Genomic DNA, 72089 nt, shown 5'->3' on the forward strand with positions numbered 1-72089 from the left:
TTTTAATACTTCGTTGCATGTAGTCCTATAGGGGGCCCATTTCCCTTATTATTATTTACTGAGCAGTCCTACTTGTGTGGGGTGGGGTTGTGGTTGTTAGATGAAAGTAGTCCTAAAGGGGAACTTTTTTATACTTTGTTGCATGTAGTCCTACAGGGGCCAATTTTCCTTATTTATGCCTACTGTAGTGTAACGTGTATGGGTACAGTCAACATTTAGAGTCAAATTTTGGAAGGTCATTTTGGGGTCATCCTAGGACACCCAGGGGTATTCTGAGGTCAAATTACTCAAAACTGTCGTATAGGCCTAGGCATGAAATCAAATTTTTGAAGGTCATTTTGGGGTCATCCATGGTCATCTAAGGTTAAATTAATTAAAACTGTCGTATGGGCATGAAACTTGGTGGGTACAGTCAACATTTAGAGCCAAATTTTGAAAGATCATTTTGGGGCTATCCAATGTCATCCAGGGGTCATTTGAGGTCAAATTAGTACAAACTGTCGACTGGGCAAGAAACTGGGTGGGTACAGTCAACATTTAGCCAAATTTTTGGAAGGTTATTTTGGGGTCACCAGGGGTCCTCTGAGGTCAAATTAGTAAAAACTCTCGGAGGGGTATGAAACTGGGATAGAGTCAACGTTTTTGGAAGGTTATCCGAGTTCACCCAGGGGTCATCTGAGGTTAAATTAGTAAAAACTGTCGTATGGGCATGAAACTTGATGGGTACAGTCAACATTTAGAGCCAAATTTTTGGAAGGTCGTGTTGGGGTCACCAGGGGTCCTCTGAGGTTAAATTAGTAACAACTGTCGGAGGGGCATGAAACTTGGTTGGTAGATTCAACATATAGGGCCAAATTTTCGGAAGGTCATTTCGAGGTCATCCAAGGACATCCATGGGTCATCTGAGGTCAAATTAGTAAAAACTGTCGTATAGGCAGGAAGAGTTTGATGTATCACACAGCATGATCGGAGCAACTTTAACATTTTACATCATTATGACCTTTGACCTAACCTGGTGACTATACAAAAGACACGGGATTTTGGACACATGTATTTTTGCATTTCTATACACCTATACAATGTATCTAAACATATGTCCAGCTTTTAACCACAATGTTTAGCACTCAGTTTATTTTTTGGAGATTGCTACCTGTCTACGGACCAAGCCGCACCTACACCCACCAAGTTTGAGGGGCATGCAACCTGCCAGTTCCGAAAATACTTGGGCTGACACACATACATATTCACAGACATATAGCGTAATAGATATATAAAATATTCTGCACCAACGAATGGTAAAAACGCTGTTTAAATCCATTAGTGTGGAATTGCCCATATGGATACAGAGAGATTTATTAATATTCAAATAATAACAATGAAATTTGCTGTATACAGATAATAACAAGGGAACGTACAAAGTACCAGTATTTTAAACAATATTCACTTCATCAAATCACTTTGATTAATCGATTCAAATAAAACGGGAAGATAATCATAACAATTAAATAAAATAACATGCGAGGTGAGAGAAGTTTTGCCACGTGTCGTAACAAAATACTGACAAAATATCGAGGGTTTTAAGGGTTTCTGGTTCCTCGCTATATTATTTTCAATCATAATAACATAAATGCTATATTATTTTGTCATTTTCTAAAAATGTCTATAGATAAGTAAACAGCAGATTTGGCAAATCTGTCATCCTTTATTAATTATTTTTAATGAATGAATGAATGAATTGTTGAATGAATGAATTGTTGAATGAATGAATGAGTGAATGAATGAATGAATAAATGAATGAATGAATGAATGAATGAATTGTTGAATGAATTAATGAATTAATTAAATAATTAATTAATTAATTAATTTGTCATTGTATTTTTTATTTGTTTTATTTATGTATTCATATATTCATTTGTTTAGTTATTTATTTATTCAATTATTTATTTAGTGATTTAATAATGTTTGTTTATTTATTTATCTATTTTTTTATCTATTATTATTTATTTATTTATTTATTTATTTATTTATTTATTTTTTATTTATTTATTTATTTTATTTATTTTTTTATTTATTTATTTATTTATTTATTTATTTATTTATTTATTTATTTATTTATTTATTTATTTATTTATTTATTTATTTATTACCATTCTCTACACCACAGATAAAGATTTTAAAAAAAAATACAGTTTACAACACGTGTGCAGAAGGGGATCTTTAAATAGACCAGCTAATATGAGTTATTTTAGCTGTTTTAAATTGATTACTGTAAAATTGTTTTAACTATGTGTACATGTATACACTGTGTAAAGATAATACATGATTTAAAGAATACTCGTAATTGAATTCAAATACGAGTGTTATTTTTGTGAGGCTATCCCGAGACAGTTCACATTTGCTTTATATACACAATAATGGGCTGTGACTTGTGGTTCCATGTCACGGTGCAGTTTGCTGTTGTACCAGTTGGGCAGTTTCTTTACTACATTTCAGATGTTTAAGGAATCGGATAGCAGTGTATGCACAGTATTTTTGTGGGACCTGAGGGCACATCAGACACAATATCAAATAATTTTGGTTTTTTTAAGTCGCGATATAATACACATTTTATGGTAAACGTCGCTCTCCGAGCCCCTACAGGTGCTTTAATTTAAATATGCAATTGAAGTTTTTACAGTACCTTTATTATGACTATATACAAAATACATACACGTATACTAAACAGGTATCATATTAAAAACATATCCTATCAAAATTACATTTTAGATAAAATAATACTGGAATTTTTAATAGGGACCTTTGTATGATTGTGTACGTGCTTGTGTATGTATTTAACATGTTTAAGGGGGTACTACACCCCTGTCCAATTTTGTGCCTATTTTTGCATTTTTCTCAAAAATTATAGCGCATTGGTGGCAAGTATGATATGTATATTATAGGGGCAAGGACTACAACTACTGCACTGCAAATTTTATTTCAGCACAGACAACAGTTGTGGAGTTACGTTACAGTCAAAAATGAGGGAAAACCAATATTTGATCAATAAATCAATAACTAGGCCCTACTTGCCTGGAGTTGCTGAATTTTCAGTGCAGTAGTTTTAGTCCTTGCCCCTATAATAAACATATCTTACTTGTCACCAATGCGCTATAATATTTGAGAAAAATGCAAAAATAGGCACAAAATTAGCCAGGGGTGTAGTACCCCCTTAATAGTAGTTATGACAACTGAAAGTAGTGGATATGAAATTTTAGGTGTAAATTTCGTTTACGAGATGTTATGAACAAAAGAGTGATAGCCTCGTCCAATTGTGGTATACCACACATTCCTACCGTTCTATGGGCCATTGTGAAACACATTTTTACTTCTGATATCAAAAACGGCTAGTGCAATTACCTCAAAACTTGATGGTCTGTCATACCCTCGGGTAAGATCCTGGGGTAAAAATTGTATCACCAAAATGAGTGCAAAGGATGGATCTATGATTAGCTTAGGTCGTTAGGGCGTAAACACACGCGGTTTTTTTTATGACGGATAAAAATCTTAGGGTTGGTACAACCCCCCCCCCCCTTCTTAATTCTAGTGTTTAACTAATACACAAGAACAAAGACTTCTTCCAACGCTAACTCCATATTCCTCCGCATAAGGCCAGTTATATAAACTGGCCTCAAAAAGAAACTTATAATTTTTCACAAGGTCTTAGGTTAAAATTCTGAACATAAAAATGAACAAAAATTACACACTGGATTACTTCAATACTTTACTCTATACCAGTGGCGTAGATTTCTTTTTGACATTGGGTGGGGGGTGAAGTTGGAAAAAAATCTTGGAAGTATATTCAATCCAGCACCCTTTGGCGACAGAATTAGTTTATGATATAAATACGCGCTAAGCGCGCGAAAATATTTGCTATTTTGAAGCTAAACTGATGAAATATGGTGTAAAAGTAGATTAAATGCGCGCGAAGCGCGCGAAAATTAGCACTTTTGGGGCTAAAATGGGCAATTAGGTCAGAAACCCATTATCAGGCGTCAACATTGGGGGATGATTGTATGGACCATCCCCCTGGCAAAATATTGGGGGTAAATCCCCCCCCCGGGATCTACGCCTATGCTCTAAACGCATGTCAGTAACCAAGCAGCTGTCCAACTGACACAAACGCAAAATGTACTGACACGGAACAGCTTCCTGGACATTCACAGGCGACTAATTGGCACCCCGCAAAAGAAATCTGTGAGAATGCGTACAAGATCTTTACACAGGTGATTATTTCGAAAGAGTAAGTGGAATAGTGTGGAACGGACTGCTTCTGCTTTTCACACACTTCCTTCAAGAAACAGGTCTTGTTCCACACTATCCCACTTTATCACCAATTTCTTGTGTTGGGTGTCAATTATTTGGCTGTGAATGTGGTCCAGGAAGCTGTTCCGTGTCAGTGCATTTTGCTGTTCTGTCAGTTGGACAACTGTTTGGTTACTGACCAGTGTTTAAAGTAGAGTATTGAAGTAATCATGTGTGCAATTTTGGTTCATTTTTATGGACAGGATTTTTAAGATATGACCTTATTATAAGTTTCTTTTTGAGGCCAGTTTATATACAGCACCTATTACAAAATTACTTACTTTATCATTCATCATTATTTTCTTTTAAATGTGGTTGCCCGGTTCAGTTGGCCTATACCATAATTAAAAGCAATCCTCACAAGATAATAACATGAAAGGTATAATTTCTCGAACTAAACCAAATTCAGTTTGACTGACTTCATCTCTGTGTCCCTACCAAAACTATCAAACTCTTTAATACTATGGCATACACATGTATTCTAGCGGGGCAGAAATTACAACGAAGGTACAATTCACTAGGATAACTGATCACCCGCCAGTAGCGTATAATACAGCCCTTTTCAAACGGGCGCGCGCCCCCGTAGAGAAATTGAAGAAAAGGAGAAGAGCATGGGATTTTGATGAGATAAATCTCATTATATATATTTGACCATTTCAGCTTTTAAAAAGTCAAATCTAGTCCCGACATCATTAGGCCCACTTCGCGCGAATGTTCCAATTTAAACCATTTTTTTACCATTTACACGTTTATTGATCATTTCTTAGCTCACCAAGAAATCCGCTCCACCCCACCCTCCGTTGCTGGATTTCGGTATACGCGGCTGCCCATACTATATTAATAGTTGCCATCTGCAACGTGTTTGGAAATTGTACACGTTTACCCCTGCGTTTACAGAAACATATGTCCAAACTGTTAAAATAAATCACGTGATATTGCCAATCGCATTTACCATCTACTAAATAATGAGCGGGCTGTGTCGGGGTGTTGGGGTGTGTGTGGGAGGGGTGTGGTTGTCTGTCTGTCTGTCTGTCTGTCTGTCCGGCTATGCGTTTCGCCAATCGCATTTACCATCTACTATACTAAAATAATGAGCGGGGTGTTGTGGTGTGTGTGGGGAGGGGGTTGGGAGGGGATGTGGTTGTCTGTCTGTCTGTCCGGCTATGCGTTTCGCCAATCGCCAATCCATAAACCCACTTAGTGAAGATTAAACCGAAATATGCAGTACTAAACCATTATAGTAATCGATGTCCAATGCAAATTTCTTACCACGTGATAAATACGACCAAGTCAGGGCGGCCCGGTGAAGCAAAATGTGCATTGGATTAAAGGGGCATTTCGTGATCCACAGCCTCATCCCCCCACTTTTCTCAAAAAAAGTTGAGATTTTTATATCACTAGAAACCTCTGGCTACATAATGTTTATGTACAAAATATTTCTTGCAGATTAATTAGTTTAGCAAAGATATCGTGAAATTTGAATTTCGTTCTGGTGCACCAGAACGAAATTACAACGTATTGTCTATGGAGCAGTGTAATAAACTCGCAAACGCAATATCGGAATCAACTGAAATTTTGGGAATTTGCTTTTTTCGTGGATATGTACTGCAAAATGTCATAAAAAGAGGATGCTAAGATCACGAAATACTCCTTTAACACGGGAGTTTGGATAAGATGTAGATTTCCTTTCTCAAACAAATGTATGGTGCCCCGTTATTAAAGCTTATACCTGGTTAAAAATTCAGATATTTTGAAAAGAATAAGTAATTGAAACATAGAGAAAGTACTAAAATCATAGCTTTTACACTTTTTGATATATGACGCTAACTAGTTCATCTCCTATATCTATAACACAGCGCTACCAGTACAAGTCAATTGCCTATTGTGAGTGCCCCTGTGTTGTGTGCATACATGTAGTTAACAATAACTGCATGATGCAATCTTCGCTTCAAATCCCCTTGCTATTCTTGCTATATTTCAATTTCAACCGCTGGACACCATATTTCTGTCTGTGACAGAGTATTGATCTGCATACAATGGCATTGCTTTTGGACGAGTTGTGATAAGAACTTTTGTCTAAAAACAGTATGATCGACAGTTGAGAAGTTTTATTGTGCGACGTCGACCACAGCATTCCGGTATATACCATAAGGGGATGTCCAGGTGGACTGTTTTGATTCCGTGTGTTGCAGATACAAAGTTACAGTCAGTTTGTACGGGTGCCGGTACTAAATGCCCCTATGTTAGGACTCCAGAGTGGCCTTTTCCAATTTTGGCAATCCTTCTTATGGGCTGTCTGAAGATGAAGAGTGTCATCATTTATCACTCTCATTCTCACTGTGGTGGGGGCAGATGTTGGTACAAAAATGACGTTGAGGACGACATCCTTGAATTTCAACTTAGTTGTTACCATGGATAGGGGAGATTGGGGAGTGTCCGCCCTCGGGGCAAGTCCGCAAACCCCGTGTTTCTGTTTTTCGTGACTGCTGGAAAAGTACAATGATGATGTAATTAGCTGGCACACATCATAATTAAGTACCCAAGAAAACAAGACAGTCCGGCACGCGTAATTTCTTTCTGCAGTAATTATCGTCAAAAATCGTTTCCGAGTCAAGGAAGTTGACTTTTTTAGAATGAGTAATATTGTAATAAGCAGTTTTCATCCTTAGGCACCACATCGAATCTGGCCCTATAGCGCTTACGATGCCCGGTTAGGTACCGATACCTCTTTCTGTCATACCCTGAGTATAATAATTAACATTTGCATAGTATTATAATTTTTCATTTATATAAAAAAACAAAAGCATATTACAAATGATTATGGTGCGATAGAAGGAGCCATCGGATCACCGATATCGCTATAGGACCAAACAGGACGTTGTGCCTTATTGATCGATGGTCATAATTAACCTTGACTGCCAGGTGAGGTGGGTCTCACTCATCCATCACATCAGAAGCCCCAAATATCTACATCAAATCTTCGGTATCCTGGACCCCCTGCGCACGGTTGTTTGATGAGATTATTTATTAATGTTTCTAACAAAACATAATATAATGTTCAATTTTAGACCTAAATAATACCAACAGCTATCGTACTAATAAACTATATAATATACACGTTATATTTTGTAGCAATTTTTAACATGGATTTTCATTTCTATATCAAATTATTCATCTTTTTCTGCTATTTTGTGGTACTTTTTATTCTATAAACTGTTCATTTGTGTGCAAAATTGAGGGCACTATTTACATTTTAAATTCAAATTAGCCAAATAATATCAGTTATACCTTACATTATATGATAAAAAGTTTTTTGAAAATTCCCTTGTCATTTGGTAGTCTTTTTGCTGATGTTCTAATACCATTATACAAGTGTCTACACATATTGTTAGATGTGTATAGAATTGGCTTCATTATTAACTAAATGCACACTATAGATGGCACTATTTATCCTAAATCATATTTCTTTATTTGCAAGGGGTAGGTGATTAAATACTGCCATTAAAATACCTGGAATAGTTGAAACAAGCAATAAGAAAATTTTATAAACATATTCTATCAAACAATAAAAGGAATTATTTGTATTAAAAGCTTGAAAGAGTATAATTCAGTTACTAAACAGCGCCACCAATTTTATCATTAATGGATACATTTTATATCCGAAAAAGCTTTAAAAATTCTATAAAAGTTAATAATTTTGTAAAACAGGGGAAATTAAAGTTGAGAGTGACTCAAAAGCATCTGTAAACATTAGCATGATATCACATTTAGCTGTTTTAGCCTAAAATTTGGCTGTTCATGATGTTTTGTTTGAAAAACTAATAAATGATCCCATCAAACATAGTCCTGGCCCTGTCCTACAGACCCGTATACATTTTTGAAAGAGGAAAGTTTGAAAGTTGATTCGAGTAGGGTAGGCATAGGTCTTCCAAATTCTACTAGGTGGAAAATTCCAAACCCGGGCAAACTCTGTATATGGCCATTTTTCAAAATGGCCGCCAAAATGTACTTATATGAACCAGGTAAAATGACAATAACTCTGAAACTACTTGACCTAGAGGGGTGATTCAGGTGTCTATCCCCACTAAATCAAGGCTGTCTGATTGCATGAAGGGGATTTCATGGATGTCTGAGGTCCAGGACACCTGGAATCCAAGATGGCCGCCCATAGCAACCATAAATCATCAAATTCATTAGCCAGGTGAAATGACAATAATTCGGAATCTGCCTGACCTACAATGGTCATTGAGGTGTATATCCCCACTAAATCAAGGCTGGCTGAGTGAATGAAGGGGGTTTCATGGATGCCTGATGTCTAGGACACCTGAAATCCAAGATGGCCGCCCGTGGCAACCATAATCATCATATTAACCAGATGAAATGACAATAATTCAGAATCTGCTTGACCTACAAGGGTCATTGAGGTCTATATCCCTACTAAATCAAGACTGTCTAATTAAATGAAGAGGGTGTCTTGGTTGTCTGGTGTCTAGTACACCCACAATCTAAGATGGCCGCCCATAGTAACCATATAATATTCACATTAACCAGGTGGAATAACAATATCTCGGTAACTATTTAATCTAGAAGAGCAATTAAGGTGTGTAACTTCACTAAATCAAGTCACACCAAATCCAGATGCCAGTCATAGCAACCACTATAAACCAAATGAAATGTCATCAAATTAGAACCTATGTAAAATCATGGCTAGTTTCCATGGTTATCTGAGGTCTTGGACACCTAAAATACAAGATGGCTACCCATAGCAACCACATGCATATACTCTGGGTATTATGTACATGAAATATTGCCCACTTAACCAATGTTACGTTATTGATTGTTAATTTTGTTTGTTAATGTTACAGGTGAGTAGAGATTGACAGACATGACAGAGGAAAAGGAAGAAAGTACATCTGAGATCGATGGACTTAAGCAGTATTCAGACTTTTTATTGTACGTACAATATTGTATGCAACATATCTACGTTGTTTAATCTATTGCCATTCTATTTCCAGTAATGTTTAAGTTATAACGAATGTTTGATGACGTAAAATCGATAATTTATTTCTACTAGTAGGTATATCACCTCAAAAATGAGGGCAGCAGAAACACGTTATTTAATGTTTCTACATGAATGACCTTTATTAAAGCATCAAAAACAAAAACCGAATTGAAATCGGTCAATGCATTGTGACGTAGTGTCAATTTTAAGATGCTCATAAATGGAATGCAAATCTGCCACAAATTGCTATAATGACAAAATTGGCACATTTCGAGATTTTGAAGGTATATTTGGACACTTGCTTGAAAAAGCAACATTAATTTAAGTATCACAGGTTAATTGGCTATCTTTTTTAACTTCGTCAAAGAAAACTAAATTAAAAAATCTATCATTGAATAATTATAATAAATTAACCAAATATACTATTTTAGCAATTCCGGCCAATCTGCAGACAAATAAAAGTTGAAAAATGACTAAGTTCAGCTAATTAATATGCAAAATTGATGCCAAAAGAAAACCGTACATGATATCAGGGTGCGGTTTTTTTCACAAACATATGTATACAAAGTTCTTTCAATTGATATCAAAAAAATACACAAAAAGTAATCAATTATGCAAATTAGCTTATTACAGCTAATTGTGTATTCATGATATTATTATGTAAATTAGGCATGAGTAATTTTTTTTTTCAATATTTAATGAAAGTCTTTTCATTCATCATGAATTTGTCAAGTATGAACCTGTTATGATGTTGAGTAAAGAATCTGCAGTTAATTACTTTAATATAATACAAAAAATATAAACTTTGACATTTTGACGGTGTCTGGAATAGAATTTTCATTTTTTCTGTAAATATGGTATGTGTCACCATTGCTCAAAGCCAAATCCGAAAAGTAAAAATAAAAATTCATTTGCAATGAGACTTTAAGAGAGATTTTCTGAGAAATACAGATGCCACGGGAAAAAGGTGGAAGATGGGGGTCAGCAAATTTCAACCATATTTTGGCAATTCAATAAGTTTGGATAAGTGTTCATAATAATCAGTATAAAAAATCTGCTATGCCCCTCCTGGGAAATATGGGCCCCTAAAATATGCCCCCTAACACGTATTTCCCTGACTTGTAAAATGCCGTTTTATGCCATTTTTGAACAAATCTTTGGCACCTAAGACAAGCATCTATGAAAGTAAATTTTTCTACACATCTTCTTTCATCCTTTGTCTTTATCAAAAAATATAAAACAACAAATGTTTATATTGGGATGTTCCATTTATGAACAGGGGTGGGGCCCATATTTCACATTTTACAACTTTTGAAAAAAAAGTTAAATATCCCTCTACTTTGTGACGTCATTGTAGGAGTTCCTCAATCTTTCTCAAATTGTTCATTACAGGAGAGAACCTCTGTACATAGGTCATTTATATAATGCAATAAAAATCATGGAGACTTTTTTACTTTTCATAGAACACAAACATGGATTTTCCCAATATGTGACATTGGTATAATGATGCTGTATATAATGCCAACATCAAATATAAGATCTTTTCACTGTAGCAGTCCCTTTTCTTGAGCCAATAGTCAGTTATTCCATTGAGGAGTTAAGAACCACATTTAAGAATGCAAATCAAGTACAGGGGTAGGTGTTTCTCTTTTACAGCATATTGGTAAAATCGCCAGTAGATAATGCTCCTTGAATATGAGCCCTCTCATGTCACAAGCTCGTATTCATACATGTTAGTGGTATTATGATTATTATGAAAATCACAAGCTCCTATTCTGATTCTTAATCATTTCACATGCATCAGTACTTAAGCTATAGGAACTAGGCCTAGTACTGCCCCATACCCCAAAGTACTAAATCCTAATAACCTGGGGTGGAACTTAATGCTAGGAGTGGGCTATAAATGGGACTTGTTTTGTTTTGCTTCGGGATAAGGTTTTTGTATGTTCTATTTAACCTAGGCCTATCTCAACATGAAATTACAAAATGTTAAGCCTGGGTTTCAAAAACGAATGTGCACAGCAAAAATCCAAAATGGCCACATTTTCCCCTGAAAATCACATTTTTAGCCATAACTTTGTCATTTTTGGGTCTTTTTACCAGGTTCTGGTGTCTAGTCTATGTTTTTTTTTTTGGTCAATCAATCTATTTAGGCAGTTAGAAGTAGTCTCAAATCTTCATGTGTTGAGTTACGACCATTTCTGACCCAATGCACCTTTTTTTACCAAAATTTTGAACCAGGCCCATAGACCTCATATTTAAATTACAGAAAAAGCTAGACAACAGGTAAAAACTTACATAACACTATAAATTGGAAAAACGAAATAGACACACAACATACGTTACATCAAGTAAAAAATGTAGATTTTTGCGCTGCAGACTTTTATACAATTTTGATAGTTTAATGGATTTTATTGTATTTACATTTTTAGCAATTTCTTGCATTACAAAAGTTTGTATTACACTTTATATTACTGACTATATGAGGCTTCTTTAATTGTGAGCTAGGATAATTCAAAGAGAAGGCAGTTTCCATGGCAACGGCCATAATATGCTAATTTTAAAGCAAATTTCCCCAGTAACATTTGACAAATTCCCTCATCATGTGAACATGACCTAAACATTTTACCCGGAATAGCCAGTATCAGGGATAATAAATTCTCTTTTCCTGATCTCTTTTTTTTACACTGTCAGTATGAGAGAGCTCCAACTAAGCCATGTGTATTGACCCTTGACCTTCTACGGTGACAGTGGTATGTTAAAATAAGATGAGGGAAAGAAAATTTGTTATCCCCAATACTGGCTATTTGGGAGTAAAATTTTTAAGGACATCTCCACAATATGAGGTCAAATTTACAAAAAAAAACATAATATAAATGGCTACTTGTTGCTACGTAAACTGATAAGTGTCACAGGCACAATCTCAAACTGCTGCATGATAGTGTCCTAGATATCATCATCAGTGCCATGTGGTCGCTGCTAACTTTCATCTCCGGTATCAGTACCAACGCGCATCAGGTGATCCACTCGAAGGTTTTGTCCCCCGCGTTTCATCCCCATTATCATCAAGGTAAAACCCAATATACCAACTTTTGTTGCCTCCCTCATCCCAGATGACAGCAGCAACTTTTTTCTGTGACCTATGACCTTTGAATTTTGGGCAGTTTGACCCCAAATTTTGAGCAATTTGTAGCATTAAAAAGTTTGTATTACACTTAATGAGTATATTATTGATATATGGATTCTTTAATTTTAAAATACATGTAGCCTATTAGGAGATTTCAAAGGAAGGCAATTGCCATGGCAATGGCCATTTATACTAATATTTAAGCGAATTTCCCCAGTAATCTATGATCTTTGAATTTTGGGCAGTTTGACCCCAAATTGACCAATTTTCTTCATTTTGAGCAATTTGTTGCATTAAAAAAGTTTGTATTACACTTTATAAGTATACTATTGATATACATGAGAAGACAGTTGTCATGGCAATGGCCATTTATACTAATATTTAAGCGAATTTCCCCAGTAACATTAAGCAAATTCGATTTCACAAGAAAAGTATAGGCCCTCTCCGAATAACTGCTAACAGAGCCCGTTTTAGTACTAATTTCGATGTTGAAATAGCAGCATCACTTTCTAACATTTGTTAATAAAAACTGAACCTTACCTGTAAAAAAAAAAATTGGAGCTTAAGTGAAAATGTAGGCTTTATTTAATACAGCTAAAAATAAAGAAAACTATTGTCATGCGTGGTATGTATAAAAATGTTGATTTTTACATGCTTTTCACTATGATGGTGAGGTTATTTGGTGGTCTGCGCCCCCTTAATAGACAGAGGTCACTCAGATGAAAGAGAGCAGTTAACTAGTATATTGACCATCAACGGATCCTCAATACAAACCCCCAAATCCATATAATGTGTCAGCATTTTTGGTATTTCAAAAATCGAGAATCATAGATACATATAAGCGTTTTTATGTTTAACACAATAACACCCCTACTTGATCAATAGTGTTGCAATATATTATTGTCTTTGTTGTTAACTACATAGTGATAGAAAATAATTATTGTAGGCCCTACCTGCGTTCCTTCGAAGAAAAAGGTAATATTCATTTGAGGGTGCATAAAAAAAAAAAAAAAAAGATTATTTTTAAATCAGCACAGACAGAATTTTAGTACTGACCCGGGGTACTGAACCCCTTTATAGAATAGTCCTGTTCTATAAGCATTTATCCAACACAATTTAGGCCCCAATTTATTATGTAATAGTTTTGTTGATGTTGTTTACTTCTGATAGGCTCCCTTTTCATCAAATTTCATTTTTAAACTTAGAAAAATCACCGTACCTGAGTTTAGCATGAAAATATCGCAATTTTGCACTTTTCTGAAAAAGAGCATAAAGTAAGATGTGCTCATTTAAAACGGAAAAAAGTCTCCACGATTTTATTTGCTCAATTGTTCAACCTATATCTACTTTATCCAACAAGTAAATAACTTTGACAAAATATTGAGGAACTCTCACAATCATCTTGCAAACTTTGCTTCAAAATTAGTATTTTGCACTTTTCTGAAAAAGAGCATAAAGTAAGATGTGCTCATTTTAAAACGAAAAAAGTCTCCACGATTTTTATTTGCTCAATTGATCAACCTATATCTACTTTATCCAACAAGTAAATAACTTTGACAAAAATATTGAGGAACTCTCACAATCATCTTGTAAACTTTGCTTCAAAATTAGGATTTTTCACATTTACACAATTGCTGAAAAGGCCATTACACCCTCTCTGAAAATGGAACAACCCAAATGTTGTACAAAGAATTTTTAATTGTTATGTCGAGACAAAATGTGTATTATTACTGTGAAGTATAAATAAAATGTCTGCAGATGCGCGTTATTACGTGGCTCTAATCAAAAGTTAGTGCACATTTCAAAGTTTTTGTGTCTGAGAAGACAATCATGGGGGGCAATTTGAGGGGGGCCCAGTATCTCCCAGTGGGGGGCCCTCAAAATTTTTTAATACCTCCACTGTAAATACTCGTGGACACATGTTTGATTGACAAAATATGAACAAAATTTGCTGACCCCCATCTTCCACCTACCATCTGAGTCTATCGGATATACCCTCTTAAATTAACATTTTGTTATCTGGATTAACATGGGAAGAGAACCGGTAAAAGGAACAGCCCCTCTATTATACCGCGTATCCAAAATGGTGTGGCCTTGGACACACACAATGGCTTAGAGCTATTGCGGTTTGGAATATTACTCCCTTTAAACTCACTTAAAAAATGTTTTGTTTCAAATCGTTTTCCTCAAGTGTGCCATTCGTTGTCGACGGAAATAATTTACATGCTTAGAAAGATTAGTATTTCAGATAAATGGTGGTAGATCTTGATTTTTCAAAAGGCCTATATTTATTGATTTATGAGGGATCTTCAACAATCCATAAAAACAGGTAGTAGCTCTTAAACAAAGCAATATTTATTTAAAAAAACCCCGATGGTAGTCACAGAAAGGTTTCACACACCATATATCAAAAATTCAAACAATTGTGATAAATAGCACATATGAGGAAATTAATTTTTCGGCATGGATGTTTGCCAAAATTGAACAACTTTCATGCGCGCGCTTTTCAATTTACTGTTATGCTTGCATGCACAGTGTGGCAGAAGTATTGTGCAGCCACTGTGACATGCCTACTACTAGATATTACATGTAACATATTATCGATTTTTCGTCATCAAACATTCGTTAGAACTTAAACATTACTGGAAATAGAATGGCAATAGATTAAATAACGTAGATATGTTGCATACAATATTGTACGTACAATACTCGGAGTCTGTGGAGCGCTTTAATCTCCTTATTCCCAAGCCTGCTCATGCTCTTCCAGACCCTGAAAAATGTATCATTTGTCAAAAGAGGAGCAAGAAATCACAGTCACTTCAGAGTGGTGAAACTGGGAGGAAACGTGTACGAGCAGTGACGAGAAGTAGCTGAACTCAAAGATGATGATGTTCACAAAAAGCTTAATGTTCTTGGACCTGATTATACACGAGGGTTCTTAAGCCCCCCCTCATGCCAGTCACGCGCAGCACCGTCGCGACGCGTCATTCCCCGTCCAGGGCCTAGTAGCCAAACCAAACCTATTTATATTAACTGTGCGATATGTTGCTCTGATAGGGTACGAGTAAAAGAAACAAGGGTGCGGCTACCCTAGCAAGCACATGCATCTTTCCACAGTTATAACTCTTGCAAATGATTAAGGGTAGGCCTACATGACATGTTCCCCCTCTTAACCATGTCTGTCAATATCTACTCACCTGTAAAATTAACAAACAAAATTAACAATCAATAATGTAACATTGGTTAAGTGGGCAACATTTCATGTACCTATACCCAGAGTAAAATCATTTGCAAGAGTTATAACTGTGGAAATATGCATGTGGTTGCTATGGTAGCCATCTTGTATTTTAGGTGTCTAGGACCTCAGATAACCATGAAAACTAGCCTTGATTTTCATAGATACATAGGTTCTAATTGATGACATTTCATTTGGTTTATAGTGGTTGCTATGGCTGCCATCTGGATTTGGTGTGACTTGATTTAGCGAAGTTACACACCTTAATTGCTCTTCTAGATTAAATAGTTACCGATATGTTGTCATTTCACCTGGTTAATGTGAATATTATATGGTTACTATGGGCGGCCATCTTAGATTGCGGGTGTCCTAGACATCAGACAACCACGACACTCTCTTCATTCAATTAGACAGTCTTGATGTAGTAGGGATAGAGACCTCAATGACCCTTGTAGGTCAAGCAGATTCCGAATTGTTGTCATTTCATCTGGCTAATATGATGATTATGGTTACTACGGGCGGCCATCTTGGATTTCAGGTGTCATAGACCTCAGACATCCATGAAACCCCCTTCATTCACTCAGCCAGCCTTGATTTAGTGGGGATATACACCTCAATGACCCTTGTAGGTCAGGCAGATTCCGAATTATTGTCATTTCACCTGGCTAATTTGATGATTTATGGTTGCTATGGGCGGCCATCTTGGATTTCAGGTGTCCTGGACCTCAGATATCCATGAAACCCCCTTCATTCACTCAGCCAGCCTTGATTTAGTAGGTATAGACACCTCAATGACAATTGTAGGTCAAGCAGATTCCGAATTATTGTCATTTCACCTGGCTAATATGATGATTTATGGTTGCTATGGGCGGCCATCTTGGATTTCAGGTGTCCTGGACCTCAGACATCCATGAAACCCCCTTCATTCACTCAGCCAGCCTTGATTTAGTGTGGATAGACACCTCAATGACCCTTGTAGGTCAGACATATTCCGAATTATTGTAATATCATCTGGCTAATATGATGATTATGGTTGCTACAGGCAGCCATCTTGGATTCCAGGTGTTCTGGACCTCAGACATCCATGAAATCCCCTTCGTGCAATCAGACAGCCTTGATTTAGTGGGGATAGACACCTGAATCACCCCTCTAGGTCAAGTAGTTTCAGAGTTATTGTCATTTTACCTGGTTCATAAGTACATTTTGGCGGCCATTTTGAAAAATGGCCATATACAGAGTTTGCCCGGGTTTGGAATTTTCCACCTAGTAGAATTTGGAAGACCTATGCATACCCTACTCGAATCAACTTTCAAACTTTCCTCTTTCAAAAATGTATACGGGTCTGTAAAGATGCAAACAAGATGTAAGATAAATAGCGCCATCATTGTTCAACTTTTCTTTACAATGACTCTGTTTTACATGCCATCAAACAACCGTGCTGCAGTGTCCTGCCTTCTTTACTCTTCAGATACTCCCTATGTCCCTATGAGCACATTCTATCTTTCTCGATGGATAAGCTTAACAGTAGTCATAATAAATGGCTTCAGAGGTACTTTTACTGTACTGACACAAAAAAATGTTTACAGTGCTTGATAAGGTCATTCGTGGTTTTTCACTATTCTTTATGATTATAGTGTTACGGTGATTTAAATGACCCAGACCAAAATCACTGCTGACCCATTCCATGTCAACTCCAGGGATGTGCACCGCAGCACCTCTTCAATTTTTTTCTTTTTCTGTGTGGTGGTAGATATTGATGAAAAAGTAAAATCCCGAAAATTTGAGCTTCATACTCCATTTCGTTTTCCCGTGGCATCAATTTGAAATTTAGGGGTTTCAGCGTAAAAAATGTGTCGCAACGCGAAAGACGACGTTTGGAGGTCCATAAATGTATAAAGGGAACACTTTACAACTTTGAAAAGTATGTATCCTGGGGTACTTATTTGTGTAGAATTCAAATCTGGTATCAGAAAACTTGTAACTCCTTTACTTTAAAAGATATAGGGCCCTCAAAATGCAACTTCGTCCATCCAGGACCAACTTTGGGGGTCAGAACTCCAAAAGTTAAAATAATTTTATGGTCCATTTTTTGGTCAGTCAGAGCCCTTTGGTAGAACATTACTCTTATCCAATATTGAGCCTATGGAGTAGGCAAACCTAAGTGATGTGTTGAAGCCATCAAGACCCCAAGCCAATATCTCTCAGAAATGTTGTCCAAGGTTACTTTTATACCACCACTGGCTAACATAAGTTTCACAGAGTTTCCTGTTATAACTCTCAACTGCTTCTGTTGTTTATTCTCCAGGCCCCGGGATATTACCCTGTGCACATGGTTACTGTAATAGCGCCACCACTTCATCCTGTGGGAATCATGACCATTCTAGTGGTTTACATTATGTAACATGATTGTTTACTAGCATTTTCCATCGAATTTCTAGAACATTCCATGCACAGTGTCAACACCCTGTATTATAAATATTTTTCCATTCAGCTCCATTCTCCGTTGAAATCAATATTCCATTATTGACACAGATAAAGAAACTAAGTTTACATATGCATTGTGTTATAGGACTTGCACCTGGAATGGCTAAACGTGTTCCTTTATACCTATAAAGTATAATTGTAATTCTCAAAATTAAATATATCACAATTTTTACTTTGGATTTCAAAATCTTTACTTATAAAATGCAGTAAAAGATATCCACAGCAAGCTGCAAGGCCCCGCTAATTAGTGTATTGCTTTTCGAGTTAGTGTACTGGAAACAAAACCCTGGTTTTACCTGAAAACAAATCGATTTTTCTTGTAATAGAAACATCATATGGAGTACTAGAGCATGCACAAATCGTAATAATGTGTAGAATATAGAAACTCTGTGGTATCTCATATGATAGTCATGGTATGCTTAGCCTGAGTCGCTCGGCCTATCTCGAACAAAATCGCCATGCGTAGCTGTTGAAAACGAGAGGATTCGCTGTACTATCACGGCAATTTTTGACACGAAGATATAGGGATGATGACGCTGTGCCATGTACTATGTACAAACTGATAAAGATAAATATCACAAGTGAGGATTGATGTCTATTGACAAAACACATAATTTTTAATGAATATTATGGAATATTTTGAGGGCACATAACATTAGAAATTGACAAGTTGTTGTTATTTATCAGCGTTTCACTTGACCTACGTTTAACACGCGTATTCAACTTGCTGCATTCGGGCTTATTGTGACGTTTCCAAATTTCCCATTCAATATTAATGCCGCTTTCAATCAAGCGACAAAAGAATTAAAATGAACCTTGCTGATTTTGAACCTTCACTTCCTCTTCGGAAATCAAACAATAACTTAGCAACATACATGTACACAGTATACTACTGTAGTAGTACCTTGTGCACACCGAGACACTACCACCAACAGTAGCCCGAAACATGGCCAGTGAAACCGATACGAAAGACGCTTCTCGTCTTGTCTCTTTTCTTCAAAATGAAGAAAACATCATCACATACATGGCATATACTATGTTAGTTTGGGCCATTTTGCTTATGTGTTTTTTAATATGGGGAGAACCTGCCGCCTATGGGCGATACGTGAACACCAAATTCGGCATGTTGCTTAATGGCAATTTCGCGTGGTTCGTACAGGAATTGCCGGCGTTCGCCGTGCCTGTTTGGTGCGTATTTTACACAGATGCGGTTCAACTGAGTAATGTTGCAAATAATGTGCTAGTTGGAATGATGATTTTACATTATTTTCAAAGGTAAGAAATAAATAGCTCCCTGGAGAAAAGCCTCTTTAAAATGTTCAAGTGCCGAAGACAGAAAGGTGAATTTCCGGTTTTTGAGAGCAGTTTTGGGACACATTGACCTCTGACATAATTTATCAGGAAAATTGCTCTAATTAGTATTCATTAATTTATTATTTAATGTTATCATTAATAATATTTTAAATAATTAATGTATGTAATATTCATATTTTTTAACAATTTTTTAGTAAAACATTTTAAATAATATTTTGTACGCACAAAAACGAATTTGCCCGATAGGTCAGAGGGTAAAGTGTTCCAAAACTAAACTGCAAAAACTGTCCAACAATGCATTGCAAATTTAAATGTCGATCAACATTATTTCTTTGATCGATTTATAGTACAATGCAAAAAAGAAGAAAACAATCACTCGGCGTGGTTTTATACGGGCGCACATTTGAAAAAAATGTCTTGGGACATGTTTTTGATCTTGTGAACATGGTGCGTAAAAAGGCTTTAAACGAAGGATTTTCAAATTAATTCTGAAAATTTGTATAAACACACACAAAAAATGTTAAACTACATTCAATGCACCAACATTTCACTCGCTGCGGTATTTGATTACTGAAAAAAACTCTGTTTTACAGAACAACTTTATACGTCTTTTATACGTTTTTATACGTTTCTTTGTGTAACCTTAAGTGGATAACCTCTATTATGCATTGTTTGTAACCAGTGTAACCACAGACCTGAACATTGCCCTTATGGACTCTCACTCACCCTTGATCCTGGTTATAGTTATTATAGTCGGGTAGAACTTATCAAGCTGGTTATGACTAACCTGTTTTGCTTTAATATTGAGATCAAAGTGTATTGATCAAGAATGGAACGGTGCCCAGTGGGAATCCATGAGCATTCCGAGATATTCAGGGTCAAAGTTTATACAGGGTTAAAAATCAAAATTGTTCCGATTTGGTAAAAAAAAGCATTACCAAAATATTTCACAGGCCACAAGGATTCAGATAATATATCGTTTAACCTACCAAAGTATGGCGTTTGAGGCAAAAAGGTCACAGGATGAAATCTGGACACCATCGGGTCAAAAACATCTTTGATGAAAATGGTCTTAAAAAGTTTGTCTTCTTATGATAATCAGAAAAGGAATAGTTTGCAATACCTACGATGTTTCATTACTATGACTACACATCAAAACAGCTACTACCCATTGAGTCCAATGTATCTCCGCGTTACTAGGTAATTAATTTCGCACCTAGTGCAAAATATTCTTTTTTACTGAATTATTATAACAAGACGAACATTTTGAGATCATTTTTCGCGAAATCGGATCAATTTTCTGTCTTTGACCGATGTTGAGCCCAAATTCCAACCTTTGACCTTTTTGATAATAACTTGATTTGTCGTAAGTAGGTCAAAGTACACATTTTCTGAATCCTTGTGACCTGAGGAACATTTTTGAAATACTTTTAACCATTCAGAGCAATTTTGTGTTTTGATCACTGTATAACCTTTGACCTCATATTTCCTTAATTGCTCAAGGGTGCCCACTAGGCATCTGACGTTTTTGACCTCTCAACATGTTAGGCATCAACTTTGAGAAAATATTAGTCATACGCAACTTTACCCTAAGAGGAAAGAACAAAAGGCATATACTCGACTTTTACATATCGATATCGATATCGATATACAATACAATAATCATGAAGTAGTGACGTAAAACCAAGGGGCTTTATAACGCAAACATACTACGAATTCCAATGGTTTGCAAGTGAGAATTCCGATGGTTTGCTAGTGAGAATTCCGATGGTTGGTCAGTAAGAATTCCGATGGTTTACTGGTGAGAATTCCGATGGTTTGCCAGTGAGAATTCCGATGGTTTGCCAGTGAGAATTCCGATGGTTTGCCAGTGAGAATTCTGATGGTTTTCTAGTTAGAATTCCGATGGTTGGTCAGTGAGAATTCCGATTGTTTGCCAGTGAGAATTCCGATGGTTTGTCAGTGAGAATTCCGATGGTTTGCAAGTGAGAATTCCGATGGTTTGCCAGTGAGAATTCCGATAGTTTGCCAGTGAGAATTCCGATGGTTTGCCAGTGAGAATTCCGATGGTTGGCCAGTGAGAATTCCGAAGGTTTGCCAGTGAGAATTCCGATGGTTGGCTAGTGAGAATTCCGATGGTTGGTCAGTGAGAATTCCGATGGTTTGCCAGTGAGAATTCCGATGGTTTGCCAGTGAGAATACCGATGGTTTGCCAGTGAGAATTCCGATGGTTTGCCAGTGAGAATTCCGATGGTTTGCCAGTGAGAATTCCGATGGTTCGTCAGTGAGAATTCCGATGGTTTTCCAGTGAGAATTCCGATGGCTGGCCAGAGAATTCCGATGGTTTGCCAGTGAGAATTCCGATGGTTTGCTAGTGAGAATTCCGATGGTTTACCGGTAAGAATTCCGATATGTTGTCAGTGAGAATTCCGATGGCTTACCAGTGAGAATTCCGATGGTTTGCAAGTGAGAATTCCGATGGTTGCTAGTGAGAAATCCGATGGTTGGTCAGTGAGAATTGCGACGGTTGGCCAGTGCGAATTCCGATGGTTTGCCAGTGCGAATTCCGATGGTTTGCCAGTGCGAATTCCGATGGTTTGCCAGTGAAAATGCCGATGGTTGGTCAGTGAGAATCCCGATGATTTTCCAGTAAAAATTTCGATGGTTTGCCAGTAAGAATTCCGATGGTTTGCCACCAGTGAAAATTCCGATGGTTGGCCAGTGAAAATCTCGATGGTTTGCCAGTGAGAATTCCTGACGGTTTACCAGTGAGATTTCCGATGGTTTGCCAGTAAGATTTCCGATGGTTTGCCAGTGATAATTCCGATGGTTTGCAGTGAGAATTCCGATGGTTTACCAGTAAGAATTCCGAAGGTTGCCAGTGAGAATTCCGATGATTTGCTGTTGAGAATTCCGATGGTTGGCCAGTGCGAATTCCGATGGTTTGCCAGTGAGAATTCCGATAGTTTACCAGTGAAAATTTTGATGGTTGGTCAGTGAGAATTCCGATGGTTTGCCAGTAAGAATTCCGATGGTTTGCCAGTGAGAATTCCGATGGTTTGCTAGTGAGAATTCCGATGGTTTCCTAGTGAGAATTCCGATGGTTTGCCAGTGAGAATTCCGATAGTTTGCTACTGAGAATTCCGATGATTTGCTACTGAGAATTCCGATGGTTTGCTACTGAGAATTCCGATGGTTTGCTACTGAGAATTCCGATGGTTTGCCAGTGAGAATTCCGATGGCTGTTCAATGAGAATCCCGATGGTTTGCCAGTAAGAATTCCGATGGTTTACCAGTGAGAATTCCGATGGTTTGCAAGTATGAATTGCGATGATTTGCCAGTGAAAATTCTGATGGCTGCTCAGTGAGAATCCCGATGGTTTGCCAGTAAGAATTCCGATGGTTTACAAGTGAGAATTCCGATGGTTTGCCCGTAAGAATTCCGATGGTTTGCCATGAGAATTCCAATGGTTGCCAGTGAGAATTCCGATGGTTTGCCAGTGAGAATTCCAATGGTTGCCAGTGAGAATTCCGATGGTTGGTCAGTGAGAATTCCGATGAGTTGTCAGTGAGAATCCCGATGAGTTGTCAGTGAGAATTCCGATGAGTTGTCAGTGAGAATCCCGATGAGTTGTCAGTGAGAATTCCGATGCCAGTGAAAATTGTGATGGTTTGCCAGTGAGAATTCCGATGAGTTGTCAGTGAGAATCCTGATGAGTTGTCAGTGAGAATTCCGATGAGTTGTCAGTGAGAATCCTGATGAGTTGTCAGTGAGAATCCTGATGAGTTGTCAGTGAGAATTCCGATGAGTTGTCAGTGAGAATTCCGATGAGTTGTCAGTGAGAATTCCGATGAGTTGTCAGTGAGAATTCCGATGAGTTGTCAGTGAGAATTCCGATGGTTTGCCAGTGAAAATTGTGATGGTTTGTCAGTGAGAATCCCGATGAGTTGTCAGTGAGAATCCCGATGAGTTGTCAGTGAGAATCCCGACGCGTTGTCAGTGAGAATTCCGATGAGTTGTCAGTGAGAATCCCGATGAGTTGTCAGTGAGAATTCCGATGAGTTGTCAGTGAGAATTCCGATGAGTTGTCAGTGAGAATTCCGATGAGTTGTCAGTGAGAATTCTGATGAGTTGTCAGTGAGAATTCCGATGAGTTATCAGTGAGAATTCCGATGGTTGACCAGTGAGAATTCCGATGGTTTGCCCGTAAGAATTCCGATGGTTTGCCAGTAAGAATTCCAATGGTTGCCAGTGAGAATTCCGATGGTTTGCCAGTGAGAATTCCAATGGTTGCCAGTGAGAATGCCGATGGTTGGTCAGTGAGAATTCCGATGGTTTGCCAGTGAAAATTGTGATGGTTTGCCAGTGAGAATTCCGATGAGTTGTCAGTGAGAATCCCGATGAGTTGTCAGTGAGAATTCCGATGAGTTGTCAGTGAAAATTCCGATGGTTGGCCAGTGAATAAATGTCCGTGCTATCGACTGATTATGTAACTGTTATGAATTATTTATAGGTTGTTCAATGCTATCGCCTCTATCCACTTTGCAATAATATAAAAACAATGTGTTTTTTCATTAATATAGTACTTTTTGATAATGAAGTATACAGAACAATAAAAACGAGGTTTGAGAGCCAGAAAGCCTGAACTCTCAAAGAATTCCTTTGTGAGTTAAGGCCTTATGGTTCTCATATCAACTCTCGATAATAAAATAATTGAACACATTCCACCATTAAATCACATAAAAAGTTAGAAGCCATAACTCAAAGATTACAGATTTCAGTTAGCGGCAGAAGAACGTAGCTCAGTACTTGAAGGAATGCTAAAGAATATCTTTAATTCCACTATGCTTTAGGGGGAGCGAGTTGGCGTAGCGGTAGTTCCCTCGCCTTGCACCACTGAGGTCCCGGGTTCAAGCCCCAGCCGTGCCCAACGCCTGTATGTGCACTTGGTTTATCCCGATCCATGCTCGCTCTCGCAGGTTTTCTCCGGGATCTCCGGTTTCCTCCTGCTTTCAAAATCGGTGATTAGTTGTTTCGTTATCAAAAACTTCCTTCACCCAATGGAATTTGGGGAACTGCAGAAAATGGGTGGATGTTACAATCTAAGTGCGGATAGGTTTGCGCCAGGTTCGGCTGCAACTAGCCTATAATTGATGCGATCTGATTGTGATGATTCACCACGCAGCGAAATTACAGCGCTTTCAATCCTCTGGAAAAAGCGCTATATAAATTCGAAATTTATTTATTTATTTATTTATTTATTTATTTATTTATTTATTTATTTATTTATTTATTTATTTATTTATTTATTTATTTATTTATATATTTATTTATTTATTTATTTATTTATTTATTTATTTATTTATTTATTTATTTATTTATTTATTTATTTATTTATTTATTTATTTATTTATTTTATTTATTTATGCTTAATCGACATTTCTCGTTCTCATCGCTCGAATTTGTTTTCTTCAGAACATTCATATACAGCCTGATGCGTCGTGGCAAACCAACTCCAATACAACTATTCATAGCTGCCTTCATCATCTGTATGTATAATGGGTACATGCAAGGACGGTACCTAACACACTTTGCTGTGTATGAGACTAATTACCATGTAACACCAAAGTTTCTTTTCGGTAAGGAAAACTGTTTGTTCGGGGTACTCACTAAAAATGGGTGACGAGGATGTGCGGACACATTGACCCCCATTTTCAACTCTCTCTCACCCAATGTGACATTGGCAATGTCCCCTTTTGTTTTACTGAACTCCCTCTCACCCAATGACCCCTTTTTTGTTTTCTTGTCACCAACATTAAGGGTCGTGTCTTCTGATTTCAGTAGCTCATTCTGAAATGTAGAATCTATATATGCTGTAATATGCCTGTTTATGTTGATGGCAACGATGACGATGGGATTATGACCCGGGGGGCACTCAACACAAATTACCATACGGGTATGCTCCCCCGAAAAGACCCCCCTTTTGGAATTTGGCAGCTCCGAAAGACCCCCTATATTTGACCAAAATAGAGCTCCGAAAGACCCTTGATTTTGATAATTTCAGCTCCGAAAGGTATTTTTAGGCGATTTTCAACCCGAAAGCCAAGAAAGACCCTTGATTTGGACTGTTCGCAGCTCCAAAAGTCCCATTTTACTTGTTCGCAGCTCCAGAAGAACCCCTTTTATCGGTACGCCGTCAGCTCCCAAAGACCCACCACCTCAAAATTCCAGGGGAGCATACCCACCAAAATTTTTCGATGTGCCCCCCGGATTATGACCACGACGGTATTCTGATGGTAATGATGATAACGACGACGGCGATGATGATAATAACGATGATGTGATGATGATGATGATGATGATGATGATGATGATGATGCTAATGGTAATGAAAATGACGAAGACAATGACGATGATGACGACTATGATGATAATGGTTTAGCGTCGGTGTTGTTGTTGTTGATGATGATGATGATGATGATGATGATGATGATGATGATGATGAGGTTGGATGATGATGATGATGATGATGACATTATGATAATTAACATGATGATATAGAGCTTCAATAATATTATATTATCCTGATTATGTATTCCATTCCAGGGTGTACCATGTTTGTTATCGGAATGGCAATCAATATACAGTCGGACAGAATACTGAACAACTTGAGGAAACCAGGAGAAACCGGGTATAAAATACCAAGAGGTATGCTAAAACGTGTCAAAACTTTATAGGTTCAACACCACTAATTATGTACATGATGTATTACACGGGTTTCAATAGGAAAATGGCTAATTTCGGGTGGAATTTTCTCATTTCAGAACTCTCACAGTTAAGTGCCACTAATATCAGGTGAAACTGTATGATTTAGATGCCAAATGATCAAAAACTCAACATAGGTTGACCTAAGACTTTTCTTGTTTTAACGCACTGAACCGTAAACACATTAAAATGGCAGTGCGCCCTCGAAGCTGAATGTTATATATGGTAGGACGAATATTTACTAAAAAACCGAAGCCGTGCGTATGAATTTTGGTACTATTCCAACAAAAATGTCATATAATGAGAGAAAATATACCATTTTGAAACATCAAACCCTAAAAAGTACCTTTTGGCTATATAACTTGACCAATTTCTGCGATTTTAATGCAGCCATGCAAACAAATAGTTACTCGTCGTATTTCCATGTATCGCCTAGGCCTATTAGTGGTATATAACCTATATGTGACCTGCCACAAGGAAATGAGTGTAAAGTCGCAAGTTGGCAGTTTCAAGACATCCTGGCTGACTGAGTTGATTTCTTTGTTTGCCGCACACCTGTTCAAGACAGAAGTATGTGAATGGGGGCATAATAGGCCACTCACGAAGGAAACAAAGACCACCGCAGTAGCCAAGGCGCTGCGACTTTACGCTCATTTCGTGGTGGCAGGTCCCATATAACAGTTTCAGCTTTTACTGTCAGATATGTCACCTCTAATTTTGAGCCGAACAATGGAGGTAAAGCGAAGGAAATTGGAATTTAATTCCAGCACCGACGTCGCCAATGCGTGTCACTATGTCGGTCGTGCTGAAGTCGGTCCTGATGTACTATGTCCATCCCGTACGCCATGTACGTAAAGTGCATGAGTGTTATGAACATCGCTGGTATGATATTAGCTTATATTTCGATCTTGTGAATACAATGTCGTTTTATTAAAACTGGTTTGCTATCACTGATGTAAAATTCAGAGTTTTGACAAAACTTGAGGGCGTCCTCCTCAGCAAATGTTGCAATAGGGCTTTAATGAAAACACACAAATATCAAGCAAGTAAAGCAAGAATAAAGAAAGATTTAAGGGGGTACTACACCCCTGTGGTAAATTTGTGACTATTTTTGCATTTTTATCAAAAAATAATAACACACTGGTAACAAAAGTTATGTATATTATTGGGGCAAGGAATCCAATTACTTCACTGAAATTTCAGTGATTCAAGACAAGCGGTTCAGTAAATATGATAGGATATGAGGTACATCCTTGCTGTACCTCTTTTCTTGGGTCACTGAAATTCCAGTGTAGTAACTGGATTCCTTGCCCCTATAATACAGATAACTTTTGTTGCCACTGTGTTATTAGTTTTTGAGAAAAATGCAAAAGTTATGGAGGGGTGTAGTACCCCCTTAAGCAAAATCACAATGAATGTGACCCTGCTGATTCCCTATTTCTTTTCGCATTGAAGGTGGTATGTTTGATTACATATCTGGAGCCAATTTCTTTGGGGAATCATTAGAATGGATGGGCTATGCAGTAGCTTGTTGGAATCTACCTGCGTTCGTGTTTGCTATTTTCACCCTCAGTAATATTGGACCACGAGCCTTGCATCACCATAAGTACGTATGTTTAAACATCTTTGTAACCCACTGTAACCAACGCTATTAATGTGCAATGTATCAGGCTGCCATCAGCCCTCCCGCAACAAAACAAATCATGTAAGCACCGGTCTATGCATCAAAGCACGTGTCTTTACAAACTGCCCGCCGGCCGTTGAGAGTAGCTTCTATTACAATATAAGCCTATACTTGTACTCCGCGCTCGGTGAGCGATTGGTCATGTTGGTTAAAAACCAATCATTAGCGAGCTTGCGAAATGAAGTTACCACCTTGGTTTTGAATACATTATAATATAATCCTCTAGACGTTAAAGTTAAAGTTAAAGTAACGTCATTTCGCAAGCTCTCTATTGGCTAAAAATCAATCGCTATAAGAGTAGCGCTAGTCTCCTCCGCAGCCAGTTTGGTTACGCTCCCTCCACACAAACAGTCTGCCAATTGCCACTTATAATGCCGTTTCTGATTGGCTACACGAAAGTAGCCGTAGAGCTGTACATACGGGAACTTGATTGACCTCACTCAGCTGGCGAGATGGCAGGTCAAAATTGCTCATGAATAATAAAGTAGCCGTCTAGCCGATCGACCAATTGAAAGCTTTGTTTGACGTCAAGCTGGATGACGTCGGCAGAAAACCGTTAGCGAATCAAAAAGGACCAGTTCGTGATCATTGGCAGACTGTTTGTGTGGAGGGAGCGGAACCAAACTGGCTGCTGTGGAGACTAGAGTAGCGCGCGACGCAGTTATGGTCTGTAAACTCAGAGACAATAAGATAACATTCCTCAGTTTCATATTAAGATGAACTGATTTTATTCCTAGTTATAATGAAAATAGAGTGATGGTGTAGATTCTTTAATATGATTATATTCTCAAACAGTTGAATACATCACATTATTATTGGTCAAGTTCATGCTCAACGCCGGATTTGCCTTTTGCTTGCCACATGATTCGTTTTTGCAAGAATTCTCGCTTTAGGTTGCATGAGTATTCTTTATTTCGTGCCTTACTCTGTTTGGTCTCCCAATCACACACGATTGTAAAGCTTTGGTTGCTCAATTGATGAAATAAAATACTGAACTCAACAATAATTATTATAGCTGAAAAGGCGGGCAAAATAAATGAAACTTGAGGCTTATGGGCACGAGCGAGAATTTTTCCCTACTAGCATAAGGTCCGGCTAGCTGCGCTGGTTGGTTTAGAGCTAGGCCATAGTAAACATGGTAAAAAGGAATCTATAATAGAGCAGACGATGTATATAGCTTGCACTACAATTTCTCCATCCAGAACCCATGTACATCAAACAGATTACATGACACATTCTGAGCACCTTCTGAATGTATCCCAAGGGTTCAAAAGCTAACAGATTTAGAACACGTTCAAGCGTCCGTATATAGTGTTAAGGATATGTTCGACGCGTTCTGAAGTGTTCTGCTGCTTGAGTTCTAGTGCCCCGATGTCCTAAATAATGGTGTCAGAGTTCCATAAATTTTCTTAATGTGTTCAAGAAGTGTTGGAAGATGTGTTCTGCAAAATTTGTAGTGTAGCATTCACAAATCGGGCTTTTAGCTTTACAAAGCGCGTTTATATGAAAAGAGTTGACAGTATCGTACACTTCTCCCTATGTCTATTTTATTAATAATTTTATTTATTTTTATCTTCTTATTTGATAGATTTTATAAAGAGAAGTTTGAAGACTATCCACCAGAGAGGAAAGCGTTCATCCCGTTTCTCCTGTGATAAGAATAGGTAGTCGTTACTCTGAGTTTCATGCCACAAGGCAATCGTCAGAAGTGCTTTGGAAGACTACCATCGCTTGGGAATGTAATTTATTATACATTCCGTGGTGTCAACACAGCCAAATTCTATCCCAGAGTCAGTCTGTCTGTTGGAATAGTCAGAAAGTGCTCTGTGAATATATATGCTATCTCTATTTGATTCAAATTGTAAATCGTCTTTCACGTGAATATATATTATCCACTAACCTGGGGTTGTTGATTTCAATTAATGTGCATGAGGCTCAATTTTTTTCAATAAATATTCAGTCTATACTGACCTTCAGATCATTCTACAGTTTCACGATATAACTGTTACTCTCGCCCAAAGACCCCATCAGGGTTTTATTTTTAAAGGTCATATTCCCACCCAATTCCCCCTTAATTTATGTGCAAAAGTCAGTCTCTGTGTAAATTCTTCAATATATATTTAACATTTTTCTCTCGTCAAATGCACCCATAAATAGTGAAGGAGTATGATGGGGATGATATAATTATGAAATGGATATAGGTGTAGGGCTGCACAGTAAGGGGTATTCGGTGGGAACAACATGTGCAAAATATGGGGTCATTGGGTGAGAGACGGACCGTTTGGACATACACGTAAATTAGGGGGACAATGGGTGAGAATATGACCTTTAAAAAACCTGATTGGGTCTTTGGGTGATAGCCAAAAGAAGCCTCGAACATTGAATTTTTAGGCTTTGTTATTTCAAAATAAGTAATCAAATCGGTGATAAATGAAACATTTGGGTGACAGATCGAATGACAAAATAAGCGTGTTTGGGTGACAGAGCATATGTTTAGATATTCCTGAAAAAATAGTGTCATTTATTTCAATCGGACACGGTTATTGTTATTATTCAATTGCGTGATATAACAAACAGACTTTTAATGGAAATACATGTATTGCAGAATTTGTATTGAAGGGCTGGTTTGCATTCATTTCTTTTTATTTAATTTCTTATTTAACCTTAGGGATTTTCAACTGAAATGTTTTTACTTTATCTTGTACTTTATCTGGAAATACTAGTAATTACAACATTTAAATAATTAACCAAAAAAATATTATTTTTTTTAAATTAAAAAATAAAAATAATAATAAAAATCAATATACAATTTCTTTTAAAAAAATGTAAAAAAACAAACAAATCTCTCTTATTCACAGTGAAGCTATGCAATTTGATAGATTGAAATTCACAATATGCAATTTGATTAGGAGAAATCTATTCCAGAGGGAGTACATGTATGTAAATTGCAACAGCCATTTCAGAGGGAGTTTGTAAATTAAATAGAACAGCCATTTCAGAGGGAGTATGTAAATTTAATGGAACAGCCAATGGTTAATGGGTATGTAATTTAACTGGAACAGCCTAATTGATATCGATATCGATATTGACGTCACAGATTCGATTTGTCACATGATCGTCTAGACTATGCCATAGTCGAATTTTATTAAAAATATGTTATTATTACTCATGATGAACCCATTTCGTTGAACTCAAAATTATACTGATGTTTATTAAAATTAAAGTATTCAATAATAAAATAGTCATAAAGAATTAAGAATATCAGATGATTAGTGACAATAAGAGTAATTGAATGCAACATTATCTTGCATAATTATAATGGCTCACTTTAATACTGAACAATTCTGATTTTGGAATCTACCAGTTTATTGATAGTGAACCACGAAAGGAAGCTAACAAACAGAGGGAGTTCGGTGACTGAAAAGATCAGATACAGATGTGAAAATCTATCAGTTGCACACAAATCAATATAAATCAGAGTTTTATGCTTAAATGTAATAGCCAGAGTATGCAAAATGGGCAAGTGGACTACGGAGAAGTCTAATGATCGTCAAACCTGAATTTGATAGATTGTAGTTCACAATATGCAATTTGATTAGCGGAAATCTATTCCAGAGTATGTAAATTAAATGGAACAGCTATTTTGGGGTCATTATTTCAGAGGGAGTATGTAAATTTAACGGAACAGCCATTGGCCAATGGGTATGTAATTTAACTGGAACAGCCTGATTGATACCAATATCAATATTGACGTCACATATTCGATTTGTCACGTGATCGTCAAACCTGTATTAGAAGGTGTCAGTTCTGCAGGAACATGTTTCCTAAAATGGGTAGAAGGAATAAATTAACCATTTACAAAATAAGCATTATGGGCTAAACTGCAAATTCAAACATAATGCATAATACTATAAAAATGTAATGTGTGATTTTTAATAATAATATTTAAGGGGGCTGTTAGCTAAGAAGGTATTTTTTGGCTATTTTGGACTTTTTGGATAAACAATCATCACTGGTGTATACCTATAACAATTCTCAACTCAAAAATCTATTTTTTTCATCGCCGCATCCACCGTTGCCATGGTAACGACGGCCATATTGGATTTTTATACACTTAGTTATTCAAGTTTTTCAGAATAATTAAAACAACAATGAGTCTGAAACCACCAATATTTAACTGTTTGAAGCATAATAAAGAGAAGTACAGAGCCCCTTTTCACAAAATTTGCTCCGTTTTTTGTTTTTGAGACGTTTTAAGATTGTGTTTCTGCGAAAAGTTCAAAATTTGGCCATTTTGGGGGGAAAATCACCATATTTCAAATTTGGAGGGGTTTTGGGCTCTGTACTTCTCTAGATCTACTTAAAATACACCTTTCTGCCAAGTTAAGTCATTTGGACTTATAATGGCTGAAAAAAACTTGAATTACTGATAAAATTACCATTTTGAAATAAATGCATTTTAAAAATGACTTATAATAGCCAGGTGAGGAATTATGAAATATAGTATTAATATACTAGAATATAAATTTGTTGAAGCAAAAATAATAATAAAGTATATATAAATAATAATAAAGTAACTAAATGTTAAATTATGATTGTAATTGCTAGGTAAATATTTTTGTTAGTAATTCTTTTACATATCGCACCTTGAAAAACAATAAAATACATTAAAATTCAAATGCATGGATAAGAATAGGAAACGAACGAATGTTAACATATTTCTCGACACCTTGTTCACTTCAAATAACCTAAACTTGGCAATGCAACATCCGATTTTAATGGGGTAAAAAGTATTTTAAAGCTAAAACTCAAATTACACATATATGCTCATTTTAGTCATTTTCTTATCTAACAGCCCCCTTTAAACAAAGAATATTATTGTATTAGATTAGCCATTGGCATTAAGTCAATCGTGACATATTACTAAGATCGATGGTACTTTTAAGTCACGATTGACTTAATGGGCTATTCCATTTAAAATCCACACTACCCCTGTGGAAGATTTTAAAAATATCTTCAACAGAGGGAGTATGAATATCAAATGGAATTAACACACCAGTAGCTCCATTTGAAACGCACTCTCCCTCAGGGGACGATTCAGGTCGATCTTTCTCAGAGGGTGTATAAATTTCAAATGGAACTGCCTAATATGCTCATTCCATTTGAAATTCATACTCCCCTTGTGGCAGATATTTCCAAAATCTTCCACAGGGGGAGTATGGATTTTAAATGGAATACTTAGTAGCCCAATGTAACATTAACTGTTACATTAATTCAATCGTGAGATCTATATGTAACATTAAATTGCCACATTAAGTCAATCGTGACATCTTATTGAGATCAATGGTATTAATAATAAAAACCCTACCAAATCTGCTTACTCCAAAGGTCAGCAGAAAAAGACTGTACTTTTCTGGCAGGTTTTCCCGTTTTGACCCCAAATTGTACTTTCATTACGTGTTTTCTTGCTACATAAAGTTTTTTTCTACGGAGTGGCACAAACATGAAAATAACACTTAAAAGGAGCCCACCTAGATGCTTATGTGAGTGTATTGTAAAGTCGAGTTTTTTGCACATTATTTTGTCAAGTTAGACAGGGAATGCCACCTCAAAGGTAGGCTATGTGTATGACTGTTGCTGTCAGAGGTCACGATTGCTCTCAACCTGTGCTGCACAACGTCCACAGCAGGTAAATAATTATATTTGTACAGGCAGAAAACAAACCAATAGAAATACGTCCAGCTATGCTATTTACCGCACATAATATTCCCTTAAGTGTTGAACGACCCCAGCCGCGTTAAAACATGTATTAAAAAAACCACGTATTAAAAATAGTTGGTTAAAAAAATGTATTAAAAACTTCAGCGTTAGTTAAGAATTGCGTTTAATACTGCAGGGTTAAAGATTAAAATACAATAATATTCTATTTTACACAACATTGGTTAAGTTGGGCAGTATTTTGACCAACGTTGGTGAAAATAAATAAAACAAACTGCCATAAGACCACTTGACATCATTGTCTATCAACAAAAGTAGCAAAAGTAGCACTTTAATGTTCTAATCAATGGAAAGCACGGCGCTATGAAAACACCGTGCGGCGCTAGTTCTGCGGCAACACATTGTGTACAAATCAACAGAGCATGCAATGGAGCAAACTGCAACTTTTGAATTTGCATCTTACTTGTTTTTGTTTTGTTTTGTTTTGTTTGTTTTGTTTGTTTGTTTGTTTTTGGGGGGTTGGGGTTTTTTTTGGGGGGTTTTGTGGTTTTTTTGTGGTTTTTTTTTTTTATCATCCTGTCTTTCTTTCTTCAATAATTTTAACAAATGAGGTCTTAAATTCGTGCCAAAAGATGCAGCTATTGGCTGCTGATTCTAATTATGGCATCTTTGTTTAGGTAATACAGTGGTAAACAAATACCTCAATTGTCTGTATTATACTGACCGTGAAAACACAACAAACCGAGACAAATCCACAAGCAGATCTAGCTCAGTTTAAAGAGGCACTATCCGGGGTCAGTACATAACTATTTCAAAGCCAAGGAAGCAAACATAAGAGATTAATTAATTTTTACGCATGCGCAAAATTCCTGCTTGCCTTTTTTCCACCTAGAATGTTAAGTAGTACCAAAGAAGAAGAAGTAAATGGAAGAAGCACTAAACATGGCCAGCGAAACGGATCAGAAAGAGGCTTCTTTTCTCGTCTATTTTCTTCAAAATGAAGAAGACATCATAACATACATGGCGTATGCTATGTTAGCTTTGGCCATTATTACTTTGCGTACTTTATTATGGGGAGCACCTGCGGCATACGGGCGATACGCGAGCACCAAATTCGACATATTGATCAACGCCAATTTCGCGTGGTTCGTGCAGGAATTGCCGTCGTTCGCCGTGCCTGTTTGGTGCGTATTTTACACCGATGCGGCTCAACTGCATAATACTGCAAATTATATGCTTGTTGGAATGATGATTTTACATTATTTTCAAAGGTAAGGAATGAACAGCCCCTGTTTGTTTGTATTTTCATTTTTAAAGTAACAAATTCGGATTTCCAGTGCGCGGGGGCTGCCGGGCGATACAAATTTACATTCAATGATTGCGGAAATTCAGAATAGGCATTTCTAGTACTTTGAGGTGTTGGACTCTATCTGAGAGATGCTGTCTCTAAGTCTGCCCCCAAGAAATGCTCGTCATACACAAATGATCAAATACAATGGCAGGTGAGTTTGCTATGAAAATGACTTGGTGCCCTCTCAAGCAATCGTCAAGTCACATCTAGGTGCCATAGCCAATAGAAAACCCTCTTATTTGGAAATTTATTAAGCAATCAGCGATCTTCATTTCACGTTTTGTCGCCAAATGGTTTGTTTAGTGACGGAGGAGCACAAATCGTCTGGGACTGAGACTTCGGGTTTCCCTTGAACCATGTGCGTATTTTTTCGGGGGGGGGGGGCTTTGGGGGCGCCAGCCCCCCGGGGGGAAAAGCAGGGGGGCTGCCAAAACGAAGGGGCGGCGGGAGAAGAAGGGGCGGCAAACGAAGGGGCGGCGGAAGAAGAAGGGGCGGAAAAAAAATTTGTAAAGAAAAAGGGCGGACAAATTTTGATAAGTATAAAAAATTGTGAAAAAATTGTACACTACATAAAATGTGTTGCTTTTACTCAACCTTTTCGGGCTGTTGAGGAAGGGGCGGCAAAATTGAATTTCATTTCTTCAGCCCCCCCGGGGTAGGAGCGGCCACGGTACGCCACTGCCTTCCAGCCTATTCACACCGCAATACGCTTTGCAAAATTGGGTTTCTATAGATTAATCCAATTTCACGCATTCTTTCATCGTTCCCCAATACTTGTAAACACCGGCAACCGGGGACTTGAGCCAACCGGGCACGTCCTGTGAGTCCGTATTTCAACGATGGTTTTCCATGTGTGTTCCCGGTCGGTTGGTTACAAACGCCTCAATGGCTGACATTGCTGGGTCCCATCCCACCTGAAATGTGAGATGATGCAGCCTTGGTGGGGATTTTAAACTGCATTCCGTCACCCATATTACACGTAGACCAAAAAATTATGAAAGTTTAAAACACAACATAGATCGATTTTAAGCGGCATTTACCCGCCCAATTGTGCAGGCGGCACAACACCAGTTTGTGCGGATGGGACCCAGTAATTGCCGTATGAATTCTGACTACCACTTTGCTCGTTGGGTTTGTCTTCACATTTTACAAGGTTGCTACTAGGATAACGTATTATAACGCTAATTTAATGTACAAGCTAAGAAAGCCCGATTTATACGTCTCCGAAAAGCAAGAGCTGATTGGTATTGTTTGGTGTATATAGAATTGGCTTCATTATTAACTAAATGCAAACTATAGATGGCGCTATTTATCCTAAATCATACTTCTTTATTTGCAAGGGGTAGGTGATTAATACTACCATTAAAACAGTTTTAATAGGTGAAACAAGCAACAAGGAAATTTTATAAACACACTTTATCAAACAATAAAAGGAATTAACTGTATAAAAAAGATTGAAAGAGTAATTTCCAGTAACTAAATAGCGCCACCAATTTTGTCATCAATAGATACATTTTATATCCGAAAAAGCTATAAAAATGCTATAAAAGTGAATAATTTTGTAAAAGAGGGGAAATTATAATTGAGAATGACTCAAAAGCATCTGTATACATTAGCATAATATCAAATTTAGCTGTTTGAGCCTAAAATTTGATAGTACATGATGGGTTTTTTTTTGGAAAAACTAATAAATGATCCCATCAAACAACCGTGGTATGTTTTTATACACCACCGTGACAATAATAGAAAGCAAAAGTTAGGAGAAGATAAAAAATCCCTGTTATTAAATCTCTTGCACAGAATTCATGTTACAAAATAACAGGCAGACAACAATAGACATGGTAACTAATCAAGACATGGTAACTAACATGGCAGGTAGAAAGACAGTAACAAATTAAATTAACACATTTTTCCCTTCAGAACATTCATATTTAGCCTGGTGCATCGTGGCAAACCAACGTCAATATTACTGTTTATAGCAAGCACCATCTTCTGTGTGTATAATGGGTACATACAAGGACGGTACCTAACACAATTTGCTGTATATGAGACAAAATACCATGTGTCACCAACGTTTCTTTTCGGTAAGGAGAACTGTTTGTTTCTGCGTAACCATGGGGAAATAGTATACAAATATTGACTGCTTTATTCGGGGCATGGTTAAAATTATAGGCCCAAGGTGATCTCAAAACCATGCTATGGTTTTTTTTAGATCACCGGCCTCAGTACTATAAAGTAGTCAATATTTGTTTTATATACCTCATTAATATAGATTTTTGTCATCTGATTGGTTAAAAGGCCTATTTTATTGTTCATAGGCCATGGTAAAATTTACAAAGAATTCGTTTTTCGTTATGAAGCGATCGCGTCACCGCAACTGGCAAGCAGAGCGTTGGCGCCGCGTGCGTAATGCGAACACGCCATCGCGCGCGTAGAGTTTGATCGGGACGCACACTGAAAATAACTATGCCCGGGGAATAGTCTTTTTTTACGTAATTCTTAAAAAGGAGGGCATACATGTAGCTAATTCAATGACTGCACTTTTAACCAATCAGATGACAGAAATCTATGAGGTATATACAGGGTGAGTCAAAAAAAGTGCAATAGAGCAAAGAATCGATATTTATGTAAGAACCAAGTTGAACTTTCCCATTATTGAAAGTTTCTGTAAATGCCACACTCAATAGTCACCTTCTGTGCAAAAATGAAGTGACTCGCTTCTACCGTTTAATTTTTATGAGTCCATTTGCTGCGATACCCAATTTCATTATTTGTCCACGAGGTACCATGTATTTTCAATGGAGCACACAATGCACGATAAATGCACCAGCTCTGAAACTGACTTTAACTTAAATAAGGTTGATTTTTGCGTTATTTTTATTTCTTTTTTTCTGTTCAAACAAACTTTCTAACATTACTTTAAATCCTTCATACCTCACTCGACTCCAACTCCAGTTTTTTTAAATCCCAATATGTCCAACTTACTGGATGTTTTGTAATTCACTCCACTCCAATTTGCGCGCATTTCATTTCGACAAATAAAATAAAGGGAAAATTAAAATAACAACAAATAATGTTTCTTCTCCTTAAACAAGACCAAGGGCAATAACACTTTGGGTGCTCCATTTTATTTCAATGCCAATGAGGTTAAGAAACTGGCATTTGTTCCAAATCTACCTTCCACAGAGTGGGTTGACATTCAAATTTTAGGTGTCTCTTGGACAAACATTAAAATTGGGTATCGCTATAAAAATGTGTCATAAAAACAAAATGGTAAATGATAATTCCTTGATTTTTTCACACAAGATCACAAATGGATATGTTATTCATAAAATGTTTAAAAACCTAAAAGGTTCAACTCGGTTCTTAAATAAAAATGGATTCTTTTCTCCATTGCACTTTTTTTGACTCACCCTGTAGTTTGATCTATACTATTTCCAAGCTGAACTTAATTCTTAATTGTGGAATATACCGTATGCTGTATAATGAAAGACTGGGATAAAAAAGACTAAATCACGTCTGACGTCACTGCAATCAAATTCCCTACGATCCTTGATTGGTTAATAGCGCGTAAAAGGAAGGTCGATTCATCTGGTGCCGATCGGAGGAAAGGAACAGTAGAAAATGGCGAAAAATTATGTACTTTTATAAGGCAAAAAGCAACTTTTCTAAGCATTGTTAACATGATGCCTACGGGAAAGAAAGTTTCTTATATATTATGCCTAACTTTTGAGATGGTTTGTATGTTTGAAGATGCAAAAATAAAGACGCCCAGTTTTACCGTCGCGTTCAGCAACTCATATCATCACGACACTTGTAAACAAACCGTGCTCGAATTTGATTGACAGCTGACGTCAGACGCGATTTAGCCTTTTTATCTCTGTCTTTCATTATAATAATTATGTCTGGTGGTGTTGATTTTGTTCATGATGACGATGGTGATTATAACCACGACGATATTCTGATGGTAATAATGCCGACGACGACGGCGATATCGGCGCGATGATGATAATGATAATGATAATAATGAAAATGATGATGATGATGATGATGACGATGACGAAGATGATGATCATGATAATGACGACGGTGATGATGATGCTTTAGCGGCGGTGCTGTTGATGATGCTGATGATTATGATGATTAACCTGCAGATTATAAACCTTGTGAATTTTGTTCGTTTTGAACAATTCCAACTAAAAACGATGGTGATTTACTCGGGATTTACTCACGTTTTAGTGACATTTCACCACTGCACTAGTGAGTTCACCAGACTGGCAACACATCACATCTTACTGCTTCCTTTTATAGGCAACAGGATGCCGATGTCGCCAATGCGTATCACTCCTTCGATCGTGTTACGGTACGATCCTTTGTTGTGGATCACCGTCCCGCACGCCATGTGCGTACTGTGTTATGAACATCGCGTATGCGTTTGACTAATATTTCCATCGTAATAATAATTTTGAACAGAAGCAAATACTATAATATGGCTTTAATAGTTTTACATAATGTATTTCATTCGCAGGTTGTAGCATGTTTTTAGGAGGGATGGCAATCAATATGCATTCAGACAGAATACTAAAAAACTTGAGGAAACCAGGAGAAACCGGGTATAAAATACCAAGAGGTATTTATGCTAAGACGTGTCAAAACTTTTAGGCGCAACATCCTTTTGGTAATATAGCGCTATCGGTGCCCGAAGAAGTACCGATGCCACTTTTTATCGTACCCTGAACATTTGTACAGTGCATTCGTTTTTTGTTTAAATGAAACCCGATAACACTATGCACTATGCAACCGTTAATTATTATGCTTGTTACAATTTACAACATCTCCAGGAAGTGATGTTTAGAGTCATCGGAACCTAACTGGGCACCAATAATTCTATAGGACCAAGTTCGATGTGGTGCCTAAGAATAATATATATAATGTCCGCGCAAATCAGTTCAAAAGTGGTTTAATATGTGAGTGATATGTAAGCAAGTGAGTGGGGGAGCGAGCGAGCGAGGTAGGGAGGTAACCATGGTAACAAAGAAACGAATTGATGACCGAAAAAGGGTAAAATATCAAGCAAGGGTTTAAAAATACATAATACAGAATGAATGATTAAACGAAAAACACAATAAATGTGACCCTGTTGATTCCCTGTTTCATTTCAAATTTCATATTGAAGGTGGTATGTTCGATTATATATCTGGAGCCAATTTCTTTGGGGAATCATTAGAATGGACGGGCTATGCAGTGGCGTGTTGGAATCTACCAGCGTTCGCGTTTGCTATTATGACCGTGTGTAACATCGGGCCGCGGGCCTTTCATCACCATACGTAAGTACATTTAAACATCTTTGTAACCCATGGTAACCCACGATATACTCGTAAAGGTGCCATCTCTAAGGATGACCGATGCCTTGAAAATTAATTTTGCTTCGAACGGGGGGAAGGACTCGTACGAGCCCGAACTTTACCAACACAATTTTTCTTTTTTCAGGAGAAATACGCATAAAAAATTGCAACGAGTGTCAACTTGTAATGTAATAATTATTCTCTTCGAATGGAGTTAAACTTGTTTTTGTAATAGATATGCCCTTTAAGATACTCTCAACTCTCGTCATTAAATAAATTAAATATAAAAAATCCTAAAGTACGCTTTCAACTCAAGGCAGCTAATACTAGTAACTAATAAATTCAACTCAAAGCAGCTATTGGATGTAAGCCCTTTTGCAACTCAGCTCTTATAAGCTTAAAGCTCAAGATGTAAAAGCTAAATAACACTGCAAGTTTTGTAGAACACACATGACGAATAAAGAACACTTTATAAACACACAGAACATTATTTTGTGGAACTTTAGCAGATTAATGGCACGTGCTAAATTTATTCCTTATTCCTTCTTTTCTTTCTTTATATTCTTTAATACATGTAGATGTTTTTCTTATACCTGACAATTTCATTGAACCAGAGTTTATAATGATTTTCGGGGGGGGGGCTGAATGGCAGCCTTAGAGATGGCACCTTTATAACGTGGGTTGGGGTGGGTTACAAAGATGTTTAAATGTAAATTTAAACACCTCCAAATGACTATTTTATTTTTTATTGATAATTGTATATATTTTTATCTTCTTATTTGATAGATTTTACAAAGAGAAGTTTGAAGACTATCCACCAGAGAGGAAGGCCTTTATCCCATTTCTCCTGTGATATAAGATGACTATCCACCAGAGAGGAAGGCGTTCATCCCGTTTCTCCTGTGATATAAGACCCCCATGACTGGGAAGGAATTATTCAAGTTGTAAATCGTCTTTCATGTTTATACAAAATATATTTGAACATATATTCGCGGCTAACCAGTATCTAAAAAGGTTGTACCTTTGAATTGATGTGCATGGGATTCAATTTTATTCAATGAATATTCAGTATATGCCGACCCTCAGGTCATACTACGGTTTCACGATTATAATGCGTACGAGTACTAGTATACGATTTCAGAATGCACAACAAAACACACTGTTTTATAATTTAACAACATTTGAAAAAATATAAAAAAGTATAGTACGATTTGACATTGATCTGCATATGAAGACCTGGGCGCAAGAAGATCGTAAGTCCACTTGGCCCCTCAACATGTATACACTAAAGTTACTTATAGTTTCTTAGGGTTTTATAATGTTTAAGGGGTACTACACCCATTGATTTTTTTGCATTTTTTGCATTTTGTGAAGAAATTACAAAAAAAATTGGACAAAGTGGTATGCAAAATAAAGGGGCAAATCTTCTTGTTTTATTGGTGGCATCGGTATCAATGTAGCTTACATGCTTTTGAAGATAGAAGCCAAAAAGGAGGTACATCACTGATGATTTAAATTCACTTCATTTTGGAAAGCTTACTATCAACGGATTTCGTTAAAATTTTGGATATGTGTTGCTAACACATTAGGGAAATAATGTTGATATGTAAAATGGGAATAAGTGGTCCCTGATTTCTTTTATGACTTCATGAACTTGGTGCTCCACAACTATCAAAAAACGAACCGGTTAAAATGCTTCTATTTTCAATGTCGAGCTATATTTTGTATTTTGAACTTGCAACACTATGTCACTGAAACTTAATTAAGCCATAGGTAACAGGTTACCACAACCAAACTACAGCAATGTTGAAAAAGATTGTATTGTTTGTCACCTATACCACCATATTAGGTAGTTTTCCGTAAGCTTCATTTTTGTGATTTTGGTAACTATTTTATATTTATTTGCCCAATCCAACTCAACTAGGCAATCTAAATTGTACTCACCATTTACATCCCATGGTATTTTAGTATATCCAACTCACACATTTCCATTATATATCCAGTAACAGACAAAATATCAAAATTGATGCCTCATTATGACATGTATGATATCACAGACTATCACATGTATTCAAAATTGATGCCTGAATTTGACCTGAACCAATTGACCTATAACCTGACCTTTGATGACCTTATAGCCTTTTTTAATCTCTTTTCCTAACAACATATTATAGAAGATACATACATGGTGTAGTATTAATTGTCTATGTGGAAGAGATTATTTAGGCCTATTTAATTTATTCAGTGTTATAATCAGTGAGTATATTTCTATAGATAGTATAACAAAGGATTTAATGTATTCTATTCATGTATTCTACTTGGACATGTTCAATAGAATATATTATGGTTTGTTATGAAACACACATCTCAGTTACCAGGATACAGTAAACAAAAAAATATATAGGGCTAAAATGATTTTCTAAAATGGTTTAATACCACTTTGTATGTAGAGATATTTTATAAGTTCAGGACATGAGATGATGAACATATAAATGTACTTTATTAATTTGCAATAAAAAAAAGAAGATGGGTACTGATGAAAATCAGGGTATTAAATCGCCTTAATACATGTATAAAACATTACCAAACTATACGAAACTATACGCAACTTTAGTATATAGATGTTGAGAGGCCAAGTGGACTTACGGTCTTCTTGCGCTCAGGTCTTCATATGAACATAAATACATGGGATCTAGTCCGAATTTTTGGGGTTAGGGTTAGGTTTAGCGTACTACATCGTAAGTGGCACTTAGAAGGGTCTTGTACTTAATAAAACTTTTAAAACAATCTAAAATCTGAGTGCATGACCATCGTAAGTGCACAGGACGCAGTGTCATCCTCCCGATATCTTCGTGTCAGAAATTGCCATGATAGTAGGTTAAATCCACTAGTTCTTCAACTTGATAGTTCGTGAGAGAGGCCGAGGGACTCCAACCCGCATCACAATACAACAACACGGCCACCGTACCGGCTCACATGAGATTTTATAAACAAGTAAAACCACAAACTTAATTTGCGGCAATTCTGGATGATGAGTAACCTAGGAAATGCACATCTACAAAGAAACCTGTATATTTTCCGAATTTGTCTTTGGGGAAGGAAGGAGCAGAAAACAAGAAGGTCAAAAGGTAAGCTTACATAATTACAATAAGCATTGGTTAGGCCCGGTGGCTAGGTAAGCTTAAATTTTCATTTTACCGCAGAGAGAAAGCCTGATATAAATAATAGTAATAATAATATTGAATGGGTTATTTTCGTGTGATACAAGAATATAATTGCACTCGATAGAAAAATATTGCACTCGTCTTCGACTCAGGCAATATTTTTTCTATTTCGTGCAATATAGGCTATTCTTGTATAAAGCAAAAGCCATTCAATATTATATAATTATCCTTGTCTGTCAGGTTTCCTATAAAGTACTACGTCTCCATCAAATCTCTGGTCTGCTGGTCTCAAGTCCAAGAAGCATTTCCCTGCAGTGTCCTGTTTTAACTCTTAGTTCAGGGTTCAGACATTTCATATGCCCCTATATTTTTGATAGTATAATGTTTGATAGCTCATTTTTCATATTCTCTATGTTCAATGGCTTAGGGCCTAGTAAGAATTATGATGCATAGGGGTGCACACCAGTAAATAGCCCCTATTGACTTTCTGTACAAACAGGGTCCGGGAAAACGTCATTTTCTTCAAAACTTACCCTTTCTGCAAGTCGAAGGTCAGATGAAGACATCCATTGCAGAATTTTGAAAGTTTAGCCAAATCGTCATAAAAAGACGGATCCTGCTCATTTTTCACGAACAATCTATTTCCCAGGATTAAATATGAATCAGGGCCTAATAGTTGGGTTTTAAGCCTTTTCTAATGTATTACATTAAGTCACAATTGCACTTTTCCTCGTTTGAAATCGATTTTCTTCTTCCTATGGTGAATGAGACTTGTATTTACTGGTGTGCACTCTAAAGTGTTAAAACTTGTGTTGAAGCATGACACAAAAACATGTTTGCATAGGTTTGATATGAATTTCTGGATTTGTTCTATTCTTTATGACTAGAAATATTGACAATAATATTATTTTTTAGGATTTACTGTTCAAGCGCTTCACTTCACCGAGCACGGCGTTCAACTTGTACGTGACCTCTTCAGTCAGGCGTAATAAAACATTTCCTTTTCAATATCATTCATTAGTTCCGCTTTAATGAAGCTAAAATGAATACAGCTAAAGAACCGTGTGGAATTAATTTGAACTTTCAATGCCCCGCGTTGGCCTGTTGTTATTACACAATGTAATGTCAAGTTTACCTTGGCTTGTAATTAACATAAACGCACCGACACACCGCCACCAACAGCAGCACCTAACAACTAACTTCTCGTCTCTTTTCTTCCAAATGAAGAAAACATCATCACATACATGGCGTATACTATGATAGTTTGGGCCATTATGACTCTACGCATTTTAATAAAGGGAAAACCTGCGCAGTATGGACGATACGCGAAAACCAAACGCGATATCTTTATCAATGGCAACTTAGCGTGGTTCCTGCAGGAATTTCCGTCGTTCGCCATTCCTGTTTGGTGCGTATTTTACACCGAGGCAGCTCAGTTGAGTAATATTGCAAATAATGTGCTTGTTGGAATGATGATTTTACATTATTTTCAAAGGTAAGTAAGGAAATGAATCACAAAGTGTTGGCGAAGATAGAAAAGAGTCGTACGCGTCGGAGAAAAGACAAAAGTTACTAGCTAATCGCCCCCCGGGGATCACCTATCGTGAAGCAGTGAGGGTACCAATACATGATCTACTGACAAGTGACTCATATGTGAATGCAATCTTGCATAAGTCGGGAAATGTGGTGTTATCAAGCAAAATCAATCTGAAGTCAGACATATTCAATTTTTATTTTCTTATAGGATTGTCAACAGCATTTGCAAAGCTATTTTAGCAGCAACCCCCATTCAGGATGGACTATCATTTCAAAAGATGTGAGCAGTTAAAGAAATTTCCAAAACATTGGGAAAGAAATGGAAATACTTCCTATGTTTTATTATAAATTATCTCAAAATCAATATTCCTGACTTCCGACCGATTTTGCTTATTCACATCACATATCTGCGTTGCAATGTTTTGTTTTGTTTCATATCAATTTCTAAACGCTCTTTAAGCAAAGTCATTGTATATTGAATTTACAACCATATGATAAAAAATGGCTAAATCAATCACTATCGCTCAGCGATGTAGTATAAATTAGCCATAGAGATGTCTTTACAATTCCCGGGTCAATGTTGCAGGGGACAGTAAGCTTGTATTGTCTCATTGTCTGCATATCATTGGCAGCTCAGTGACAAGAAGAGCACATACCTAACTATTAGTAGGCATGTCCACTAAAAATTGAAGTACTTTTAAATTGATTCAGACCTAACTTATTGGATGGGAATTGATGAAAGAAACATTTTGGCGTTTAAATAATCTTAATCGGACGTTTCATTCCAGAGATATGGCCTTTCGAGTGTCACGGTTTTATATAGGGCTGCTAGAACATGTTAAAAAGTTAAAGTCCAAAAAGGAATACTAACAGAAAGTGCAACTTTAAGGTACTTTTTCTTATCTGGAACATTATATTTGCTTATAACAACATGAAAATAAGATCATCCTGAAAATTTAATCGATTTTGTTGACATACAACAAAAAATATAAGACCTCAAAACCCATGGTTTGTTTGGTGAAACCTCAAGCATGATCATAGATGGCCGCCATGGAAAATATCTCCATAGAGGAGATGAACAATAAGTGCATTATTTCAAATGAAAAGCGGTAGTCTTAAACATTGTTCAATCTTTTAAGGTCAGCACATTTTATCTTCAAAAACTATTATATTTCATCATGGCATAAGTTTGGTAACATTAATCACTACCAATTTTGAGAAATTTGCTCCAACTCAAAGGTTATCTTTACTACATTGAGCAATACACTGTGTGTGCATGGAAGCCATGATGGTCCCCGGTTTTTATACTCCCTATGAAATGGACATGGTAGTGAGAAGTGCACGGGGAAGTGCATGATTTGAGATGGGCCGCGGTAGGCTTAAACATTCTTAAATTTCTTAACATCCTACACATTTTGTCTTCATAAATAGTTAAATTTTATGAGTATGTAAGTTTGCTTGTCTGATTCACTCCAAATTCGGAGATAATTGCGTTTGAACACATGATGCACGGAATGGTGTCACTTCAACCTGTTGTAGTTCTCATCTCATTAAATTTTTCATTAAAAAAAGTTGATCTCTTCATGCAGGAAGGTCCTCTCTATTTACTGACCAAACAGGAAAACGTTTGGTTAATGTTTTCTGGTGGAATCAGGAATTTCTTGAAACACCCTGATATAGGCCTACATTTGGATCAAAACAAGTATGTACGCCATTTAACAGGCCTGGGATTTCTTGTATCGATCAGTTTCTCCATAGACAATACGTGTGTGAGTGCACGCACACAGTAAATGAAAAATCGTTCTAGTGGAAACTGTATTGAGAGTGGGCATCCCTACTATTAGACCACAAAGTTGCATTGAGATGATTCCGAGTGACCGCCACTTCTATCTGCTATTGACATTCATTGAATGACTACATCTCGACTATGAACATATCCCGTTATTTTTGATTTCTGTAAAAATCTATTGCGAGGCTTGCAGTTGAATATGTGTGTTGGAAGAATATAGTAAGCTTCTGCTAGGACCTTTAAACCCCAAACTGCCCAAAAAATCGAAATTTCTAGAGTTGGTGACGTGAAAGATGCGTAATTAGATGCGCAGAACGTAAAAAATAAGTCCTTTAAGCTGATAAGTCAGCGCGGCGCATGCGTATTGGGAAAGACATGTACCAATCTGTCATATTTTTAATACTTAGCTTGAGTCTATTAGCCCCTCTCTCGAAACTACCAAACACGGCGGAACAAATTCACCATGCGTGGCTGTTGAAGAACTATTGGATTCGACCTACTTATCATGGCAAATTCTGACACGGAGATATTGGAGTGAAACGCTGTATGGGGCATCATTTTGAAAAACAAAATCCGACATCTGTGGGGTACATTCTCACTCAGACACCACGCCCCATTCATGCCTCTGATATGAAGTCACTGTAAAATCACACATACTGAGAAAAAAACAGACAGACAGACAGACAGACAGACAGAGACATAGTGGCATCGAGAAAGATAGTTTACTCAAATTAGCACTTTTTTCCAGAACATTCATATTCAGCCTGTTGCATCGTGGTAAACCAGAACCAGTGTTTATATTCAAATTTGTCGTATGCTTCTGTATGTATAATGGATACATGCAAGGACGGTACCTTACACAATTCGCTGTATATGAGACTAATTACCATACATCGCCAAAGCTCTTTTTAGGTAAGGAGAACACTGTATCAATATAAATGGGCTTGTACACTACGTCTACGTCCTTAAGTGTACAATCTATGCTGTAATCCATTTTTTTTTTCGTATTTCGCTGCCGTTGGCGGTGTTTCGCTCTGCTGACTCCAATTATGCCAGAGTTAGCTAAGCGGAAAACTGAAAGCGAGACCATATGTACCAAGTTTAAGCTAGATAGTCCTTACAGTTACTTGGCATAATTGGGCGTATGTGTATGTAATTTACATCTTTGGCCTCGCTTTCAGTTTTCCACTTCGCTAACTCCGGCCTAATTGGAATTGCAGAGCCAAACGCCGCCAACGGCAACGGAGTGGTCAATTGTAATGCGCCTGTTGATGGTGATGGTGATGGTGATGCTGCTGCTGCTGATGGTGATGATAATGATTACAACGAAGATAATGATTACGACGACAACAACGACGTTGATTATAATGATGATGTGATGACGATGATAATGGCGACGACGATACTGTCGATTTAAATATGATGATGATAATGATGATGATGATGATGACGATGATGATGATGATGATGATGATGATGATGATGCCAGCGGCGTTGTTAATGATAATTATGATTCAGATATAAACCTTGCCTGCTCAAATAGTTTTACATTATGCACGGTATTTCAATTGCAGGTTGTACCATGTATGTTGTTGGGCTGACAATCAATATGCATTCAGACAGAATACTGAAAAACTTGAGGAAACCAGGAGAAACCGGCTATAAAATACCAAGAGGTATGCTAAAAGCGCGCGTAGAAAGTTCCAGAAAAATCAATAGTAAAAGCGAAAGAGAAAAAAGTGAGTAAGCGAACGTGTAATGAATGAATGAATGAATGAATGAATGAATGGATGGATGGATGGATGGATGGATGGATGAATGAATGAATGAATGAATGAATGAATGAACGAACGGACGGACGAACGGACGAACGAACGAACGAACGAACGAACGAACGAACGAACAAACGTGTACTGTCTTATGGCTTTAACAATTATGTTAGGTAATCCACATGTCGTGGATATTTGGACCATTTTGTCTCCGAGTATTGTATCAAACGCCTTCTTAAAGTCAATAAATGTCATTACTGCAATAAATATTAATGTCTTGCAGAATCGCCTCTATTATTCTTGTAAGTACAAGAATCTGGCGTATAGTTTAACTGTTTGCTCTCATGATTCCGAATTGGTTTAGTCTGAGTTTCCTATAATGTGGTCTTATCCGTATAAGCAGTATGTGATTGTAGGTATCACTGTCAATCAAATTCTCAACGATCCTTGATTGGTTAATAGCGCGTACAAGGAAGGTCGATTTATCTGGTGCCGATCGGAGAAAACGAATAGCGGTAAAAATGGAGAAAAATTGCGTACTTTTACCAGGCAAAAAGCAATTTTTCCAGGCATTGTTGACATGGTGCCTTCGCAAAAGAAAGTTTCCTACTATTAAGACCTAATTTTTGAGATGGTGCAAAATTAACAATAAGGCGCCCGGTTTTACGGCCGTGTTCAGCAACTCATATCATCACGACACTTGTAAACAAACCGTGCTCGAGTTTGATTGACAGATGACGTCAGACGCAAAGTCTTTTTATCTCTGTCTTTCATTATAGTTTGTAGTGTTGCTGAGATCCCCACGTTGGTACAGGGATAAGGTTCATTGTGGATCACTGATCAGGTTTTCATTGCTAAAATATGTTTTGTTGCAGAAGCAAAGAATACGGTTGTTTTCTAGAGTAAATACCACACACTGTGCATGTCCTAGCCTTTCCACCTCTTGTATTGAAAATCAAATTATTATAAGAAAGTTGTGTGCCGGTACCGCTCTGGTAGCGTTAGGCAGTTGAATGTAAAAGCTGCAATATCATCTTCATCAGTGTTGGCGAATGCGTCACTATGATTGTAGTCTATGTCCATGAAGTCGGCCATCATGGACTATTCAGTGCTCTTGGATGCCAATTAAATGAATTCACCTTTTCGGTAAATCCCATAACCCTTTGCGAGTACACCTGAGAACTCGTCATTTGACGTCACGCCGACTTGCAATGCGCAGTAACGATGTTCGATAAACGATGTGCGCATCGGCGCGGAGCGGCGTGACGCAGAATGACGAGTTCTTAGGTGTACTCGCAAAGGCTTATGGGATTTACCGAAAAGGTCAATTGAATGAAATGGTTGAATGTGTGATTGATCGATTTGGTAGTCTAAAAAGTTTGCTAGTACCTAACTTTAACCCAAACCCTAAGCCTAACCCAAAGCCTAACCCCAATTCTAACCTCAACCATTTTTTAACCCTAACCTCTATACCTAACCTACGGTCTAGCAAACCTTTTATTATGCTTCGGACTAGCGAACTTCTTTTCGAACTAGCGAACCTTATTTTGGGACTAGCGCACCATCGATTCATTGTAGTGAAGTAATATGGATGGAAAAAAAAAAGAAATGAATATGACCCTTTTTTTTTCTTTTCACGTTAAAGGTGGTATGTTTGATTACATATCTGGAGCCAATTTCTTTGGGGAATCATTAGAATGGATGGGCTATGCAGTGGCTTGTTGGAATCTACCAGCATTGGCCTTTGCTATTTTAACCCTTTGCATCATTGGACCGCGGGCCTTCCATCACCATAAGTAAGTACACAACATCCAGGAGCTTCATTCATATTATCCAATCTGCACACCTGTCCTGTCTTTTATGTGCAATTTGTCTTGAATGTTTAACTTACGAGCCAAGACATGTTGAGCCATGTTCTGTTTGGTATAGGCTATATCCCACCACCTGATCTTAATTGTTTTACATAATAAGTGTACGTTGTGTACTTCATCATATAACTGGGAAAAAAACGGGTATAATAAACGGAAATTTTCAACTGTTTTGCACGATCGAGAACTGTGAAGCTTAAATCCCGGCTTAAACATGTTAAATGAAACATTCACAACTCGAGCTGAAATGAAACAAATCAAGAGTGTCATATTTGTCCTGCATACCCACAAAAATAGACTTTGATGTATTTTATTGTTTTCTTATTTGATAGATATTACAAAGAGAAGTTTGAAGACTATCCACCAGGGAGGAAAGCGTTCATCCCATTTCTCCTGTGATATAAGATGACTATCCACCAGGGAGGAAGGCCTTTATCCCATTTCTCCTGTGATATAAGATGACTATCCACCAGGGAGGAAGGCCTTTATCCCATTTCTCCTGTGATATAAGATGACTATCCACCAGGGAAGAAGGCCTTTATCCCATTTCTCCTGTGATATAAGATGACTATCCACCAGGGAGGAAGGCCTTTATCCCATTTCTCCTGTGATATAAGATGACTATCCACCAGGGAGGAAGGCCTTTATCCCATTTCTCCTGTGATATAAGATGACTATCCACCAGGGAGGAAGGCCTTTATCCCATTTCTCCTGTGATGTAAGATGACTATCCACCAGAGAGGAAGGCCTTTATCCCATTTCTCCTGTGATGTAAGATGACTATCCACCAGGGAGGAAGGCCTTTATCCCATTTCTCCTGTGATATAAGATGACTATCCACCAGGGAGGAAGGCCTTTATCCCATTTCTCCTGTGATATAAGATGACTATCCACCAGGGAGGAAGGCCTTTATCCCATTTCTCCTGTGATATAAGATGACTATCCACCAGGGAGGAAGGCCTTTATCCCATTTCTCCTGTGATATAAGACACCAGGGAGGAAGGCCTTTATCCCGTTTCTCCTGTGATATAAGATGACTATCCACCAGGGAGGAAGGCCTTTATCCCATTTCTCCTGTGATGTAAGATGACTATCCACCAGGGAGGAAGGCCTTTATCCCATTTCTCCTGTGATATAAGATGACTATCAACCAGGGAGGAAGGCCTTTATCCCATTTCTCCTGTGATATAAGATGACTATCCACCAGGGAGGAAGGCCTTTATCCCATTTCTCCTGTGATATAAGATGACTATCCACCAGGGAGGAAGGCCTTTATCCCATTTCTCCTGTGATATAAGATGACTATCCACCAGGGAGGAAGGCCTTTATCCCATTTCTCCTGTGATATAAGACACCAGGGAGGAAGGCCTTTATCCCGTTTCTCCTGTGATATAAGATGACTATCCACCAGGGAGGAAGGCCTTTATCCCATTTCTCCTGTGATGTAAGATGACTATCCACCAGGGAGGAAGGCCTTTATCCCATTTCTCCTGTGATATAAGATGACTATCCACCAGGGAGGAAGGCCTTTATCCCATTTCTCCTGTGATATAAGATGACTATCCACCAGGGAGGAAGGCCTTTATCCCATTTCTCCTGTGATGTAAGATGACTATCCACCAGGGAGGAAAGCCTTTATCCCATTTCTCCTGTGATATAAGATGACTATCCACCAGGGAGGAAGGCCTTTATCCCATTTCTCCTGTGATATAAGATGACTATCCACCAGAGAGGAAGGCCTTTATCCCATTTCTCCTGTGATGTAAGATGACTATCCACCAGGGAGGAAGGCCTTTATCCCATTTCTCCTGTGATATAAGATGACTATCCACCAGGGAGGAAGGCCTTTATCCCGTTTCTCCTGTGATATAAGATGACTATCCACCAGGGAGGAAGGCCTTTATCCCATTTCTCCTGTGATGTAAGATGACTATCCACCAGAGAGGAAGGTCTTTATCCCATTTCTCCTGTGATGTAAGATGACTATCCACCAGGGAGGAAGGCCTTTATCCCATTTCTCCTGTGATATAAGATGACTATCCACCAGGGAGGAAGGCCTTTATCCCATTTCTCCTGTGATATAAGATGACTATCCACCAGGGAGAAAGGCCTTTATCCCATTTCTCCTGTGATATAAGATGACTATCCACCAGGGAGGAAGGCCTTTATCCCATTTCTCCTGTGATATAAGATGACTATCCACCAGGGAGGAAGGCCTTTATCCCATTTCTCCTGTGATATAAGACACCAGGGAGGAAGGCCTTTATCCCATTTCTCCTGTGATATAAGATGACTATCCACCAGGGAGGAAGGCCTTTATCCCATTTCTCCTGTGATATAAGACACCAGGGAGGAAGGCCTGACTATATAAGATGACTATCCACCAGGGAGGAAGGCCTTTATCCCATTTCTCCTGTGATATAAGATGACTATCCATCAGGGAGGAAGGCGTTCTTCCCGTGTCTCCTGTGATATAAGATGACTATCCACCAGGGAGGAAGGCCTTTATCCCATTTCTCCTGTGATGTAAGATGACTATCCACCAGGGAGGAAGGCGTTCATCCCGTTTCTCCTGTGATATAAGATGACTATCCACCAGGGAGGAAGGCCTTTATCCCATTTCTCCTGTGATGTAAGATGACTATCCACCAGAGAGGAAGGTCTTTATCCCATTTCTCCTGTGATGTAAGATGACTATCCACCAGGGAGGAAGGCCTTTATCCCATTTCTCCTGTGATATAAGATGACTATCCACCAGGGAGGAAGGCCTTTATCCCATTTCTCCTGTGATATAAGATGACTATCCACCAGGGAGAAAGGCCTTTATCCCATTTCTCCTGTGATATAAGATGACTATCCACCAGGGAGGAAGGCCTTTATCCCATTTCTCCTGTGATATAAGATGACTATCCACCAGGGAGGAAGGCCTTTATCCCATTTCTCCTGTGATATAAGATGACTATCCACCAGGGAGGAAGGCCTTTATCCCATTTCTCCTGTGATATAAGACACCAGGGAGGAAGGCCTTTATCCCGTTTCTCCTGTGATATAAGATGACTATCCACCAGGGAGGAAGGCCTTTATCCCATTTCTCCTGTGATGTAAGATGACTATCCACCAGGGAGGAAGGCCTTTATCCCATTTCTCCTGTGATATAAGATGACTATCAACCAGGGAGGAAGGCCTTTATCCCATTTCTCCTGTGATATAAGATGACTATCCACCAGGGAGGAAGGCCTTTATCCCATTTCTCCTGTGATATAAGATGACTATCCACCAGGGAGGAAGGCCTTTATCCCATTTCTCCTGTGATATAAGATGACTATCCACCAGGGAGGAAGGCCTTTATCCCATTTCTCCTGTGATATAAGAAGACACCAGGGAGGAAGGCCTTTATCCCGTTTCTCCTGTGATATAAGATGACTATCCACCAGGGAGGAAGGCCTTTATCCCATTTCTCCTGTGATGTAAGATGACTATCCACCAGGGAGGAAGGCCTTTATCCCATTTCTCCTGTGATATAAGATGACTATCCACCAGGGAGGAAGGCCTTTATCCCATTTCTCCTGTGATATAAGATGACTATCCACCAGGGAGGAAGGCCTTTATCCCATTTCTCCTGTGATGTAAGATGACTATCCACCAGGGAGGAAAGCCTTTATCCCATTTCTCCTGTGATATAAGATGACTATCCACCAGGGAGGAAGGCCTTTATCCCATTTCTCCTGTGATATAAGATGACTATCCACCAGAGAGGAAGGCCTTTATCCCATTTCTCCTGTGATGTAAGATGACTATCCACCAGGGAGGAAGGCCTTTATCCCATTTCTCCTGTGATATAAGATGACTATCCACCAGGGAGGAAGGCCTTTATCCCGTTTCTCCTGTGATATAAGATGACTATCCACCAGGGAGGAAGGCCTTTATCCCATTTCTCCTGTGATGTAAGATGACTATCCACCAGAGAGGAAGGTCTTTATCCCATTTCTCCTGTGATGTAAGATGACTATCCACCAGGGAGGAAGGCCTTTATCCCATTTCTCCTGTGATATAAGATGACTATCCACCAGGGAGGAAGGCCTTTATCCCATTTCTCCTGTGATATAAGATGACTATCCACCAGGGAGAAAGGCCTTTATCCCATTTCTCCTGTGATATAAGATGACTATCCACCAGGGAGGAAGGCCTTTATCCCATTTCTCCTGTGATATAAGATGACTATCCACCAGGGAGGAAGGCCTTTATCCCATTTCTCCTGTGATATAAGACACCAGGGAGGAAGGCCTTTATCCCGTTTCTCCTGTGATATAAGATGACTATCCACCAGGGAGGAAGGCCTTTATCCCATTTCTCCTGTGATATAAGACACCAGGGAGGAAGGCCTTGATCCCGTTTCTCCTGTGATATAAGATGACTATCCACCAGGGAGGAAGGCCTTTATCCCATTTCTCCTGTGATATAAGATGACTATCCATCAGGGAGGAAGGCGTTTATCCCATTTCTCCTGTGATATAAGATGACTATCCACCAGGGAGGAAGGCCTTTATCCCATTTCTCCTGTGATGTAAGATGACTATCCACCAGGGAGGAAGGCGTTCATCCCGTTTCTCCTGTGATATAAGATGACTATCCACCAGGGAGGAAGGCCTTTATCCCATTTCTCCTGTGATGTAAGATGACTATCCACCAGAGAGGAAGGTCTTTATCCCATTTCTCCTGTGATGTAAGATGACTATCCACCAGGGAGGAAGGCCTTTATCCCATTTCTCCTGTGATATAAGATGACTATCCACCAGGGAGGAAGGCCTTTATCCCATTTCTCCTGTGATATAAGATGACTATCCACCAGGGAGAAAGGCCTTTATCCCATTTCTCCTGTGATATAAGATGACTATCCACCAGGGAGGAAGGCCTTTATCCCATTTCTCCTGTGATATAAGATGACTATCCACCAGGGAGGAAGGCCTTTATCCCATTTCTCCTGTGATATAAGACACCAGGGAGGAAGGCCTTTATCCCGTTTCTCCTGTGATATAAGATGACTATCCACCAGGGAGGAAGGCCTTTATCCCATTTCTCCTGTGATATAAGACACCAGGGAGGAAGGCCTTGATCCCGTTTCTCCTGTGATATAAGATGACTATCCACCAGGGAGGAAGGCCTTTATCCCATTTCTCCTGTGATATAAGATGACTATCCATCAGGGAGGAAGGCGTTCATCCCGTTTCTCCTGTGATATAAGATGACTATCCACCAGGGAGGAAGGCCTTTATCCCATTTCTCCTGTGATGTAAGATGACTATCCACCAGGGAGGAAGGCGTTCATCCCGTTTCTCCTGTGATATAAGATGACTATCCACCAGGGAGGAAGGCCTTTATCCCATTTCTCCTGTGATATAAGATGACTATCCACCAGGGAGGAAGGCCTTTATCCCATTTCTCCTGTGATATAAGATCCCGAAGCCTAACACCGTGACTACATCTATCCTTTTATCGGAAACAAGTTACAAAGCGTCTTTCATGTTTGATAATAGTTGCTTACCATGTTTACCAGCGTAGCCTTTAGTCGGTACGCCACTATCAGTAATGGGGACAACGGTTCAGGGCGTCCGTTGGACGGGTTAGTTGGCATAAACGGCACGTCCTAAGACAAAGCAGAGCGTCTCGGCCGTAAGGACGGGCTCTATACAGGGTGTCCCAGAGAAAATTACCGAGTGAATAAAATTGAACGTAAGTCGAGAAATAGACATCAGAATCAAAAAATTAAAAATGTAGCGCATAACCTATTCTATTGTGCATCACATACAAAAATGTTATCTGATTCGGTTGACTGGTTGCGAAGAAATTAACGATTACATAATGAGCGCATTAATACAGTTCATTCCAAGTTTGATCAACAGGCGCTTTTTTCATACTCGCTCACCGCTTCCTAAAGTTTGAGTATCTCATTAAATTTAGTCCACATTATCTATTTTATAATAGATGGTGTTATGTTAATTTATTCATGCTTTCACTGAAGATGAATAATAGTTTGTCCGAGAAAACTTTGATTTCTGCAATTGGAAGCTTTCCAACTTTAATTCTTTAAGTTGCGCAAATATGTTATATTTTAACTTTCCAAAGAACATTTGAGCCAAGAATGACAATGTTCAAGTGAAGGTTTTCAACTTTGAACAAAACCTAATTAAATGCTTTGCAAGAAACAGATTGTTTAAAAAGAACAAAAGGATTTTACAGAACAAAATATGAAGCCCCCATTGCATAGACAGTTAACCACTAGTGCGCATTGTGTTGAACGATCTTTCTTTCAAACTTGGAATGAAGTGAATTGACACATGCGTTATGTAATCGCCCATTTCTTCGCAATCAGTCAACCGATTCCAGTAAATTTAGCGTATAAGATGCAGAATAAGATGGGCTACACGCTGATGTTTAGATTGGTGGATTCTGATATCTATTTTTCGACTTACGTTCAAATTCATTCGTCCGGTAATTTTTTCTGGGACACCCTGTATTTTACACAATGCTGAACCTACCCCATTAGCTGTTAAGCTCCCAATTTGGTACAACTGTGCACTATGTAATAAAGGCATTTGCGTTTTCACGCATGAAGTACATGGTCCAAAGTTTATTTTAAGATGCGGACTCCACATTGTGGAGGCATTTTGGTTTGACCCCTAGTGACCGTTAGAGTCATACAGGGGTAACAAATTGCAAATACTCCAATCTTGTCGACAAAATACATCAAATTATTTGTCTGATCACAAGATTTTTTACAAATGTAGTTTGTGCTATCTATGACCTATCGCTATAGAGTTATTCTACAAACACCTTGGTTTAAAAGAGCCCATATTTGGTAACCGGTTGTACTAGTCCGACGAGTAGGACCTGTTTTTTCTTAGTTACCAACTATACTCTAACTCTGATCGCTCAAGAAAGATTAACCACAAAAATACACTAACCGCGCCTCCTTGGGGCGGCCCGGTCACTGGACTTTCGCGATTCGTCTTTCTTGCACCATGTGAGATAGTGATCATAGTGTGAAATGAGTATAGTCTGGTAACTTAGAAAAAAAGGTCCTACTCGTCGGACTAGGTTGTACAGGGGCAAACATTTCCACTTGCTCCGATTATGCCAAAATTGGTGGCAAGTTGTTTGTCTTAACAAAAGAATCACCAAACGGTATATTACTTACTAAAATTATCTAAAATTAATCTTTACTTGTTATTTGTGATTTGGAAATCAACGATCAACAAAGCCAATAGCATTTGACATTTTTAACCTCTATCTCCTTAGGTTAACACAGTAGATATGCAAAACTATTCTTTTTATGATTCGTGTCAGTTGAACGGACAATTTTTGTCCAAATTGGAGCAAAAGTTTTGTATACCTGTACAGCCAAAATTTACCATTTTAACTCATAAATGAGGTTTTTGCAGAATAACACTGTAACAATAGGTCGTAGATAGCACAACCTATACATTTTGAAATCCTTGTGATCAGACAAATAAGTTGGTGTATCTGTGGACAAGATTGGAGCATTTTCACATTTTGAATCCTGTGTGACCTTTTGTAACCACTAGAGGTCACTAGGGGTCAAATCTGAAATGCCTATACATCTTAAAATAAACTTTGACCCATATACTTTGTATGTGAACATTCTCATGCTTTTATCACAAAGTGCACAATGATTTAGCTTAGCAGCTGTACTACTACCCTAAACCAGACTATTAACTCTATTTCCTATTCCACATAGTGAACCTTATTTCATATTTGACAAAGCAAACCTTCGGGACACAGCAGCGTACCTTATGTCATTTTCGACATAGCGAACCCTCTGTATGAGAAAAAATCAATTCAACATAGCAAACCGTCGACAAATTGAGTGACACTTTCGGGGACACTTTGTAAGATTTAAAAGGGCATTTCGTGATCCACAGCCTCATCCCCCACTTTTCTCAAAAGAAGTTGAGATTTTTTTATACCACTGGAAACCTCTGGCTACATAATGTTTATGTACTAATTTGTTGCAGATTAATTCGTTTTGCAAAAATATCGTCAAATTTGAATTTCGTTCTGGTATACTGTACCAGAACTAAATTACAATAGTGGCCTATGGAGCAGTGCAACACACATAATCGTGCATAACTCGCAAACGCAAAATCGGAATCAACTCAAATTTTGGGAATAATCTTTTTTCGTGGATATCTGCTGAAAAATGTCATAAAAAGAGGATGCTAGGATCACGAAATACTCCTTTAAGGCTCATAAATGAACAACAGCAAAATGCCATAAATGGATGTTGAAGTTAACAATCATAATTTTAGGCTGCGACGGTCGAAAAGGCTCCAGAATCGGAGAATCTGTAGCTTTAACTATTGATTATATAACAATATATTTATTATTCAAACCTCCGAAATTGTAATATCTATTTATTTATAATATTTGGACATAGGAAAGTAAATATTTTGTATAAAATACATGTTTACGTAATTTTATAAAATTCATGTTTTTATGAAATGATATATATTTCAATGATATTGAAAAAATTAGTTGTAAAGAAATGAAATATAATAATAAATTGTATACATGTGAATAAGAACGTGATTTGTAACAATAACAAAATACTGTTGTTTGTATTGCTCACGTAGAGTGTTAATATAATATAATGTTAAAATTCATGTTCTCATGTATTCATTTATTCCTAAATTGGTTCATAATACGTATCTATTCGTATCCATTTATGATACAATTTTAACTTTCGAATGTAAGTTCATACGTGCCGGTGTCAGTACTATTTTTAGTACTGACATTTGGTACAAAAACTAATCATGCATTTTCGATGTGACACACAACTTCATCAGGAAAAGTCTTCATCCTATGATGAGGCGGCTGGGACCGAATCATAAAGGACATTCCTCGTCGATTGTCATCTATACCGGAATTGTCCGGTACTCAAGGTCATTTGCATCACAACCCAGCTGAAGACTGAAGGTTTCAGTCGCAACGTCGGTTCGTCCGTCAAAAATAGGTATGTCTGCACTCATAGAAATTGTTCGTTGGCATTACTCAGTAAGTTGATGTAAGTCGTTGCGTCAACTTTCCGAGTAATGCCAACGCGTACAATTTTGAGTAACGCTGACTCGATATCATTATGTTGGTCGCACTCATTTGCACTTACTTTATTGAGTTGTTACAACTCAGAAAATGAAACTAGCCTAGGTTAGCATAATTTTCTAGAGCTATAGTATACAAAATTTAGCACTGATTACAAAAATAAATATTTGAATACTGCTAATTGTGCAGAAAATGATCCAATTACGTGAATTTTAAGTAACAAAGTACCAAATTGGAATAACTCAAAACAATAAGTACCAGTAACTTAATATGAACGAGTTACATCAACTTACATGTTGAGTTACAATAACTCAACTAATTGGTTCTTTGAACCTTGTCTATTTTTCTAAGTTCCCTGAACTTGAATTCAGAAGTTGGCATTACTTAAAAGTTGACGCAACGACTTACATCAACTTTTTAAGTAATGCCAACAAAGTTGATTAGTTGACGGAACTTTTGAGCTTTTTCAGCATTTTTTTCGTAAATTCCAATAACTAAAATGAATTTTGTTTTGACAACTTTTACACCATTTTTGAGTTGTCCAAACTTACTCCCTTTGAATTGCGCCAACAAGGCGAACAAGTCATTTCTATGAGTGTGGTTGACCAGATTTAAATTAAATCTTAATTTCATCCTATGATGCTGTGTTGGATTTGCCCTTTTATTGACCATTAGCAACTTTTGTTTGAATAACACTGAAAACGAAAGTTGGTCAATTGACTAAAAAAAAATAGTCATTTGCTATGTCTTATTTGACTAAGAAATAACTAGTCATAAGTTCTTGAATTGACTAATATTAATTAGTCCTTCAGCTTATGTCTTATTTGACTAATCCAGAAAATAATTAGTCTAGCACAAAATTAATTAGTCCGTAATTAGTCATACACTAAAATCGATTAGTCTTGTATTAGTCTCTTGACTAATTATCAACTAGTCAAAGGCAAGCGTACATTTTCAAGGTCGTGGTGTGCGCGTCAACTCAAGACTCTCGAGTACGCGTTCAGGAATTAAAAGCCAAAAACAGTAGTATTCATGTCATGATTGACATGAACATGTACATAATCATGCAATGCCAATGCTTTCTATTTTCTATAAAAATGGCCACAGATTTAATTTTAAGATTTTAACTACATTCCCTGGCAACACAGACAATGGCAGATGACTTGCATAAAAACTTACATTCACAATGTCAAAGAGACGACCGTCGTGGAACGAGTCGTCTGCTGATAATTTACATAAGCTTAAAGGTGAACCTCATTGAAAATAAAGTTATATATCAATGGAAAGCTTATGATGCCAGGAAGCAGAAAAGAATATTTTTTATTTGCCTAACGCACCAGGATAGACATAATCTCCATGCAAAGATTGGATATTGGCACCCCCCCTAAATTACAAAACGAAATCGTTCAAATTGGGCGCTTTCGATGATGACGTCAGCACGGGGACACACAGTTACTTCCGGGTTTGATTGTAAACACAATGTCCATGCATTACTGTGGCATGCATCGGGCCAATGCACGAACTCAGTCATTGTCAACTTTCTTTACATGAAAAATATCTTCAATAAAATAAGAATAACATGAAGGAAACATCATGATCAAATCAAGAATGAAGTTCCTGAATAAAGTATGTGGATTAAAAAATGGGAAAAGTGCTGGCCGGGGTGATTTGGGATAGGCCAAGCCATCCACGATATGCAGGGAATATTACAGTAAAGCACGAAGAGCGAAGATTCGCCGAAGAACCGGAATGAAAACAGATTGCAAAAAATAACTGCTAGTGCTACCAGTTCAGATCGTCACAGCAAGTTGAGATGAACTTATCACAATGAGAAAATGAAGGAATAGAATAAAGTACATGTACGGGCCGGTCATGTATGATAGGCGAACTCGTAGATACATACGGGCGGGGTGAACTCAGTGACTGAGACTGACTATGACTGAGTCTCAGTCGCCGAGTGTTCCGTATCCACGACTGTGACGTACTGTACTTGCAGACAAAATGACCGATTTGATATTCACATTCTGATATTTCCAACTTATTGCTACTTCATCAGCAAAATTTTTTCCTGTAAATGTTCCAAATATAAGGGAAACCCGTTTTGTCTGGACGAAGTTAGTATTTCGACAATTGAATATATGAATACAAAAGCCACCCAAGTCCATACTTTGGCCAAATTGAGTTAAGCATGGGAAAGTGTTGCTATACATAGGTCTGTCATATGTAAGAAAAAACAACTCAAATTCATTCTCTGTGTCTATTGAGCATGTGAAAAATAGCATGTATGAAAGAATCAACCCAAGTCCATGATTTGAGTCTTGTAACACATTGATTGAAATCCAGTATGTATAAAAGTCCACTTGTAACACATTCATTGCTGGAGAGTGACTTTTGAAGAAAAAAAATGGGTTTAATCAAGGAAAGTGTGTGGTTTATATTACATGGCAGAATGCTTATCAACATTATTCATAACTGTGTGCTTTATTTGGTATTATCTTACTAGTGGTAATCTCATTCCAACATTATTGTCTTTGTATATGATTCAAAAAACCACCCAAGTCCAGAATTTAAAATGAACCCCACGAAGTCCCTGAAATGCTAATCGTCATACCTAATACAGTTTATCCCACCCATTTGCACGTACAACTTACCATATTGACCAGGTAAATCTAACTGAAGGAATTAAAATGATACACAGGTTTTTTTCTCAAAATCACTTCCCATGGACTTGGGTGGGTTTTGGATTCATGTATTCAATTAATTAGTCTTGCAATTAGTCGAGTGCGTGATATCAGTCAAACCTGTTCGTATTGACGAAGCACCACACAGTGTCGTCGACCCTATATCTTCATGGGAGAAATCGCCATGGTAGGTTGAATCCACAGCCACGATTGGCCATTTGGTTCAGACCTTTGAAGCTCTTTGAGACGAATAAGTAGTCGAGGGACATGACTACGGCTACTCACAATAGCCGGGTAATTGATCTTGGTTGTGCGTGAATAAGCTTGTATACCCAATTGAAGTCAATGGTCATCGACTTTTATACTGCCTAGTAGTGAGTGCAGCTGTACTACACGATGTAGTCCCCAGCAAACACAAAAACGTTTTAAAAACGTTTTAAATAAGTTATATTTTGGCTTTTGGTTTAGGTAAAAACGTTTTAATAACATTAAAATGTCGGGTTATATAAAGGTCATGATAACGTTTTAAAACATTTTGTATGAAAACACACTACAACAATATTTTTAAATGTTTTCAAAAATGTTATTGTAAACTATTTTTGCAAACATTTTTGCCAAATATTGTGTCAATACTTAAATAACATTACGTTCAAATATTTGAACCCAGCAAACACAGAAATGTTCTTAAAATGTTTTATTCAAAACCTTTTAATAACATTTAAATGTCGGGTTATATAAAGGTCATGAAAATGTTTTTAAAACGTTATTGAAAATATTTTGGGCAAACATTTTTCGCAAAATATTTTTTCAACCCTAAAATAACATTCTGTTTAGAATGTTTTGTATCAAGTTTTCAAGAATGTTTTTGGAATGTTATTAAAACGTTTTTATACCCTTTATATAACCCGACATTTAAACGTTTTCTGTAAAACATTTTTGTGTGCTGAGCAGTAGATTATCAAAATATGTGTTTTAAGATTATGAAAATGTTTTATACTCTTAATATACCCTTTATATAACCCGACATTTAAACGTTTTCTGACAACCTTTTATAACCTTTTGCGAATGATGTCGAAAACGTTTTGTGTTTGCTGGGCATACAGGACCAACGCAATATAAAATTAGAGTTTCGGTCCGATTTTGAGTTCAAAGCGCACGGCCAATTTTCAAAGCGCATTCTAGCGACCATCATATCTGTTCAACACGTATTTTCAAGTGTATGAGACCACATCTGGTTTCTTGAGAAAAATTCATTTACGGGAGATATTCATCATTTTCTAACCCGGTATCCGAAGATTTTCGTCTGATATCAAAATCGTGCATAGCAATTCACGTGTATCGATCCCGTGTATTCATTTTAGTGTCTCTGCTACACCAAATAATTATTAGCCAGGCGGTGTCGGTGTGCGCCATTAGTCAATCAACACTGAACGAATTAGTCAAGAATTATCATTTGTCCTGCATTCGTAATGACCAAACTTTAATTAGTCCGTCATTAGTCGACAATATCATGAAATTAGTCCTGTGCCGTTTTTAATAGAAGACTAATTATTTCGACCCACTTGACTAACTATTTTCGGAAAATTACTAATTTTCGTTTTCAGTGAAGGGTATTATATAAACATGATAAAGGTCCAAGGATGGCGACTACAGTCCCTAATCGCGATTTTATAAGTCTGCCGATATTTTCTTAATTTGGATGGCCTCCCGCACTAAACGTGGAGGGGAGAGTTCTAGTAGTACTCTCTGTCATTCCGTTTTTAAACAAGGACAGGTTGATTGTGAACTTACCCTCGCGCAATTTAAGCAGTACGAAGATTTCTGCGAGAAGGATTAACAATAAAAAATAAACAGCCTCAATTACAGCGCGCCATTTCATCTGATTCAATCCGTTGTGGCACCTATTTTATTCAACGTGGAATACTATTTGAAGAAACTAAATGTATTTAACGTCAAATGTTCTATCTAACATGGCGTATTGCAGACCAAGATTTGCCCTATTCTTTATAACTACAATAATACTGCATTTTAGGATCTTTTGCTCAAGTGCTTCACTTGACCTAGCACGGCGTTCAACTTGTACGTGACCTTTTCAGTTATTCATTTGTGACGTATTATTCTAAAGTTCCGCTTTAATGAAGCTTAAAAGAATACAGGTAAAGAACCGTATGGAATTAATTTGAACTTTCGTTGATATTTGCGTGGATGTTTACCATGTTTACCTGGGCCTCGGTAAACACAAACACCGAGACATCACCACAGTGCAGCACCAAACATGGCCGGCGGAATAGAACGGCAGGAGACGTCTCTTCTCGTCTCTTATCTTCAACATGAAGAAAAAGTTATTACATACATGGCGTATGCTATGATATTTGGCGCTGTTACGTGTCTATACCTTTTAATAACGGGGAAACCTGCGGCGTATGGACGATACGCGAACACCAAACGCGGCATATTTATTAATTCCAATTTCGCGTGGTTCGTGCAGGATTTACCATCGTTCGCCGTTCCTGTTTGGTGCGTATTTTACACAGACGCAGCTCTGTTGAGTAATATTGCAAATAATGTGCTTATTGGAATGATGATTTTACATTATTTTCAAAGGTAAGAAATGAGTCACGAAGTTTCGATGAACAGTAAAATCGTGCGTATCGGTGAAGAGCACGTACCTAATGTTAAATTAAGACGATTGGATACAAATAGATCTGATCAGAAGCAGTGACAACCAAACACTCCAAAAATATATGCCTACACAAAAACGATTCAAATAATGCAATAATTACAACCAACCCCAAAGAAAATAATTGCAGAGCACCTAATAGGTGGTAAAATTATCTATGAACGAGAAAAGACAGCTCATCCTAATTAAAAATACCGTAAAACCTCGTCTACAAGCATATAGAGTACTTTTGATGAAAGCTAAATTATTCCAGACGCCATCCATGGACAAAATTATAATAGTATGGAGTTTGAGCAACCTAATTACCGATACAAACATATACAAACAAGTAATTTTGTAAGACCAATCTATTGTAGTGGAATATTTACGGCTGTCTCGTTTTAATTTAGCTTTCATCAAAACACACTATATGCTTGTAGACGAGGTTTTACGGTATTGCACAAAATTCATGTTGCCGAATTAGTATTTTATGAAGACAGACACACAGAAAGAACAACAGACAGACAGACAGATAGACAGATAGACAGACAGACAGAGAAAGATATATAGAATGGTGGCGGTTAGGAAAAGAATTCACATCAAAAATGAAACAGGCACATTGTTTTTCTTCAGAACATTTATATTCGGCCTGCTCCATCGTGGAAAACCACAGCCAATAGCAATAGTCATCGGATGCGTCGTCTTCTGTACGTATAATGGGTATATGCAAGGGCGATACCTAACACAATTTGCTGTATATGAGACTAAATACCACGTATCACCAAAGTTTCTTTTAGGTAAGGAAAATTGTTTTGTCTCTGCGTAACCATACAATACGTAGTTTGATCTAATATGGGACCTACTAGCACCATAGACTCAGAGTCTATGCTAGCACGTAATGAGCATAAAGTCGCAAGTTGGTAGTTTCGAGATCTCCTGGCTACTGAGTTGGTGTTCTTTGTTTCAAACACACACACACACCCCTACATCCCCACACACCCATCTGTCATTTAAGCCAATAGTATGTCTGTTTGCCATTTGCGAATGGGGCATAGTGGTGGGCCATTCACGGAGGACATTATTATACTACTGGCTTGTACAGGTGCGCGTATAACATCAACTCAGGATGTGTCGAATCTTCTAACTTGCGACTTTAGCATGTCACATAATTATTTCCATGCTGTAGACCATAGATCATACATTGCACACCGACATCGCCTGGCTAATAATTATTTGGTGCAGCAGAGATACTAAAATAAATACCCGGGATCGATACACGTTAATTGCTATGCACAATTTTGATATCAGACGAAAATCTTCGGATACCGGGATAGAAAATGATGTCCCGTAAATGATTTCGTCTCAAGAAACCAGATCTGGTCTCATACACTTGAAAATACGTGTTGAACAGATATGATAGTCGTTAGCTTGCGTCTTGAGAAAAGGCCGTGCGTCTTGAACTCAAAATCTGACCAAATTTCTAATTTTATATTGCGTTGGTCCTGTATGGACTACAGCGCGCAGGCTATAGCTGCACTCACTACTCCAGTGGAGGCAGTATGACCATTGACCGCAATGTCGTATAGGGCCTACAAGCTTACTCACACAGCGTCTCATAAGGTCGGAATAAAATGGCCATGCGTGGCTGTGGATTCAAAGCTATTCAACATACCATGGCGATTTTTACCATGAGATATCGGGGCGATGACACTGTGCATTGTAGAATCTGATATAGGCCTACTTGATGTTGTTGATTATTATATAATGATGACTGTCACGACGATGAATTAACTCCATGAGAACTACCTGCCTATTGGTCAAAAAGAGGTTTTCATTATCAATTAGACCAATCAGCAACATTGTTAGAATAATTTCACCACACAAAAAAATTGGGGTGAATTATTTGCAAACCTCCATTCTGATTGGTGATTAAAATGAAGATATCATGTAATTGACCAATTAGAGGCAATGTTATATCGGCAGGTAGTGCCCAGTGGGTTTTAACATGCACAATCTTGTCTGCTTTATTCTTTAGTTTTTATTTTGTATTTCACTTGCAGGTTGTACCATGTTTGTTATCGGAATGGCAATCAATATTCAGTCCGACAGAATACTTAGACACTTGAGGAAACCAGGAGAAACCGATTATAAAATACCAAGAGGTAGTTATGGTAAAGGCGTGCTCAAACTTTTAAGCATATAATAATATAAAATTCGCCAATCTGTTAAAAAAATTCAAAAAAGGCTATGTGAGTGATTTGTGAGCGAGAAGGGGGAGCTAGCGAGCGAGGGAGGACGAAATATCAAGCAACAAAAGACGACTGAAATATCAAGCAAGAATCAAGAAGGAACAAACAAAAACACGATGAATTTCTTTTCATATTGAAGGTGGTATGTTTGATTATATATCTGGAGCCAATTTCTTTGGGGAATCATTAGAATGGATGGGCTATGCAGTAGCTTGTTGGAATCTACCAGCATTGGCCTTTGCTATTTTAACCATGTGTAATATCGGACCGCGGGCCTTTCATCACCATAAGTAAGTACACGCAGGGAAGTCTAAAGGGCTGTGTAATAACCCCGGTATGATGAATTCAAAAATGGTTTGCCAAAATCGCTTGCTCCTCCCCCCTCTTCGACATCCAAAACACGTGCTTACCCCCCCCTGCTTGGCTTGCTAGTATAGTTGTATCCTCGAGCTGCGATGACTTTCTATACATTTCCGTCTTGCGTTGTCTGTAGAAGCTACAGACAAGGTCTGTGTATAGCTTTTAGGCCAATAATCAGTGACAATCCAAATGGGCCAACTCACCTGGTTTGCCTCTTGACCAGATGGCCATTCGCAACGCAAAGTCACGAACAGATATAGTGCCACGGTGTCACCCTGTAGTACACCTGAAATGATCTCAAAAAGTTCCGTCTCCCCATCTGTGACAATACTTTAGCTTTAGTTTTCTCGTACATTCTGTAAGTTGCATCCACAATCAGTCTACAGGTCCCAAGAATTTTCATTCTCTTGCCTCTGTGGATGGTATCGAAGGCCTTCTTGAAGTCAGCGAATGTGATCACGACAGGCAGGTTGTTCGCCGTAATCAGCCTTCGCTGAGAAAGTATATGGCTTAGGCGACGAAAAAAGAAAACCGTGTTCTACGGGCCCGACCTACCCAGATTTTAAACAAATTGAGAGAAAAATTTTCCTGTACAAATGAATGCCGGCCCAAATTTCGGAAATTTCAGGAACAATTTTTTTTTTTTTTTTTATTTTTCAATTGCAAATTATTTACAGATTTTGGTGATTTTTTGCGTCATTTCAACAACAAAAAATGCCGACCGACCTACCCTACTTGAAAGGTCCGTCCGCCCGTAGAACAGGGTTTCTTTTTTTCGTCGCCTTACCGTTGTTCTCCAAACTCGAAACCCATTCTGAATGATTCGCATCTCATTCGACATGCCAAAAATTCTTCCCTCCTTTCAACATGCCAAATTTTCTTTTCCCCACCCCCTTTAAACATGGCATATTTGGGGAAAGCCTGAAATTGTCTAATCGTGTAATAGGATTATTGTTTTGGTTTTTTTTGATAGATATTACAAAAAGAAGTTTGAAGACTACCCACCGGAGAGGAAGGCTTTCATCCCATTTCTCCTGTAGATCTAGTGACGGAACAGAAGCTTACCACTATGGCTACCACCTATCTCACCTTGGTCTGGGGCGGATATTTTAAAAATGAATTTAGAAGAGCAGCAACGACATCACTTGCATTACATTCCAGATGTTAAATCTACATCATATGCAAAATTTGAGGAAATTCGCACGAGTCCGTTTTATTTTGGGCCATTTGTCTATAACTGGTCGTTACATGTAGCCCTATGGAGAGAGTGCCCGTTGAGGGCGCTATAACCCCCATTTTAGGAACAAATATGTGATTTAAAAAAACGGACTCGTGCGAATTTTCTAAAATTTTCAGAGTATGTAGTATGAACATGTAGAAATATAATCAAGTAACTACTTGCTCTTCTCCGAAAAAATAAAAAGTCCTATACCTTAATGTTGAGGTATAGGACCTAGGTGATCTCTCTATATGATTCAACTTGCAAAGCGTTTTTCATGATTATTTATAGACGTCCACCCCCCCCATCACTGCCGGTATAGTCCAGGGAGTTCACGAATAGGTCTATTATACATGTAGGTAAACCTACTTGGGTTTGAAATCAACGGGCACTCGTCAAATTTCGGTTACAGTCCGCCATAAGTATGTCTAAGATTTGCTATGTCAAAGGTTCGCTATGTTAAAGGTTCGCTATGTCGAAGGTTAGCCATGTCGAAGGTTCGCCATGTCGAAGGTTCGCTATGTCAAGGTTTGCTATGTCATGGTTCGCTATGTTGAAGGTTCGCTAAGTCGAAGGTTCGCTATGTCAAGTTTGCTATGTCGAAGGTTCGATAAGTCGAAGGTTCGCTATGTCGAAGGTTCGCTAAGTCGAAGGTTCGCTATGTCGAAGGTTATCTATGTCGAAGGTTAGCCATGTCGAAGGTTTGCCATGTCGAAGGTTCGCTATGTCAAGTTTGCTATGTCGAAGGTTCGATAAGTCGAAGGTTCGATAAGTCGAAGGTTCGCTATGTCGAAGGTTCGCCTTGAAGGTTCGCTAAGTCAAAGGTTCGCTATGTCGAAGGTTCGCTAAGTCAAGTTTGCTATGTCGAAGGTTCGATAAGTCGAAGGTTCGCTATGTCGAAGGTTCGCTAAGTCGAAGGTTCGCTATGTCGAAGGTTCTCTATGTCGAAGGTTAGCCATGTCGAAGGTTCGCCATGTCGAAGGTTCGCTATGTCAAGTTTGCTATGTCGAAGGTTCGATAAGTTGAAGGTTCGCTATGTCGAAGGTTCGCTAAGGCGAAGGTTCGCTATGTCGAATGTTCGCTATATCGAATGTAAATAAGGTTAATTATAGCATTAACCCTAGCCCTAACTTAACATTGCCCTGACCCTAAACCTACCCCTAATCCTAACCCAGACTAACCCTATTTCATATTCGACATAGTGAACCATATTTCATATTCGACATAACGAACCTTCGATACAGCGAACCTTATTTCATTTTTGACATACAAACCCTCTGATACTGAACGTAGATAACCTTCGGCCTCTAGCGAACCCTCTTTTATATTCGACATACCTAGCCCAGCAAACACAAAACAGTTTCGACATCATTCGCAAAAGGCTAGAAAAGGTTGTCAGAAAACATTTAAATGTCGGGTTATACAAAGGACATATAAATGGTATAAAACGTTTTCATAACATTCAAAACATTTGTTGACAACTTACTGCAAATATTCTAACATAATGTTATTTAAGTGTTGACAAAATATTTCATACATTGATTACTTGATTATTTATACGTATCGTTCCCACAACCACAAATGTGCGCGACATTTCCCATTCACCTTTGCCCTGGATCACTGCGCGGCGCTCCCTGCCAAATACCATAGAGTAAATTCCTGGAGGGCTCAACTCATTAGCATGAGGCGCATTGATATGTAAATAGCGTATTGTTATTCAAATTTGTGCCCTGGCTTATTGCGGGCGGTAGTCATGTTATGCAGACGGGGCCTGCATCCATGCCAATTTGATAAGTGAATACGTATACGCTGGCGAAGTTACGTAATAATCGGATTAACTACCATAGCAATAGGTGAAAACAATTTTTGAATATACCGCGCTGCATTGATACTTTCACGCGGTACCTCTTCATTGAACCATATCATGCTGATTACTTGCACCTGTAAGATTAGTATATTTGAAAACACCAGTATTGTATTCAATCTATGATTGCAGACATACACAGGTGATGAGTGTAACCTGCTTGTAGTGAAGCGCGATATGTTCAAAATTGTTTTCACCTATTGCTATGGTAATTAATCCGATTAATTATGTAACTTCGCCAGCGTATAATCACCTTTCTTTATTAACTATAAGCTGGTATATTTCGTATACCGTTTCGTTATAAAAGAAAGGCCAAATATTAAATGTATCAAGTGTATACACTTTGAGATTTACATGCCTTTTTATCGTCTGAAGTGCGGAGCTCGAGCGACTGAAATTACAGCTAAAGCTAGTTGGTGGCAACGCGTGGCCGCACCCGGCTGCATCATAGAATCCTATCCCAATAACAGAGAGAAGATATTCTTGAGAGGGCACTCTATTCACGCGGTTTCTTTTCCAACGCTTAAAGATCACGAATTTTGGTGGTTTGCAAATGAAAAGTGTCCGCACTATCGATTGATTACGTAACTGTTATGAATAATTTATTAGGTTTTTCAATGAAATCGTCTCGACCCATTAAGCTCCATTAGTACATATTATCTATATTATCAAAGTACTTGGAATACCAATACGGTGAGTTCACTGAACTACGCCCTAATACTGATGGAGTTTTAATGGCGTTTAATGGCGTTAATCCTCTCCGTACACAGATGAACAAATACAATAGATGAAGGTCAACACGTATGACCTCCTATGTGACATGTTATATGCTATGTACAAGAACCTGAATATCATAAATATCAGTATTCCTTTGTGCATATGAACTGCACATTTACGTTGCTAAATATTACTCATTATATATAATGACAAATATTGGTATTATGACAATACGGTATATATATTATGTATATAAAACGACTAATAGATATCCTACTATCATGGCGTCAGGTCAATGTTCATCATATCCCGTATGTTTCTTAAAATTCATTCATATTTGAGACACATTGCTGTACCCATTTTATAGGTGCACATGTAGATCCGTGTTTTTTTTAAATTTTCATTTCCTTTTAATGAAAGAATTAAGGTTTCCACTGCACGGGGGCCACAAGGGTGATACTAATTTTAATGCTATATTCTCAAAACGAATACGTGTTCCCGGTTGGCTCAATAGCGATTTCACAGAAAAGGTATTTCTAGTGCAATGCAGCGTCGGACTCTAGCTGAGAGCGTAGCCTAAGTCATTACGGACTCCAAGAAGGGCTCTCCATACACAAATGAACAAACACAAAGGAGGGTAGTCTCCTCCGTGACCAGCTTGATTTCGATGGAGCGGAACCAAATTGGCTGCAGAGGAGACGGGTCATTTTGCTATGCAAATGAGTTGAGT

At 37.8% G+C, this 72089-nt stretch overlaps 3 protein-coding genes across 5 annotated transcripts; all 3 read left to right on the forward strand.

Annotated features, from left to right (window-relative positions):
• The first annotated feature begins 19053 nt into the window (after window positions 1-19053).
• On the forward strand, window positions 19054-41275 carry LOC140139994 (3-oxo-5-alpha-steroid 4-dehydrogenase 1-like). 2 transcript variants are annotated; one of them, XM_072161803.1, is made up of 5 exons: window positions 19054-19464; window positions 24980-25143; window positions 26111-26212; window positions 27725-27875; window positions 41154-41275. In XM_072161803.1, exons 1-5 carry the CDS (start codon window positions 19136-19138, stop codon window positions 41218-41220), a joined length of 813 nt encoding a protein of 270 aa, XP_072017904.1. In that variant the 5' UTR covers window positions 19054-19135; the 3' UTR covers window positions 41221-41275. The 2 variants fall into 2 exon arrangements, with proteins under 2 accessions (XP_072017904.1, XP_072017903.1); XM_072161802.1 differs by lacking the exon at window positions 41154-41275 and adding an exon at window positions 29542-30620 and having other exon boundaries at window positions 19057-19464.
• Window positions 41276-48429: 7154 nt separating this feature from the next.
• Window positions 48430-50936, forward strand: LOC140139995 (3-oxo-5-alpha-steroid 4-dehydrogenase 2-like). Its single transcript, XM_072161804.1, has 3 exons — window positions 48430-48532; window positions 50271-50421; window positions 50826-50936. The coding sequence occupies exons 1-3, from the start codon at window positions 48439-48441 to the stop codon at window positions 50890-50892; spliced, it is 312 nt and encodes a 103-aa protein (XP_072017905.1). The 5' UTR covers window positions 48430-48438; the 3' UTR covers window positions 50893-50936.
• A 13496-nt stretch (window positions 50937-64432) lies between these two features.
• Window positions 64433-69094, forward strand: LOC140139405 (3-oxo-5-alpha-steroid 4-dehydrogenase 2-like). 2 transcript variants are annotated; one of them, XM_072161167.1, is made up of 5 exons: window positions 64433-64895; window positions 65584-65747; window positions 67011-67112; window positions 67339-67489; window positions 68533-69094. In XM_072161167.1, the coding sequence occupies exons 1-5, from the start codon at window positions 64567-64569 to the stop codon at window positions 68597-68599; spliced, it is 813 nt and encodes a 270-aa protein (XP_072017268.1). In that variant the 5' UTR covers window positions 64433-64566; the 3' UTR covers window positions 68600-69094. The 2 variants fall into 2 exon arrangements, with proteins under 2 accessions (XP_072017268.1, XP_072017269.1); XM_072161168.1 differs by lacking the exon at window positions 67339-67489.
• The last annotated feature ends 2995 nt before the right edge of the window (window positions 69095-72089 follow it).

Source organism: Amphiura filiformis, chromosome 18 (assembly GCF_039555335.1).
Source record: "Amphiura filiformis chromosome 18, Afil_fr2py, whole genome shotgun sequence".
NCBI lineage: Eukaryota > Metazoa > Echinodermata > Ophiuroidea > Amphilepidida > Amphiuridae > Amphiura > Amphiura filiformis.

Excerpts from the sequence above, each read along its gene's own strand:
- LOC140139994 (XM_072161803.1), top strand. The coding sequence starts at position 19,136 with ATGGCCAGTGAAACCGATACGAAAGACGCTTCTCGTCTTGTCTCTTTT. Across the intron at positions 26,213-27,724 it reads CGGGTATAAAATACCAAGAG|GTGGTATGTTTGATTACATA; the intron begins GTATGCTAAAAC and ends TTCGCATTGAAG. Across the intron at positions 27,876-41,153 it reads CGAGCCTTGCATCACCATAA|ATTTTACAAAGAGAAGTTTG; the intron begins GTACGTATGTTT and ends CTTATTTGATAG.
- LOC140139995 (XM_072161804.1), top strand. The coding sequence starts at position 48,439 with ATGTATGTTGTTGGGCTGACAATCAATATGCATTCAGACAGAATACTG. Across the intron at positions 48,533-50,270 it reads CGGCTATAAAATACCAAGAG|GTGGTATGTTTGATTACATA; the intron begins GTATGCTAAAAG and ends TTCACGTTAAAG. Across the intron at positions 50,422-50,825 it reads CGGGCCTTCCATCACCATAA|ATATTACAAAGAGAAGTTTG; the intron begins GTAAGTACACAA and ends CTTATTTGATAG.
- LOC140139405 (XM_072161167.1), top strand. The coding sequence starts at position 64,567 with ATGGCCGGCGGAATAGAACGGCAGGAGACGTCTCTTCTCGTCTCTTAT. Across the intron at positions 64,896-65,583 it reads ATTTTACATTATTTTCAAAG|AACATTTATATTCGGCCTGC; the intron begins GTAAGAAATGAG and ends GTTTTTCTTCAG. Across the intron at positions 65,748-67,010 it reads ATCACCAAAGTTTCTTTTAG|GTTGTACCATGTTTGTTATC; the intron begins GTAAGGAAAATT and ends TTTCACTTGCAG.